This window comes from Gymnoscopelus braueri (genome assembly GCF_963280865.1).
Source record: "Gymnoscopelus braueri genome assembly, chromosome: 15".
Classification (NCBI taxonomy): Eukaryota; Metazoa; Chordata; class Actinopteri; order Myctophiformes; family Myctophidae; genus Gymnoscopelus; species Gymnoscopelus braueri.
The window spans coordinates 43,123,572-43,195,660 of record NC_137620.1 but is presented as its reverse complement, the minus strand read 5'-3'; the positions used below and the strand labels follow the sequence as shown (position 1 = coordinate 43,195,660).

Below are 72,089 nucleotides of genomic sequence, written 5' to 3'. Positions count from 1 at the left end.
TAAGTAAGAGTCTGGAATAAATAATGTACTTGAGTAAAAGTACAAAAGTATTGGTATCAAAATGTACTTAAATGAATATCTGAATATAAATTAAACATTACACATTAATATCTCTACACTAAATCCATGTTGTTTTGTTTTAAGGACATCAGGTGATTGGTTCATCTCAGCCTGTGACGGCCATGGTGGGAGATGATGTCATCCTTCCTTGTCACATTGAACCTCCTGTCAACATGGAGAAGAGGACGGTGGAGTGGACCACAGGGGGGTCATATTTGCACCTTCTCCAAGATGGACGTGTGGATTCTGTGTATCAGAACCCGTCATACAAACAGAGGACGTCTCTGTTTCCTGAGCAGTTGTCTCATGGTAACATCTCACTGAAGCTGACCAGGGTGAAGCTCTCAGATCAGGGAACATACTGGTGTTTTGTTCCAGACCTGGACCAACGCTACGAGCTCTACAGTGACATCCATCTCCTTGTTGGTAAGATTTACTGTTCAAAACAAAAAACAAAAAAAATAAAATAGAATGACTAAATAGTTTTCATTAAGCTGATATGTTATTACTTTAAAAAAAAAATTGGTAGTCTGAGGGATCCTGATAATATATTAATAATAATAAACCAGTTCTTCCTGATAGCTGTTATTAATTCAACATTATTGTACTTTTACTCCACTACAATTATTTGAAAACTTTAGTTACTAGTTACTTTGCAGATATTATTACGTTGTAAAACATTCATTAACCACTTTAGCCCTATTTTATACATAGGCTATTTGAAAATAGCAGATCTACAAGCTCACAACGTGTCACACCGCGTCACGTTGTGAGCTTGTAGTTTTCCAATTTTCAAACATTTTAGCACTTTTACTTTTGGTACTTTAAGTACATTTTGATACCAATACTTTTGTACTTTTACTCAAGTATATTTTTAATTCTGGACATTTACTTATAACAGAGTACTTCTACATTGCAGTATTGATACTTTTACTTAAGTAAAACATTTGAGTGCTTTTTCCACGTGTGTGTGTGTGTGTGTGTGTGTGTGTGTGTGTGTGTGTGTGTGTGTGTGTGTGTGTGTGTGTGCGTGTGCGTGCGTGTGCGTGCGTGCGTGTGTGGAGCAGATTTAACCCTTTAAGACCAGGAACGCATACTGTGTCATATTACATTTTTAACTATAACCATTATTTTATACTTTAGGCTATTCAAAAATAGCAGATCTACAAGCTCATAGTGCGGCACGGAGTGCTGTGTTATGAGCTTGAATAAATCTAAAGTGACACAGATGTGTTCCTGGATAGAATGGGTTAATAGTGTCTAGTGGTACACCACCCTGTATTTATACACAATAACACAACATATTTAAAACACACACACACACACACACACACACACACACACACACACACACACACACACACACACACACACGTCCTAATAAAATGAAAACATTTCCCCAATCAGACAGTATGCCATACTGTCTGATTGCATTGTTTTCAAGGCAACAAACCATGTCACTCTTTGCCTTTCAAGAATATTCAAGGCAAAAGTACCATATGTCACTGCTATGTGCTAAATACTAGTAAATGCAAGCTTCAGCCATACACCATTGTGTGTGTATGTATGTTTTGCAGTTTGACATTGGCAATTGTTTGCAAAATGTGAAAAAGTAAATAATAAAAGTGTGCTTTGGAAAAGGGTATGAAATAAGTAGGCTGTACATGATTTGAACCTCCAAAATGTACCCTTCACCTTATTGTTTATGCCATAATGACATCCACAGCTTTTATAGCAATTGTTCAAATGAGGCCTTACATGTGAAATGTTCTACAACAAGCATGTTCAAATCGGATACAGGTGGGCACTAGGGACATCTGGGCATTTTGATGTACAATTGGCTATTTTGTTGGCTATAATGGCTATAATGTTATATTAATGGTATTAAGTAATGTAAAGTATACATGATGTGAACATGCACTGTACATCATTATTAGACTTAATGTTATCCTTCAACCAACCATTTTCCCATCAATCAGCTGACAAACACACACACACACACACACACACACACACACACACACACACACACACACACACACACACACACACACACACACACACACACACACACACACACACACACACAGGGGGGTGCATTTACTTGCTCACCTGCTGCAGGTCTTTCAGAATATCCAGCACAGTGTCGGGGCTGTTATCAGCTCAGCCTTGGATTTTCTTTGCAGTATTTGGATCATTAAACATTGCACTTTTCAGCTGGCAGTCCATGCTGTTGCAGCTCAGTCCGTGTCTAACTAACTATACGCTATATACTAACGTAACCTCACATGCAGCAACTTATTTTCGGTAGAGCAATGTTAGATGCACCTTTATTTCGTGTCTTCAGCATGTTATGAAACCTCCCTCTGATATACAGTAACTCTGGTCCAGAGCTTTGTAGGGAGTTCTAACCTGGTGCTACAGAGTCAGACAGAGTCCGTCTGACACAAGGTGCAGATTCAGAAGACTCTGACACATCTCCACTCATGGACTTAAACACAGTTTATCTTCCCACTGTTTGTTTTAAGAACAAAGTATTTTCTTTTTAGAAAGGCCAGGGCATATTTAGTTCTCTTCCACGGCACGGCCACCACAGCGCACACTTCTCCTCGCACGTAAATGAGGAAATCTTGCATGCGCACGCACGCACGCACGCACGCACGCACGCACGCACGCACGCGAGCGAGCGAGCGGCATCCCCAGGGCCCTAGCACCCTTCTCATACAACACACAGATACATAGTCAGGCAGACAGATGCACTGCCTGGCGCATGCACCAGATATGCGGGTGTATATATAGGGGCATTTTTGGCATTTTAATGTCCCTTTAATGTAAAGGCTTGTTATGAATTATTGTTTGGTATTTGTAGCTTTCTGCACCAAATTATTGCCTTTTGATTGATGTGTGTAATCAATAAGGAGACTAAATTAGTGTTTTAGATTCCAATTCATAATTGTAGATGTTGTTTAACAGTAAATAATTTTAAAAAAATGACATCCCTGGACACATGGGTCTGTTATAGCACCACCAGGAGGCTGCTTTTTGCAAAAAAAATACTTTTTTATATTACTCCTACAAATGTCGTCCAAACATCGGTACACATTATCTCTAGTCAAGTGATCAAGACGGATCCCTCAGATTTGTCATATTCCATCCTGATTGGCAATATCCGAACATTGCTGGCCCACATAAACCTAGCTGACCTGGCGGAGATCTGTGCTCCGAGGAGCAGTTTTTCTAGTTTGTTATTGAATGAGATGTTTAATAAACTATATAAACAACACATTTTCACAGCAGAAATTTAACTGAATTGTTAATTTGGTGGGGGGGGGGGGGGGGGGGGGAGACACGCACCGTTGGAGAACAATTCATATCACTACTCTAAATAGTCTAGGACCTGGCTAACATATGTATGCACTTAATTTAGGAGAGATTATCTCAACTGTTCTTGACTAATATGACCCCAAGGAACAATTTAGGAACTATGAGAAATTCTCTATCCGGGGCGAAATACTCGGAAATGACCACGCCCCTTTTAAAATGAACACTACTTCAAACATGGCTCTATCTTCTAAACCGTTGGAGCTACAGATTTTCTGAGGTGCTCAAAACGTTCACAATACTCATGTTTAGTGAAAAATAGAAAAGTGTAAAATGTCAAATTGTAAATTTTATTACAGAACAGCTAAAAGAAAAGGCTAAAAACGGCCAACTTATTACAGTCCAGGGCCATAAGAATATTTTTGCATGAATCAATCTAAAAGCATCAAATGTGTCCCAGATAGCTCTGATGATGTAGCAAGGGTGCCCGAGCCAGCAACCTTCGGGATCGTCATAGTGGCCAAATCCAACATGGCCGCCACCTGAAAAATGTTTTGGCTATGTTTGAACCAGATGAGCAAATGCAAACTTGGTGTCTAAATCATGTTTTTTGATCATTAGAAACATGTTGGAATGCTTATCTTAATGATTTAATCTATCTAGAGGACATAATGTGCATATCACATATATGGCCACTATGTTATGAAACAACCAATGTATCTTACAGATGTAATTTTATTGAAACAATAGAATGATTTAGTGTACAACTCATTCCTAATTATACAGCTAGTACAGTAGGTGCAACAATGCACAGCATAAATGTAATCCTATCATAGGATGTATAGAATTTGAACAATATGTATTATTGTACATTGTACATAATTGTGTTACAACAGCAACAGAACTGATACATACATTCAGCATGTCAAAAGGCCATTACATCCCAGATTTTAGTACGCTGGGCTGGTATTGGGACTCCATGACTAAGACTTGGGAACCTTACTGCACCCGTCTTGCTGATGCCAGTAAAGCTTGAGCCATCCTCCTCCACCGTGGCTTCAAAAGTCATGTAGTGGACAAATTATGCGAAGCTGGAGTCCGTTGGATATCCTCGATATAGAAGTTGTATGATTAGAACAAAATAAATCTGTGATTCTAATTTAAACATAATATTGTTAAAACTCTATACACCTTTGACTAGTATGATATTATTCAATTTATACTGAGCATTGCTCTGCATATACTGTACTGGCTGTTGCTGTATAATTTGTGTTCAACTCATATTCTATTGTTTCAACATCTGTACACAGGTTGTTTGTTTTCTTCAGTTTGATCTTAACTCATTCCAACAACTCTACACTCTGGATGAAACTTTGTTACATAACATTTTTGATATAGGCCATATTTGTAATAAGCAAATTCAATCAATGATATGAGCATTCTAATGTGTTTTTAATGTTCAAAAAGTATAAAATAGACACCAAGTTTGCAAAAATGAAGAAGATTAAGGGAAGTAAAACTAATTGTCAGATAGTCGCCATCTTTGAAATATGCAAAATAGAGGTCCAGCCACACCCAGTCATAAAGATAAGCATTCTAACATGTTTCTAATTGTCAAAAAACATGATTTAGACACCAAGTTTGCATTCATAGCTCAGCTGGTTCAAAAGTTATAGACAAAACCTTTTTCAGGTGGCGGCCATATTGGATTTGGCCACTATGATGACCTGTAGGGTTGCTGGCTCGGGCACGGGTTTCAAACATGAGTATTCTGAACATTTTGAGCACCACAGAAAATCTGTAGCTCCAACGGTTTAGAAGATAGAGCCATGTTTGAAGTAGTGTTCATTTTAAAAGGGGCGTGGTCATTTCCGAGTATTTCGCCCCGGATAGAGAATTTCTCATAGTTCCTAAATTGTTCCTTGGGGTCATATTAGTCAAGAACAGTTGAGATAATCTCTCCTAAATTAAGTGCATACATATGTTAGCCAGGTCCTAGACTAAAATCCATTTTGTTTTGTTTTAAGGACATCAGGTGATTGGTTCATCTCAGCCTGTGGTGGTCATGGTGGTAGATTGATGAGCAGCACGTTTTGATGTATATACTGCGGGGGGTTTTGTCAACCGTGCGGGAGAATTTACTCGCCGAAAATCGCGGGAAGAATAAATATTTTTTAGTATGGACGATTACAATAAGTGTTTGCAGGCACACTTAATAAAGAAAGAAAAAAGAACAGAGAATAATACTAAGAATAGGTATAGAATGAAAAATATACAATAATGATAAAATACTGGATGTAATATAAAGAGAGCTGGGTTAGGGTCTTGTTATAGATGGGTCCAATAGACTATCTTTTAGCAGCAGTTTATAAAATGTGCAGATTCAATATCTGTACATAATATTATATTATATGGAGAACTGGTTGTCCAGAACCACTGATCTGAACCGGTATTCTCATGTTTGGGCATACTGATAACATCAGGGAGCTCAATGTATGGGCATAAAAGGGACACATACAGACAGACATAGAGATCTCCATATATGGGCATATAAGGCTAAGGGGGAAGATCATGACGTTACTTACCAATTATGTGGGGTTGTGATGGAAAACGAATACAATTAAAGCAATGTAACTATACTGTTGGCAGGGAGTAATAAGCAATGATAATACTTTTGAAAAGTCTAATGGGTAATACAGTCTGTCTGTCTGTCTGTCTGATAATCAAATAGTTTGATTGATAATCTCTTTGTGTTTTGCAGGGTCTGTGTCTCAGCCAGTGATCTCTTTAATTGAACTAAAAGGTGATCACTTATCTTGGAGATGTGATTCTGGATGCTGGTTTCCTGAACCTGAGATGTCTTGGCTGGACAGTGATGGAAACAACATCAATGTTGAATCCTCAGCGACAGAGAAACCTTCAGATCACTGTTATGTTGTCCAGAGGAATGTGACGGTGAAGCACGGGGGTTATGTGACCTGTAGAGTTCACCTACCACACATCAACCACACTGTTGAGACACACAGTGTTAAACCAGGTAATGAACATTTCCTACACTGTATGTAATCGTCCAGTAACTTATGGTGAGAATCTCAATGCTGAATACACACAGTAACACTGTCTGACAAAAGGAAGTATGTCTACTTTAACGTAGCAAAATATTACTTTAGTTTATCATAGTGTAAACGGTGGCCAACTGTGTCACATTTGACTTGCCCAGTTATACTAAAAAATAGCACATTGAGTTTTATGCCTCGTCAATTATTTGCATTGAGCTTACAACAATAAATATAAGTTACACTTGTTAAAGTGTGGGGTGCATTATTATTGTAAAACCCAAAATAAATAATAATGCTTGTCGACTACACCACCTTTGATCAAGAGGAAGGTCCCCTATATACTCCGCCCATTTTGCCAGTAGGCAAATCAAGTGCTCCCTTTCTCCTGCCTGTGACGTCATCTGCCCATGCCTGCAGCGCACACAGCACAGTGAACAAACATGGCGTTGATAGTGTGGTGGAGCTTGTGTGCCAAGTCTTAAAGTCATTAAGTCATAAAAAGTCAGCCAGTTTTCAAAGTGGAGAATCTACTAATCATCTTTGATTTACAGCAGCTGTTCTACTGAGAGTTACATTCTACACGCTCATCACAATACATCGCGTCTCCCCTCTCCCAAGTCCTGTACACGTGTAACTCTCAGAAACCTCAGTGTTAATTTAACTGGGAGTCAGAGTTAATTTAACACTGAGGATTTTTACTGTATGTAAAAACCTCAATGAGAAGTGCCCTTCTCAGCTGTGATGATATGCCTGTCTAAGTCATGTCCCTAAGTATTAGGGTATTCCTATAACTGTATATAGGCTATATTATATTTATATTTTCTTGTTTAATATTTTCTTCATTATATGTTGAACAATCTACGGTAGGCTACAAGTCCCAACAACATTTTGCTGATTTTATCTGTATGATTCAGTAAGATCTTGAATCTTGAATATGCAACACAATCCAAAAGTTGTAATTCACTGCAGAAGAGTTTCTGTTTTGTTTTTGAAAATTGAACATTCTCACAATAGGTAGGCTAGTCCTATGGAATTTAATGTTAAGACATTTATGCTTGAATGAGAGTGATTATGCCATAACATGTTAGAGCACTTTATAAACAAAAAAACTGTTTCCGGTTTTATCTTGAGTTAACTGGTTTTGCCCTGGTTTTGGATAGTCATCGTAGTTTTCACACAGTATAAAAAACTAAAGGAAAGCTCCAGTTATATTTTCTTTTCTCTGGACGACGAATAATTATCCCTTTTGTGTTTACCAACGGTCTGACACGCGATCATAATATATATAAATGTTCTGTGGCCAGCTGGGGAGGTGGGGAATATGTGCATTATTGCCGGTATATGGTAATGAATATACTCTGGCAGTGAAAGAGTTGTAATGATGATGTGATGTCATGAACATACCTAAGCTATGTTTAATTATTATCAGTATCGGTCTTGAGAAGCAGGAAGTTATCTATCGCTATCGGTTAAAAAAAAAATATATATCGTGCATCACTACAAATTAACAACAAAGGACATTGAAATTGAAGGAGTCTATGAAAATAAATGATTGGGTATTACAATAGACAGTAAGTTGGAAATCACATGCAGTGAACGTAAATAAAAAAATCCAAAGACAATTGCTTTATTATTCAAAATAAAAGTCCTCGTAAATAATAATTTGCTATATACACTGTACTGTTTCCTCATACTTCCATACCTAACTTACTGTATGGGGGAACACATACAAAACAATAGTACAACCAATCCAATCTTTATGTTACAAAAAAGGCCATAAGAATCATTAATAAAACTGACTATCTTGCACCTACAAATCCACTCTTCATCTGTAAAAACACTTTAAAATTAGAAGATATAGTCGACCTCAACACTGCAGTATACATGTAAGAGGTACATAACAATACACTACCACCATGCATACAGGAGCTGTTTACAGTGAGAGACCCTGTACGACCTTAGGGGAACGTTAAAGAAAACAAATGCAAGGACCAACACAAAAGGCACATATATATCTGTAATAGGGGTTTTATGTATGAAATAGCCTAGATAAACAACTAAAACTGTGCACATCAATCATAAAATTTAAAAAGATGTTTGAAAATGTAAGTATTTAATAAATATTAACACAATTATGAAAATATCCAAATCAATAGCAATGATAGCAAGTATTAAGTAATACATATTAATTATCAGCTTAAACACTGCAAATAGACCAAATGCATTTATTATTATATATCAGTAATACATGCATGTATTGGTCAATCAGAAAAATACATATTTGGCATATAGCAGACATGGACATGTGAAATGTGGTATGCACATGTGTGTACATAAACGTCTATGTATGTACATAATATATATATATATATATATATATATATATATATATATATATATATATATATATATATATATATATATATATGCATGGGTGTGGTGTATGTATTTGCGTATATGTGAGGCGGTGTGTGTTTATGTGCTATACAGTATTATATTTGATATGCATACACTATAGATTGCTTAATGTGTATGATTGAGTATTTCTACATTCTTGGTTTGTTTCATGCAAACATTTGTTGACGTAATTATTGTTTTCAGTTTGTCAAACTAACTAAAACTGTGCATTCATTCATTCATTCATTCAACTGCAGGAGTGACTGCAGGAGTGATTGCAGGGATTGTGTTTACAGTGATTATCATCATCATGGTCACATCAGTTCTGGGATATTTCTACTGGAAAAAGCAGAAGAAAACTAGTAAGTGTTGAAGTGATTTATTAATATTTTTTTCAAATACACATTTGATGAATCATCTATGTATCTACAATGATAATCATATGGAAAATGATTAGTGCCTCCAACCTGACCATTCACTAACTCACATCTCTACTGTTACAGTACAACGATGCAGACACTGTGTGTGTGTGTGTGTGTGTGTGTGTGTGTGTGTGTGTGTGTGTGTGTGTGTGTGTGTGTGTGTGTGTGTGTGTGTGTGTGTGTGTGTGTGTGTGTGTGTGTGTGTGTGTGTGTGTGTGTGTGTGTGTGTGTGTGTGTGTGTGTGTGTGAGAGATATATATATAAGGAAGGCTACCTCACAATGTGACATTCCCATGAAAACCATTACAGAGCCAGCAGAATCCATTCAGATGCACATGAGTCAGGAGGAGTCAGGAGAGCAGGAGCAGCTGAAAGACGACAGCATTCCTGGTCCATCACCAGAACCACGAGAAGGTCTCCACATCGGTGAAAGATGGTTGTTAGAGCAGCTTGCAAACACTGATGAACATAAAGTTTCTAAAGTTACATTACCAAAACCACAAGAATGGAGCCCTGTCAGTATAAGATGGAGGCGAGAGGAGCCTCCAAACACTGATGACTCTGATGTTACCAAAGTTACATCACCAAGACCAGGAGAATGTCTCCACACCGGTGAAAGACGGAGGCCACGGTTAGAGAAGCTCGCAAACGCTGATGGCCGCGAAGTTACCAAAGTTACTTCACCAAAACCACAAGAATGTAGCCCACAGTTAGAGAAACCTCCAAACACCGATGACTATAAAGTTACCAAAGTTACTTTACCAAAACCACACAATAGGAGCTCCGTCAGTATAAGATGGAGGCCAGAGAAGCTGCCAAACGCTGATGACTGTAAAGTTACCAAAGTTACATCACCAAAACTACGAGAATGGAGTCCACAGTTAGAGAAGCCTCCAAACGCCGATGACTGTGAAGTTACCAAACTTACTTCACCAAAACCACAAGAATGGAGCCCGCAGTTAGAGGACCTTGCACATGCTGATGACTCTGAAGTTACCAAACTTACTTCACCAAAACCACAAGAATGGAGCCCACAGTTAGAGGATCTTGCAAATGCTGATGATTCTGAAGTTACCAAACTTACTTCACCAAAACCACAAGAATGGAGTCCACAGTTAGAGGACCCTGCAAACACTGATAACTCTGATCTTACCAAACTTACTTCACCAAAACCACAAGAATGGAGCCCACAGTTAGAGGACCTTGCACATGCTGATGACTCTGAAGTTACCAAACCTACTTCACCAAAACCACAAGAATGGAGCCCACAGTTAGAGGATCTTGCGAATGCTGATGATTCTGAAGTTACCAAACTTACTTCACCAAAACCACGAGAATGGAGTCCACAGTTAGAGGATCTTGCAAATGCTGATGACTCTGAAGTTACCAAACTTACTTCACCAAAACCACAAGAATGGAGTCCACAGTTGGAGGACCTTGCAAATGCTGATGACTCTGAAGCTACCAAACTTACTTCACCAAAACCTCAAGAATGGAGTCCACAGTTACAGGATCTTGCAAATGCTGATGACTCTGAAGTTACCAAACGTACTCCACCAAAACCACAAGAATGGAGTCCACAGTTAGAGGACCTTGCAAACACTGATAACTCTGATGTTGCCAAAGTTACTTCATCAAAACTACGAGAGTGGAGCCCAGTCAGTAAAAGATGGAGGCCACAGTTAGAGAAGCTCGCAAACTCTGACGCTGACTGTAACGTTACCAAAGTTGGGAGTCTTGTGTTTGTGAAAGATGAGGAATTCCGCATCGCAAAGGGAAGTGATGGAAATGAGGTCTTCTTGGGGTTAAGAGATGATGGCACTGAAGTTGCAGTTAAGAGAATGATTAAATCCAACCATCATGTGCTGAAGAAGGAGAAAAACTTTTTAGGTCTTCCAGACCTTGATGATCCTTCGATTGTACGATATGTTGACTTTATAGAGGATCAGGACTTTGTTTACCTTGTTCTACAGTTATGTGAATACACTCTGGAAGAATACATCACTAAACACAATATTTCTGAACTGAACAGAAAAGAGCTAGCAGAGCAGTTCCTCAAGAGTTTAAGAATTCTTCATTGTCATAATCCTACAATTCTCCACCGGGATATCAAGCCCCAGAATGTCTTGATTGGTAAGCATAGCGGGGGGAAAAAAACGAAAAAAAAACAAGCAAATAATATCAGTAATCTATAAGCAACTTATGCTGAATGTATCTTTGCTCAAAATAAAACCCTTCAGTTATATTGATCTACTCACTTTGCCCTGCAGATATTCGAGGGAAGGCAAGATTGGCAGATTTTGGAATAAGCCGACTACTACCTGAAGGACAAACAACCCTGTTCACAAGCGTTGCAGGAACCAAATGCTGGAAGGCAACAGAGACTTTGGATGCACACAGTGATATCCCATATAAAAGAAGCTCTGATGTCCAGGTTGTTATTTTTTATTCTGTGAGAACAATTTGATTGAAGACAATAGCATAAAAATGTTCTTACTCATTCTCATGCTCATTCTTAAGGTGGCTGGGATGTTGATATATTACATCCTGTCTGGAGGACACCACCCATTTGGCAAAGGCCCTAGATGTGAAACAAACGTTCTGGATGGAAAGTATGATCTGCACCATGTTCAGGATTTGGTTGCCAAGGATCTCATTGAGAGGATGATCAATAAAGACCCAAACAAAAGACCTAGAGCTGAGGAATGCTTGGTTCATCCCTTCTTTTGGTCAAATGAGAGGTAAGGTAGAACATTTTGCATTGCGTTACTCATTTATTCTCAGATCTTAATCATTTTTATCCAATGGTAAGGTACATATATTGTAGCCTCATGCTTTCAGAATTATTATAATTATAATATTAATTATTATTATTATTATTATTGTCTCATATGCCACCTTTTTCACATTGTCCTTTCATAGGGCCACCACGAGGCCGCTTTTTGCACAACATAGTTTGATATTACTCCTACAGATTTTGTCCAAACATCACGCAAATCGGTAAACATTATCTCTATAGTCATGTGATCAAGACAGATCTGTCAGACTTTTCATGTTGCATCAACATTGCTGGCCCACAATAGCCTACCTGACCTGGCGGAGACCTATGCTCCGAAGAGCACTTTTTCTAGTTGTTGTTGTTATTATTATTATTATTGTTCCCAGGAGAGCAGAGTACTTGAGAATGATTGGAAATCTAAAGGAAATGGAGAACTGTCTTAATGCTGACGAGGACCTCATCAGGAGGTTAGACCAGAATGCTGAGCAGGGACAGTTCAACACATGGAAACACAAGGTGACTTTATTACTCATAGTGTGAGGAACAATAGAACAATAGGATTTTGAGCTTTTGTTCTTTTCTCAATTGTATTCCTTATTTCCTTTATTTTTCTAAGACCCTATATTTAATGCCTTTAAGAAACAGTGTACATACCATTTTCAAAGTAGGTATTTATCAGACACTCTTTATCCAGCGTGACTTTCAATAAGCAAGGTAAACACACACACATAGAATGCATAGAGACCGTGTAGTGCCTCAGTAAACTAGGATCACAGGTAAACCGAGAACCTAGCATCTGTCTAAACAATAATTTATCAAAAATAATAATCTCTACAATAGATAGCATACCAGGTAAACAATGAACTTAGCATCTGTCTAAATCTAAATAACATTTTAACCTTGCATATAAAATGGTGTACACTGGCTTTGCCAAGGTAACTAGAGCGGTAGAGCCTAATGGCATGCTCACATTCATCCTTGTGTTCACAAGTGAAATAGATCTTTAAGTTTTATGTTTTTCCAGTTACCACAGGAGTTGGTCCAGAAGATGGATGATGAGAAGAAGTCCTATCCTGAGAACTCATTTGGACTGCTGCGCTTCATACACAATCTCCATGAACACTAGTAAGTAGAATTATTACTTAACAACACCAAGAGTAATCAAACCTATACACAAGGCTGTGTGTGTGTGTGTGTGTGTGTGTGTGTGTGTGTGTGTGTGTGTGTGTGTGTGTGTGTGTGTGTGTGTGTGTGTGTGTGTGTGTGTGTGTGTGTGTGTGTGTGTGTGTGTGTGTGTGTGTGTGTGTGTGTGTGTGTGTGTGTGTGTGTGACAAATCAGATGTTGTGTCTTCAGTGATCACTGCTTTGTGTTCACAGTGCTGAGGATGAAGCTCACATTGACCTGTTGGAGATGTTTCCTGATCTGTTTGGAGGAGTTTACAAGTTTGCCAAAGAACAAGAATGGAACTCAAGGCCCTCCCTGAAGGGCATGTTTACAACAGCAGATGCTGTAAAGTCCCCAAACCCTGAGAGCAAGACCAGTCTCAGTCTACCAGTCCAGGAATCAGGACTCAATGACTCACAGTGACTTGAAGGACTCATTATTCATGAGTCCAATAGACTCATAACTGTACATAACTGTAATCTGACTGTAGTCTAGCTGATGTCTGTGAGTGAGGGCAGTGGTGAACAGTAACTACGTTTATTATACGGCTTTGTTGAATGCTCGATTCTGATTGGTCAATCACCAAATTCAGCGCTGAACTCAATAACAAACCATCAGAGCACCTGAGCACCTGCTCATATCAACCTGTCTAATCAAAGACTCAGAGCACCTGCTCATATCAATCTGTGCTGCTTGATGTTGTGCCGTATCCAACACGGCAGCCATGTAAACAAACAAACAATATCATTTACAGCTGAACATTGCTCTCATGTTTTTTGAAAACATTTGAAGTGAGAAATAGAGCTCTTCCCGTTGGGCTCGGACCGCTGGCCTAGAGGTTCGGGCACCTAGGCTGCAAGGCAGTGCTCGACTCCCAATCCCGACGACCTTTGCTGAATGTCACTCCCTGTCTCTCTCTCCCCATTTCCTGTCTATATATATACTGTACCTTATATACTGTATACAGTATAGTAAAGCATCCTTGGGTTTTTGAAAGGCGTTATTATTCAAGGAGTATTCATGTTTTAAGTGGTGCAGGCAGCTTATAGTCCGTCTGTCTGTCCGTGAACAGCTAATCTCCGGCACCGTTGGACCGATCAGTGTGAAACTTTTGCAAGGGACTAGCAAGGGAATTGGCCTCAAGGTGGCGCTACAATGCATACAGGCAAACATATATATGTTTTTTCCCTGGATTCCTTGGATCATGACGCAACTCCCCAGATTCCATTCCGATTGACAACGTTTGTGGGAGGAGCCTGTTTTGCACAAAATGCCACAAATCATGAACGCAACCCAGCTCACTTCCATCAGCTCAAGTGGCTCAGGGTAGAAGAGAGGGCATCATGATGAAGTTGTGCAGAGTGCAGAACATAGTCAGCTACTCAGTTCCTGGCTATCTCTGTGAATATTTCACAAATGTCAGGGATGTTCATAGTCACACCACCATTGAACATGTTTATAGATATATGTGTACTATGTTTGGTTTTCTATATTGTATTGATGTTGTAGATGGTATATTGTGTATAAGTATGTGTCTGATATATCCCCTAGAGTGTGCCCAGTCCACCATTCAAAGTAACAGATGCTAACCCTAACCCTCCAGAAGTCTCTCAAGACGAGATTTCACCCGTGACGTCATCCACGTCTGTTTGTAAACACTACGGCGGCCCCTTTGGGACAAAAACCCTGTCGAGGGTTTTCCGTTGATATGAAGGTCAGATCCCACCAAAAAGGAAAAGAGAAAGCTATTAAAATACGTGATCTAGCACATGGCCCAGAGGCTCAGGTTTTTAAATGCGGTGGACTCTGTATGGTGTTATGATTTATTTCTACTGTACCACTCGCCCTAGGATTTAATAATATCATATGAAAGGTAAGAAAAAGATAGGGCGGAATTCTCCTTTAAGTTCTGTTACACCTTAGGGATGCTGGGGTTCAAGTGGTTAAGGGGGGACGGGGGACGGTGACGTTCCTGTCACACAACGATTTGGTGGCTCCCTGTAGTAACTGTGAGGACCCCCCAGGGGTCCCGGACCCCCTGTTGTTGAAGACTCCTGTATTACAGTATATTTGTATTAATGGATGGATCACAGATGTTACAGCCACTCAGTCTGGTCATGTCCCCCCCTCCTCTACCCCCCTTCCTATGATGTATCATGTTGTAAATATGAAATAAATATAAACATTCAACATAATATAGTTTATAACATTATAACAGGATCAGCTAAGGAGCATTGGTGATGGTGTGACTGCTCTTATCCCATTTAAGGGATAGTTCACCCAAAAAAATGACTTATTGTCTATCAATTACACACCCCATGAAGGATTGAAGTCATGGAGATGTTTTTTGTTTTTGTCAAGGCAATAATTTAATGATGATAATAAAGATGTTTATGTATCCGGTAGGAGACACAAAGGAGACTTTCAGAATGTGGTACTTATGATCATGCTGTTATTTTATGAACAATCTAATGAGCTTTTTTCTTTTTTATGTTTGGTAGCTTTCTTTCTGTCTTGACCCCGATCTTCAACACCAAGGCCAACACCAGAGGAGGCACCTGAAACGTCCGAACACTTTTCCAGTGTGGTCGTATGGACCAGGTGCTGGACACGTTGAGAGATTATCGCCTTCGCTGCTGTTGACGTGATATGCTGCCAACACTATCTTGCCAATGCTGAGCTGCCCACCAGTCCATATGGACATGATGGAGGTCATTTGGGGTAGAGGGGATGAGTTTGATTTGACAGACCAGCAGTGTTGATATAGGGAGAGGTATGGCTGAAGAGCTTTGCACATCACTCACTTCTTGCTGCTGTCGAAGTCAAAACACAGTATGCCTCATTGTGATAGCTGTAGTAAGTCTGCACTACACCTGACTGGTGGCAATAGCCTGGTTGTGATGAGTAGATGTGATCTATCAGGGTGTGCTCTTTGGTCGTTAACAAAAAAATGCCATAAAACTTATACAATAGATACTAAACATTCCACAAAAATGTTACAAACAAATCCACAAATACCACAAAAAATGTCAAAAACAATTCCACACAAAAATGACAGAAATGTGACAAAAAAACCCCACAAAAATGGTTAAAGGTAGGGTAAGGGATTTTCTTTCGTTAAAATAAGTGTTAAATAGCTCTATATTCTGATAGTACTCATTACTATAGAGTGTTTGTATAATGCTTTAACCTTTAACCAATATCACTTACCTTCATAAAATCCTCAAATATCACAATACATTTCAAAGAATGCCAGAAAAAAGTCACAAATAATCCACAGGTGCCACAAACATTTCCCCCCCAAAATTGCAATGGCCACAAAATAATTCACAAAAACATTTTTAAAAAAATTACAAAATAAATTCACACCAAAAAAAAAGTCACAAATGCCCAACGTGACACAAAATGTAAAAAGGAATTCCACAGATTTCACAAAAATGCCACATAAAAATTCACATGATAAAAATTTCACAAAAAATGTCATGATGCCACAAAAAATGTAAAAAATGCCACAACAACTCCACTGCAACGACCAAAGAGCACACCCTGATTGATCACATTTACACATCACAACCAGGCTATTCCCACCAGTCAGGTTTACTGCAGACTTACTACAGCCAACACAGTTAGGTAAACTGTGTTTTGACTTCGGCAGCAGCAAGAAGTGAGTGATGTGCAAAGCTCTTCAGCCATGCTTCTCCCTATAGCAGTGTTTATCAACCTTTTTTGTGCCAAGGCACACCTGGCATAGCCAAAAGATCCCAGGGCACACCTAGATATACGGTATATATATAATTATATATATATATATATATATATATACGGTAGATATATATATACACACACACTAGGGGTGTGCCGAATTTCACGAAACGATACGGCTTTTCAGCTTCCACTAGCCGTTTTGAATCCAAATAGGGCAATAGTGTGACACCTGACCCGAAAAAAAACAGCATGTTGTCACCCTTTTCACCTCGGGGCTGTTTGCATGCCTGATTAATATTATTTTTCAAAATGATATTTTTTCAAACCTTCTTCAAACGGCGCGGCACACCTCAGCAGTAGCCCCGGCCCAAAATTGGGACGTTTGCCAGGGTTGATAAACACTGCCCTATAGCAACACTCCTGGTCTGTCAAATCCACCTCATTCCCTCGACCCCAAATGACCTCCATCATGTCCACATGGACATCTGGGCAGCCTACCTTTTGTAGGCGCCTGCAGCTCAGCATTGGCAAGACGGTGTTGGCAGCATGTCACCTCAACAACAGCGAAGCAACAAGGGAACTGGACGTGTTCATGGACAACAACCACCTGGAGTTCCAGCAAGCCTGTTCCTCTGAGACACAGTTTGAGTAGAAGTTGGGCGGGGGGGTTTGAGAACCACTGATTTTGAAGGCATTTGTAGAATCGGCCTCAGGTCTTGCAGCAATGTACAGTACAAGATGGAGTTGGTCTGCTGTGGCATGCCGGCAAAAACTGAGTGCAGTACTGTACATGTTTTTTTAATGTTTAAGTGTTTTATTTTGAGCACCACCTTTCGGCCCGCGTGCCTTACCTTGTGCCTCCAGTGCAATGTTTGGAATATACAGAGCAGTCGTTATGATCACATTCACGCTTGCGTGTATGTACGTACGTACCCCTACCCCCCATTTATGGTTATGAGGAATCCAAAGGTACAGACAAAGTCAAATTGCAATTGACCCCCACCACTACATTCATTTATTTGACCCTACCAACACAAGGTTGCACAGACTTAGCGAGCTGCAGTCACACTTAACTCTTTGACTGCCAGAGTATTTTCATAAAGTACTCCCCCAGTGCCAGCAATTTTCGTGTTTTTTATTTTTATATTTTGTCATTTTTCATGAAAATATATTATCAGAGTGCTTTTTTTAAAGACGGCGCACAAATCCGCCACTAGAGAGCAGCACATGACAGCTTGATCAGCTCTTTGAGCCACTCGCACCTCACACACACTTTTAAACAGTGATATACATCAAAACGGATGTATATCACTGTCAGATTGTCCGATCATTATCTGTTGCCCCTCATCTTCTGCTATTACTGTACAAAAGCATCATTCAACCCGTTTTGTTGTATTGTTCCGCATGTTTTTTCACCATACTGTCCATGCCAAACAGAAACAAACTTTACAGTATCACCCGTATTGCCTCCAAAATCATCGGACTTCCCATACCCACACTTGCTGATATGAACAATAAGGCCATTACACGCTTAGCACTTTCAATAACAAATGACACTGATCATCCCCTGTATCGCTACTTTGACCTCATGCCATCTGGTCGGAGATACAGAACCTTAAAGAGGAAAAAGGTTACTTTTAGCAGGAGTTTTGTCCCCTCAGCCATTGCGGCATTAAACAAACTGCCCCGTCCATAAGAGGGTTTTCTGTGTACAGTGGGGACCTCATGTCTTTGTCTTTGTGATATGTTGTTTTTGTTGTTATGTTTGTTTTGTTGTTTTTGTTGTAACGAACAGACCTGTGAAGACAATTTTCCCTTTGGGGACAATAAACAATATTATTATTATTATCGGCCAAAATTACGATGTGATACACGACGGCGATGACTGATCGTCACCCAGACCATAGATTATAGAAGAGAACCTGTCCGTTCGTTTGTTATATCGTGTGAAAAACCGTTTGTTTACCTATCCTGGACGAAAATGACCGGGGGAAAAAATAAAAAAACGGAAACGGAACCCAGGTCATGAAACCGGATGCAGAAAGTGGAACTCGAAAATAACATTGAATATTAAGCAGCATAGCGCGATCAGAGATTAAACAATGAACGCGCGTCCAGCGCGTCAAACGCGTCGACGGCCAACTGGACAAAGTAGCAATTGACGCGTTATCGCGTCAAGGGCAGTCAAAGAGTTAACATTTCTAAGAAATGTCGTTTCTAGTTCGGTAGATGCTCCCTATGGAAGCAGGCTTCAGGCAATGTTGCCATGTCTGCTTATTATAAGCGACTTAATTTTCTTCTATAAAGTCACTTGTAAATATTTTTGGATTTGTTTCTAAAGTGTAGTTCTTTGTGGGCTTCCTTCCTAAATGTTGTTTAAACCAGTTCTCATTTTCACGTCAAAGACCCCCAAAATTATTATGTATTTGTCCACGGACCCCCATCTGAAAATATTTTGTGCCAGGGGGGCCCCCCATAAAAATATGATATAGCCTAAATAAACGTATGTGTACTGTATATTTTTGTAGACCTGGTTGCTTGTTTCTCTCACTATATCTGGCAACACTGCCCACACTGTGTGTTTGACACAAACGCAACAAGCTCTCTGTTTAGAAGTAAAAAGAGTGAAATAAACATTGTTGAAGACATGGGAGTGTCCAGGGAGTGAGAAGAGTGAGTGTTGTTTGAACATTATAGCTGAATTGTGAGTAAATGTTACTTTTATTGTTTACTTGTTAAAGTAAAAAACTATAGTCAGGATAAATCATTGTTTGTGATGATGTGAAGTGAATGATGTTGTTGTGTGTGTGGTTGATGCAACATGCAGGCCTACTCTGTCTGTCGTGTACAGGTAGGCTTTGACCAGTGGTGTAAAGTAAAGTAAAGTATTGAGGTATTTTACTTCTACTCCACTACAATTAGAAAACCTTAGTTACTTTGTAGATTTTGATTATCATTACAAAACATACATTAACTACTTCAGCCCTATATACATTTCTATCTAATCATCAAAATCTACAAAGAAGTCTAAAGTTTTCAAATAGTTGTAGTGGAGTACCTCAACATTGTGTGGGGCTAAACCAACCAACTGATCAAGGTACAGGGCAAATGATCTGACATGTAGTAACTGACCAACATTCAAATAATGAATACCTTACCTATACCAAGTATCCTGCCCCTGTCAAATAAACTGCTAAACGTATGTAGACTCCCGTCTGTGTTTACATATGGCTTACTTGAGACAGAGCAGGGCGAAAACGCAAAAGAGAAATGGAACTGCTTCTACTTGATTCAGAGAGCGTTGATGATCTTACAGCTGTGGTAACCAACCTTTTCAAGCCCAAGAGCACATTTTATTTCCAATTGTAAGCCGTGATCTACCACTAAAATATGTTTATAAAAGAACACTTGTCACGATTGCAATTTCTGACAGGCTCAATGCATGTGCATACATCCACACAAAGTGTTAAATAAGAATAAAGATGATAGTTATATAATAAATGCCTAAATATTAAGAAAAACGTATTAGAAATACAAATAAACTTCTTTGTTGAGTTATTTTTAAATAAAACAAAACACTAAGGACATGAAATAAATTGCTTTTACAGATTTCTTCTCTTCAATGCACAATATTTAGTTTCTCAGTTCTCAATTTCTCAGAATTTTCACATTTACAGATATTCTGTTCAAATGACAAAAATGCATCCATGACCATATATTTGCACAGATATGCGGTGACAGATACAATACTCTCAGGATTAGCCGACCTTTAATGAGACTTCTGTGACTGCACATTATCTGCAAGCCATTTGAAATCTGGTTGATACTTAGTGAATGCCAGTCTGAGGCAGTCATTGAATGCCAGTCTGAGGCAGTCATTAAGATGTGAGTCAGTCATACGAGTTCTAAACTTGGATTCTATTATTTTCAAGTAGGCATGCAGCTTAAGTGCACAAGACACAATCAGGGGATACTTCACAAGTGACCAGGTTTCTAGCTCTGCCCTCCAGTTGGTAGTCAGTAGTTAAATCTCCATTTCAACACCTGTAGTTAATGCAAACACATCCTGCATTTTAACTGACAGCTGTTCAATGTCAATACTGAGGAAAGGGTTTGATACAAAATCAGCTACTTAACTCATGCCTTTGCAGATATAAATTTAAATGTATTATATTATAAATCATACATTAACCACTTTAGCCCTATGTTATAACCATCTGGAAATAGCTGATCTACAAGCTCACAACATGCATCGCAACGCGTTGGGAGCTTGTAGATCTGCTATTTTCAAACATATTTGTACTTTTACTTTTGGTACTTTAAGTATATTTTAATGCCAATACTTTTGTACTTTTACTCAAGTCAAGTAACATTTTGAACACAGGCCTAAAAAGTATTTTTACATTGTGGTATTGCTACTTTTACTTAAGTAAAATATCTGAGTACTTCTTCCCCCACTGCTTGAGCTCTGCTGCATGGCACTTTGTAACGGTGTAGAACACTGTTTGAAGATTTAAATCCAGCGTTGTCCACCACTGAAAAGGCTTGCATGTCACGAGACTGCGCTCGTTATTTCTTGAGCGCGACCCGCGAGTTGAATTATGTGTGCGCGGAATGTACAGGAAAACAACGACGCATGGCTACCCTTCGACCAGCGTTGCCAGATTTTGTGAGAGAAACAAGCAACCAGGTCTATGAAAAGAAGTCCAAAATAAGCGACTAGGGCAGTTCAGTCAAACTTTATTGTCGAATGTTGTTTTAGAGCAGTGGTTCACAAACATTGTCATGTCAAGGACCCCCAATATATTCAAGCTACTTTACAGAAAAACAAGCCCAAAGTAGCTTATAATAAGCAGACTTGGCAACGCTGCCTTGGACGCACTGCTCTAGTCTACACTACACAAATTGTGATGGCTGCCCGTCTGCCACCGGGCCCACCCCGCGATCGACTTAGAAGGCTTTGATGATCTACCGGTAGATCGTAATCGACTGGTTGGTTACCCCTGTCTTACAGGGATTGAAAATAATTGTGACGTGACAATGTGCCTGGGACTCCTAGTTTTAACAGTGACAACAGGGCTGCCAACTTTCAGAAATTTGTAAGAGTGAGAGTTTAACTGTCATAATGCGTTCGGCCGCCGGCCGAAGGCCGGCGGCGAAAAAGATTTTGGGGGCCCAAAATTTTAAAAGGGCCCTTTTTAACGCTGATTTAAAGGAATTTAACATTAAGACTGATGTCTTCACCCCCATGCCAGCTGCTCTCCCTGTCGGCCCCCTCATGCTTATATAGTGTTAATAATTGCATTTATTAATTAATTCTGATGAAAAACACGACTACATTATGCTATTGTTAGTCACATTTATTCAACATTGGGTTTGGACACAGGTTTCACTTAGAGCAAAGGTATTATAATATGTTACTCTCTACCTCCCCCTACAGGCTGGTATTATAATATGTGACTCTCTACCTCCCCCTACAGGCTGGTATTATAATATGTTACTCTCTCCCTCCCCCTACAGGCTGGTATTATAATATGTTACTCTCTACCTCCCCCTACAGGCTGGTATTATAATATGTTACTCTCTACCTCCCCCTACAGGCTGGTATTATAATATGTTACTCTCTACCTCCCCCTACAGGCTGGTATTATACTATGTTACTCTCTACCTCCCCTACAGGCTGGTATTATAATATGTTACTCTCTACCTCCCCCTACAGGCTGGTATTATAATATGTTACTCTCTACCTCCCCCTACAGGCTGGTATTATAATATGTGACTCTCTACCTCCCCCTACAGGCTGGTATTATAATATGTTACTCTCTACCTCCCCCTACAGGCTGGTATTATAATATGTTACTCTCTACCTCCCCCTACAGGCTGGTATTATACTATGTTACTCTCTACCTCCCCCTACAGGCTGGTATTAAAATATGTTACTCTCTACCTCCCCCTACAGGCTGGTATTATAATATGTTACTCTCTACCTCCCCCTACAGGCTGGTATAATAATATGTTACTCTCTACCTCCCCCTACAGGCTGGTATTATAATATGTGACTCTCTACCTCCCCCTACAGGCTGGTATTATAATATGTTACTCTCTACCTCCCCCTACAGGCTGGTATTATAATATGTTACTCTCTACCTCCCCCTACAGGCTGGTATTATAATATGTTACTCTCTACCTCCCCCTACAGGCTGGTATAATAATATGTTACTCTCTACCTCCCCCTACAGGCTGGTATTATAATATGTGACTCTCTACCTCCCCCTACAGGCTGGTATAATAATATGTTACTCTCTACCTCCCCTACAGGCTGGTATTATAATATGTGACTCTCTACCTCCCCCTACAGGCTGGTATTATAATATGTTACTCTCTACCTCCCCCTACAGGCTGGTATTATAATATGTTACTCTCTACCTCCCCCTACAGGCTGGTATTATACTATGTTACTCTCTACCTCCCCCTACAGGCTGGTATTATAATATGTTACTCTCTACCTCTCCCTACAGGCTGGTATTATAATATGTTACTCTCTACCTCCCCCTACAGGCTGGTATTATAATGTTACTCTCTACCTCCCCCTACAGGCTGGTATTATAATTTTACTCTCTACCTCCCCTTACAGGCTGGTATTATAATATGTTACTCTCTACCTCCCCCTACAGGCTGGTATTATACTATGTTACTCTCTACCTCCCCCTACAGGCTGGTATTATAATATGTTACTCTCTACCTCCCCCTACAGGCTGGTATTATAATATGTTACTCTCTACCTCCCCCTACAGGCTGGTATTATAATGTTACTCTCTACCTCCCCCTACAGGCTGGTATTATAATTTTACTCTCTACCTCCCCTTACAGGCTGGTATTATAATATGTTACTCTCTACCTCCCCCTACAGGCTGGTATTATAATGTGATTCTCTACCTCCCCCTACAGGCTGGTAGGGCCTGTAATAAAGGCCAATCAAAAAGAAGGCCATCAAATAAAACGATGATTTTTAAGTCCACGGAAATAATGAATTTAACTTGAAGGTTAAGGATGATTTAATTTTAATATAGTACAAGAATAGTGTAACTACTGTATCTGTAAAATATAACCCATTTATTTCATAAAATTATGTATTGGGTTATAGCCTATTTGTCTCAATATTTGTCACATTCAGCCCTGGACTTCACTGACTGTAGGGGTCACATTAATCACATTAGAATCACAGATTAGAGATTTTATGTATTTTCCCCTATTTTCTGTATTTTTCACTATTTAAAATATAGTATTTCTTAATTTTTAATAATTATAGCTCGTAGATTGGCTTTTTTCACCATTTGAAATTGTTTTAAAATAAAAGGTCAACAGTTTTCCCAACCGACAGAGAGTCAGAGACAATATTTTGCCTATATATGGTTCTGTATTAGTGTATGAGTCAGTTTTAGCAGATTTCATTCTAATTGGCTACTGTAGACTGCCTATCAATTTCATGGGCCTGGGTAGGGCCACCTGGCCTGGCGGATATCTTCCCTGTTGCGCAGCAGCACGTCAGCAAGTGAAGGAAATGAATAAATACAAATAAACATAATGTTTTGATGGATAAATGCAAATGATTAAATCATATATATATCTTCGCTGTCAGGCCGAAACCTTGTATTTCCATATTTCAACTTTATGTTTTTTCATAAATGAATGCCTTACTTCAGCGGTTCTCAAACTGGGGTCCGGGGACCCCCAGGGGTCCTTGAGGAGTTACATGACTTTAACTATGAGTGTTCCATTTGTACACTCTCAGAGTTAGGATTTCTTAGTATAGATTGGGGTCCCAGAGATAGCAAAGAGGTATCAAATGGGGGTCCGTGGCCTAATGCTTATTAAACTGGGGGTCCATGAAATTAAAAAGTATGAGAACCACTGCCCTACTTCATCATACAAGAGTGTCACACTATAAGAGTAAAAATAGCCGATCTACAAACTACCAACATGCCGAGATATGATGTGTTGTGAGCTTGTAGATCAGCTATTTTCACAAATTACAATTTCCTATAGTATTGTTTGTTGATTACTTTTCATGCAGTAATGCTATTTTATATTTCATTTCTTCCTTCTTTTTTTTTTATTAAAAAGGTCTTTAAAAAAATGGTCACTTTACTGTCATCTGGGGACCCCCCCCCAAACAAAAAAATTACGTGGGGACCCCCCTGGGCCTTGTGGGTCCCTGGTCCCGACACACAGGTTGAGAACCAGTGATTTGACTAACACTGCTAGTCACAGTTTGTTGTTAAAACCACCAGCAACATGTATGCTTCTCACCAGCAGCCTGTGTAACGTTTAAGTCTCATGTAGTCAGACCCACCATTTCATCAAAATAAAATGATTTGTAAAGATAATGTGTTTGTAAAAAGGAGGTGGTTAAGTTATCTACCGTTTGACCCGCTTCAGAATCAGTCACGGCATATTGAGGCGCTGACAGACTCGTCGGTCACGTTGTATACTTTTTTAATTTCTCCACCAAAGTGTTGTGCTTCCTTAAATCCTTCTCCTTGGCTAGAGAGACGCAATGACCCGCCTTAAGCTGCCTCTGATTGGTTTGTATTAGTGACAGACGAGCGTCATGTGAACCGTGGCTGCAGTCCATCGCGCAGCGCACCAACCACAAATCTGGAAAAGTCGTCCTAAAACACCCTCGCCCCCGGTCTAATGCGGCGGCCACGGTCCGCGAAAAAAGGGTGGCAGTGTGTTTTAGGACGAGGCTTCCGTTTTCCACCCGATTGCTCTTTTTTTTTTTTTTTTGCTGTGAGAGGGGGGAAAAAGCGTGAGAAATGGCAAGTGTGGCGTGAGGCGTGAGAAGAGGTTAAATTGCGTGACTCTCACTCTCAAAGAGTGAGAGTTGGCAGCTCTGGTGACAATGTTCCTGGAACTCCAAACAGTTTTAACAGTGACAGTATTCCTGTTCAAGTGCCTGTCAGCTTTGAAGAGGACTTGAGACAGTAGACCTTAAAGAACAAAGAGACACACGGATCACATTTATGCCAGAGTTATTTCAGATTTTTTAGCTGTTTTATGCCAGAGATTTTTCATTGAGAAAAAAAAAGTACTCAGGAGCCGAGATACAGAATTTTAAAGTTTTAAGTTAACAAGGAAGTGGATGGGAGTTTAAAAATTCAAAAAATCATTATCTCCTTGGTCTTTGGGTAAAAATTTTTGTTTTTGTTGAAACAACGCATCAATGCGTTCTTGGCACACAAGTGATGGATTCAAAAGAACGCATCGATGCGTTCTTGGCACTGTATGTGAGTTATTGTCCATATTAACCAAGAGATTAATGAAACACTACTCTGTTGGGTTGATAGTGTCCTCAAACTAAATATTGTACAAAATCATTATGCCTTTACTCTGATATTTGCTTGAGAAAAAAATTGTTTCATTTGTATTGACAGCAAAATCCTGCATGGCTATAAACAAACGAATGGTGAACGCTGCCCCCTTGTGTCCAAAGTGAAACATAACCTGAAACAGAATCTCATATAATGTAACTTTGCATTCACAGTATTGTTTTGTTTTTAGAATTCCACAAGTTTAACAAATATTTACATTCAATTCTCACCGTAAAAGATTGCTACAGTGAGGCTTGGAAAGGGAAAAGCTAGTGATTATTATGAGGTCCTATTCAGAGGTCTGAGAGTGTTTTTAATGAATGGTTCCTTGTTTTCCTTCCAGAATACAGTAGCCTGCTTGCATAATGTCTGTTGCTTTGCTGTTGTTGAACAGAGATTTACTATATTCCATTTCCCCTTTTAATGCTGACCTTTTCTTCATCATAAGTTGTCTGTCTGTCAGTCTACCTTCTAGTGTATTTTAATTACAATACAAGATTATAGGCCTATAATTTGGTCTCTACAGCTATATGCTTTTCTATTCCATGTAAACCAACAGCCAATGCCTAAAAGTGTGTATAATTTGAAACTTGTGTGTTCTGAGCTTTTTCATCTGGACCATGTACATAACACAGCTATGAATTACTGTAGGAGAGGTTTTATAGCACACAATGTCATAGATGTTTTTTTTTACAATGAAGTCAAGACCTAAATAACCAAATAATCTGGGGGAAAACATATTTTGTCCATCATTCAACCATAATGTCTCAGGATGTGACATTATATATGCGAATTAGACTAATGATTATATTTCAAAAACTTCCCTGGGAAGTACATATTTCAAAATTATGGCATGCTTGTTAAAAAAATATTGTGCAAAGTACAACAATTACATTAACAGTATCAACTATAGGCTACACTTGATAGGATGAAATGCAACTCAGAAGATGAATTTGAGCAAAATCCAGTTTGCTTCCAATGACAAGTGTACTAAACTATAGGTTACATGTTCATGTGTGTCCATGAGATCATGTGTCCCCTGACAGTTAAAGCTGTTAAACCAAAGGTCCAGTCGACTGTACCACTGTCCTGTCCACTGAGGTCACAATACTGAATGGAATTCATTCATCATCCTTCAATTTGACAATGCTGCTGGTATTTCTCTCACTTAATCAGTAAGAACTTAATCTTGTTTCCTGAAATAACACACAATGAATCATTACATTAACACTTCAGGTCCAACTACAGCTGAACCTGAAGTGAGGGGACAAAAGAAAAGAGAATACAGATGACAAGCAATGACACAACAGCAATAAGGCATCACTGAATTGGCCACCAGATGTCAACCTTGTGTAATTTTCAGGTTTACCCTTTAGTATGATCAGTTCACCTGTCTTGCCATGACTTATTTGTAATCCTAGAGGATATTAGAGTGTTTCACTATAATATATGAGCTCAATGGAGTCTGGAGGAAGTCAAGATATTTTACTAAATAAAAATACACATTTTCTGCCATAGCCTACTTTACCCCAAATAAACACCCCTGATTATCGTGTAACCTTGTGTCACCACCACCAGGCTTTTCCACACGGAGGGGAAATGATGGTGTAGTGTGAGAGTCCAGCTGTACAACGTTCAACCGCAAGCTGAACCTGTTTGTGCTACACATTCACTGTCTCTTTAAAACCACTGCCTCCTGCAAACATCCAGGAAGTCCCTCCCTTTGTCTCTCCTACTTTTCTTCAGAAGAAACGAAACTCAGAGCTGTTGTGTGTTTCTCTCTCAGTCTCTCTTCAGAGTAAACCAGAGTGTTGTGTGTTTTCTCTCAGTGTGAGTGTGGTTGTCAGTCAAATGGCACAACAGCAGGAGAAGCAACAGGGATGTGATCTGGACCAGGACCAGTTCTTCTGCTGTTCTGTCTGTCTGGACCTTCTAAAGGAACCAGTGACTCTACAGTGTGGACACAGTTACTGTAGAAGCTGTATTGAGGGTTACTGGGACCAGTATGATGAGACTGGAGTCTACAGCTGTCCCCAGCGCAGAGAGAGCTTCAGTCCCAGACCTGTTCTGAGGAAGAACACCTTGCTGGCTGAGGTGAGATGACCTTAAAAGTTACAACCACACACTAAACTACATGTTCTGCTACACAAAACTACTTGTTGACTATTGTGATAGATGGTAGTTTTACTATATGTTGGTTATTTACTACATGTTATGTATGTTTATATTGCCCACAAATACTAAGAATGTTATTTAGATTTAGATGTTAGACCAGTGGTTCTCAAAGTGGGGTCTGGGGACCCCCAGGGGTCCATGAGGGGGTTCCACCTGGGGACCCCAATAAAATGTGTTAATAGAGCATCACAGTCTGTTTAACCACTGTAACCCTATACATCAGCTATTTGAAAATTGCTGATCTACAAGCTCACAATGCATCGCAACGTGATATGCAATATCTTTTGAAACAGTTTAACAACATAAATCTTGTGTGGGGGTCCCTGGCACAAAATATTTTCAGATAGGGGCTCGTGGACAAATACATATTAATTTGGGGGTCCTTGACATGAAAAGGTTTGAGAACCACTGGTTTAAACAGATGCTAGGTTTGATATTATCTTAGTTTCTTTGCAGTCTACAGTACTTACCTTATGCTGTCATTTTGTTGACTAGGGTAATTTACTCTGATCTTTGACTGTGTTAGTCTCTGGTTAATCATTAAACTCTAGTGTCCCTATTCTTGCCATGTCATTCATCTTCTAGTTCTAGTGGTTAAGAGTGTCTGCTAAACGCTGACATTGTAAAGTGTTTTACAACATACTGTAAAGAATTCAACTTTATGGAATGCAAAATTCAGAACCACAGTGTTCAGATAATGTTACAATGATCTTACTAAATGAATTAATACCTGTAATGTCTCACTGTGTTTATTACCATGAACCTCACAATGACTGTGTTGTATTTGTCATCAGTGAGTGACCTCCCCTCCTCTTCTCTTTACTTCCAGGTTGTGATGAAGCTGAGCAGTACAGGAGGTCAGCAGTCTTCTGTCTCTGCTGCTCTGCTGTACGCCGGTCCAGCAGACGTCGCCTGTGATTTCTGCACCGGAGCCAGACGTCGCAAAGCTCTCATGTCTTGTCTGGTGTGTCTGGTCTCTTGCTGTGAGACTCACCTCCAGCCTCACTACAATGTTCCTGCGTTGCAGAAGCACAAGCTGGTCCCAGCCACCAACAAACTGCAGGAGAAGATGTGCTCCAGTCATGACAAGCTGATGGAGGTGTTCTGTCGCACAGACCGCCAGTATATCTGCTATCAGTGCCTCATGTATGAACATAAGGGCCATGACACAGTGTCAGCTGCTGCAGAGAAGGCAGAGAAACAGGTAGGACCACGATCACTTGAAGACAAATCATGAGAGAGATCATGTTTTAAAGATAGAAACAGAACTAAATGACCATGTCAGAGACATTAAAAGCACAAACCAGGGTGTTGTACAATAACAAGTATTAAAGGATGAAATACACTCCTTTTGGACCCAATGAAAAACAGACGCAATTGATCACTTTTCATATGGTAACCCATTCAATCTTGGAATGCATCTCTGTCATTTTAGATTTCTTTGGCTATTAAAAAATAGCAGATACACATGCTCATAGCGTGGCACCGAGTGCTGCACTATGAGCATATAGATCTGCTAATTTTGAAAAATCGTCAAGATTTGTGGAAATCTTTGAATACATATTTCTTAAAACATTTGTAACTGTCAAATGTCTCAACAAATGTCTTAATTTCCTGAAAAACTATTGTTGCTATATCAGTGGCACTCAAACCTTTTCTTGTCAAGGACTCCCCAAAATGTTATTTTAGGCCGCCGATCCCCATCAAAATATGTTGTTCCAGGGACCCCCAGAAGCAAAGATTTGAGTTAAAAAATGTGTTTCAAAGATTTGCACAAAATGTTAAAGATTTTTCAAAAATAGCAGATCTACAAGCTTGTAGATCTGCTATTTTTTATTAGCCAAGTTATAAAAAATAATGGTTATAGTTAAAATCTAAAATGACACAGATGCGTTCCCAGATTGAATGGGTTAATTAATCTTGCCCCTGCAAAAGTGTATTTTGAGGAAGTTACAAAGTTGATTTAAGATGATGTGTGGATCCAAATCTCACTTGTTTTTTACCTCGTATCCTGTATGAGTTCTCTTTCTCCTGATTGGATAGAATTGGTATCCTGACTTGAAAATGTGCTGTACATAGACAAAACTGTACAGATAGATTATGAATAGGTCTGGGTATTGGCAAGGACCTCACCTACGTGCGCGCCAGGGGCTTTTCTAACCGTGACGCAGGGAACGCTGTCGCGTATGAGACACAAAGAGTCTCCGTTGTGTCTCCTACCGGAAACGCTGATTACCGGTCCGCTGGTCATCAAATTATTGGCTTAGGAGTGTGACAAAAAATAAGAAAATATCCATGAATTCAAGTCTCCATGGGGTCGATAGATTTTTTTTTTTTGGTGAACCATCCCTTTAAGTTTTGCACAGTGATTTAATCCTATTGGCGTTTTGTGTGTGTGTGTGTGTGTGTGTGTGTGTGTGTGTGTGTGTGTGTGTGTGTGTGTGTGTGTGTGTGTGTGTGTGTGTGTGTGTGTGTGTGTGTGTGTGTGTGTGTGTGTGTGTGTGTGTGTGTGTGTGTGTGTGTGTGTGTGTGTGTGTGTGTGTGCGTGCGCGCGCACGCGCGTGCGACAACCCGGTCATTTACGACCCGACGTGGAGTCATTGCCACCCACAGCCATGAGAGAAGTTTATGCTCCAGTAGCAGCAAAGTATATATTATTTTACAGACAAAGGAGGGGGGGGGGGGTCAGAGGATGCTTCTATCAAGGTGTTCAAAGGTGTTCTAGTTCCCAAGGCTACTTAGCTTACGTTAACAGAGACAGACTACTATACCAGCGCTTCAATACGAGCGGCTGGATAATTGGTTCAGTATAGTGGAAAAATACCATTGTTCTCGGGCGTGTGGATTTGTCTACGGCAGCACGGCCCTGCAGTCACGAGCACCCTATACCTCTGTGTTCTTAACTTTGCTGTCGGAACCCGATGACACTGGTTGCTATGGATACGGGGACATGCGTGGTGTGCACAACGATTCCACATCAAACACACGTGTCACGGAGGGAGCCCCCCCCCCCCCCCCCCCCAAAGATTCATTTGAGAGGCTGAGAGCCAAGGGAGAAAAAAGTGCCGTATATATAAACGCAGTCCACGTTCTTTTTAGTCTGGAATGTTCTTACTCTACTGCTGGGAATTGGAAGGTGTTTGGATGAGAGCTTCAAAACTTTAAATCGCCTCTGTCGGGTGGAAACCTTGTATGTTCACTTTCATTTGATTTATTTTGGGCAAAATAGCTAAAAATACCGATATACACAAGCTCACAACGCGTCGTATCGTGAGGCGTCGTGAGCTTGTAGATCGGCTATTTTTGCTACTTTTGTGCGACACTGCAGTGTGACAAAGTCATGGGCTTAGATTTTCCCCAAAACATGAAAAGTTTAAATATGGAGGTACAAGGTTTCTAACCTGACGCCGTCAAATGGAAGAAGCTTGCGACACAGATTTCCGGAGGGAGGGCGGTTTACCAGGCTACAAGGTTTTCTGCACGACGGCAACACAATCCTGCTGCAGTTCTCTTTAAGTGTGCAGGTTATTCATTGAAACCAAACCGTAGTGCACTTATCTCTAGATAGAGTGACCAGACGAAATGGAAGCTTGGTCCGAGATGGAGGTTTTGGTCTTTGGGTTTGCTGTAGTGAGTGAATCTTAATATGACTGGTCCTCCTCCTCACTAACGCTCTCTATAAGAGTTTCATTTCTGTCTACCAGTGGTGGGAAAAGTGCTCACATGTTTTACTTAAGTAAAAGTATCAATACTGTAATGTAGAAATACTCTGTTACAAGTGAAAGAATTCACTAATTCAAAATTAACTTGAGTTAAAGTGCAAAGGTATTGGTATCAAAATGTACTTAAAGTACCAAAAGTAGAGAGTACTCTTTATGCAGAATGTAATATGTATAAAATGTATTTCTTTTGAAATACATTTTGTACATCTTTTGAAACAAGACCAGGAGACCTGGTTTTGCCAGACCCAAAATGAAGTCCTAGTATGTAACACACCTACAAACCACTTTATAACTGAAGTTCATGATGTCATGAATAGTTTGTGACGAAAGGGGACGTCACAAACTTTTTTTTGGCTGGGGCCGGAGGACAAATGACCCCTGCCCATGTATGGACGAAACAGATACAAAGCCTCATGTAAGCCCGACCCCTTGGGCAGAAGGAGCGAGTGCATTCTCCGGCAGCGGCAGCAGCCGCGGAACTGCCGCGGAACTGCCGGTGGAGGAGCGGCAGTTGCCGGCAGTGACTGCCGGCGGTGGAGCGGCAGCTGCCGGCGGAGCAGCGGAACTGCCGCGGAACTGCCGGTGGAGGAGCGGCAGTCGCGGAACTGCCGGTGGAGGAGCGGCAGTCAACTTCTTTTTTCCGCCGATAAAGTATAGTTTTGGACCATGACGGAGGCGCGCCGACTCAGCAGACCTTGAGGCCAAGGAGTCGCGCCCGAGCGCCTCCAGGCGCGAGTGCCCGCGACGACCGGCCGATGGTCTGCTAGTCGACTAAGCGCCGTCAGAGTTATGTACCGATAGGCACAGAATCGTAAATAATATTGGTGGGGACTGCATTACACAAACGCAGCACACTCCCAAAGCTGCCGCCGCCGGCAGCTCCGTGGCAGCTCCGCGGCAGCTCCGCGGCAGCTCCGCGGCAGCAGCCGCTGCCGGAAAATGCACTCGCTGTCCCTCCCCTTGGGTCTGGCAAATAGCAGATCTACAAGCTCACAACGCGTCGCATCGTGAGTAAAAATACAATATTTGTCTCTGAGATGTGGTGGAGTAGAAGTAAAAGTACTGAAAATTGGTAATACTCCAGTAAAGTAAAAATACCTCGAAACTGTATACTTAAGTACAGTACTTGAGTACATGTAGCCTACTTAGTTACTTTACACCATTGCTGTCTACCGAGTCACAGAGGAGGGCTGTGGACAGTTCAGAAACCTACCTATCTAGTGACATCACCAGTGGGCAGGTTTTTTTGTTATTGTCTCCGCCAGGCCGAAGGCATGGTGGAGAGTACAGTATGTTTTACCCTCCGTGTGTGTGTCCGTGTCAGCCAAGCTAATATTGGTCAAGCTTCACGTGACATGTGACAATATGTAATATAAATAGGTAAGACAGGATTAATCAGGAACAGTACTCGCCTGGCGGAGACCTGTGCTCCGAGGAGCACATTTTCTAGTTTGATATATTATTATCCAAGAACAATGGCTTCTATTGCAGCATGCTAACTTCCCAGGAAGGGATAGGCTGTAGTTTAGCTTGGAATCCCCATCGATGATGTCACTGGTAGGCAGGTTTTCCTGAACTGTCCACCAATGAGATGCCGAGCGAGTAGACATACATGGTACAGCCGTACTGTATAATGAGCATTATGAAGATAAGGTTGAAAATGGGTGAAGTGCTCCTTTAATGTGATCTCCACAAACAGTCTTGTATGTCTGGCTCTGGCCATCACCACAGTGGGCGCATAGCAGTCCTGGTGCCACACGGGGGCACTACAGGCCAGCGTGCCATCTAATGGTGGAAAAAGTACATTTAGTACTTATGTAAACTATCAATACTGCAATGTAGAAATACTCTGTTACAAGTAAAAGTCTGTAATTCAAAACTTACTTGAGTAAAAGTACAAGAGTATTGGCATCAAAACGTACTTAAAGTACCAAAAGTAGAAATGACTCATTATGCAGAATCCTGTTTCACAAGTTTTCAAATGTATAAAAATCTTTTGAAAATAGCAGATCTACAAGCTCACAATGTGTCGCATCGCGACGCATTGTGAGCTTGTAGATCTGCTATTTTCAAATGGCCGAAATGTATATAGGGCTGAAGTGGGTAATGCATGTTTTGTAATAATAATAAAAATCTACAAAGTAACTAAAGCGGTCAAATCATTCTAGAGGAGTAAAAGTACAATATTTGCCTCTGAGATGTAGTGGAGTAGAAGTAAAAGTACAGAAAATGCCTCAAAATTGCACTTATAAGTACAGTACTTGAGTAAATGTACTTAGTTACTTTACACCACTGCTTTTTACCAGGAGGAAAAACACACACACACACACACACACACACACACACACACACACACACACACACACACACACACACACACACACACACACACACACACACACACACACACACACACACACACACACATACACATACTGGTCACTTTGCTGCCGTATGACCTCGAATCCCGCAAGTTGATGATGTCATTTTGTCCCTCCCATGATGCATCACGTCATTCCCAGGAGAAGCAATATTGTCTTCACTTAATGATCGCTCAGTGTAATGGTTTGAAACCAGAGCTTCTCAAACATTTTCGTGTCAAGGATATATATTTTGCCCCCCCCATCTGAAAATGTATTGTGCCAGGGACCCCCAGAAGAGATTTTTTAAAATAGCAGATGTACAGTATCTAGCTTGTACATCAGAAATAGCTTGTATATCTAGAAATAGCGTATTACTGTATATCTGCTATTTTTGAATAGCCAACATAACATAAACTATGGAGAAAGGGGTTCAAATGATTGTGATGCTGTTTTTGCTGGGATTTTTTTGGCTTATCTAAATCTATAAGTAACTAGTAACTAAACGTTTTCAAATAATTGCAGTGGAGTAAAAGAACACTATTTGCCTTTGAGATGTAGTGGAGTAGAAGTAAAAGTATTGAAAATTGGAAATACTCCAGTATGTACTTAGTTACTTTACACCACTGCCGCACAGGAGCTGTAATCACAAAGATCTTTTGACACAGAATCAAATGTTTTGTGATACCGTGGAGGAGCTTGTGAGTGAATCCCACGTGATCAGTCTGGCAATGCCAGGCGAGTCTCTCTCCACATCTCACACCCTCTGAAAGTGAGTAAACGAAAGCTAAATCTGGTCACCTCGCTGCACATTGTTAGCCTTAAGTCCCTTCCTATTGCATGTGTGCATGCAAGTATACGAGCAAGCCAGCTATATAATACTAAAAGGAATTACACCCTCCTATAATTTGACAAACCTCTGTAGTGCGTGGTGTAGTGGTGAGGCCAAACTAGCTTCTGCGCGTTTCTCCTCAGTGGCTGGAGCAATTGATCTGAATTTGCACACAGCCATTGACCATTACCATGTGCACCTAACAGCGAAGCCCGGTTTCCGATTACACAAAATCTCAGCGGTTTATTAGCGTTTTTGTGTTCGCTGGCTCCCGGGTTGCCAGATCATGTGCGCATAACCCCCCACGGGTATGGTCTAGTAATATTGATTGGCTAAGCGTGAAATGCTCGTTTATTACAGTAAAAACTGATATGTGTTAGAGGGTAGAGGTTTGTGTTTGTAGTTACCTTGCCATGATGTCCACAAAGGTGGACGAGAAACCAAAAATAATTGCTCCATTGATTAGAAATTGATAATGCAAAATATGCTCCTCATTGATATTGTACAGTACGGTGAAAACATTGTACAGTACGGTGAAACAGCTCTCAAAGTCACTCAACGAACACAAACAAAGCTGATTCTGACAGTATAGACTGGATCCGTGGACCTGGATCCACAACTTCAAGTAGTAAAATCAACAGGAAGTTGACTTTTCTATTTAAAAAAACAAACAGTACTGGGCTTTTTTTGCATTCGTTTACGGGCTAAGAGAGTGACTTTGACAGCTGTTTTAATGAGGAGCATATTTTGAATCATCAATTTCCTAATCAATGGAGCAATTATTTGTGATTTCTTGTCCGCCTTTGGAATTACATCATGGTAAAGTAACTACACAACTCAAACCTCCTCCAAAGTATCCTAGCCCTTTAAAGCAATGTTTTTCGAACCTTTTAATTTCAAGGACCCCCAGTTTAGTATGCATTAGGCCAGTGTTTCTCAAGTGGCGGTAACGTACTTAAATCTGCTCAGGAGGTGTCAATTGTTTCTTCTCTGTTTCTTATTTTTAGTGCTATATTCTTCAAAGGGTGGGCTATCATTCATTCAGCATCATATCCTAGCTATGGTTTTGTCTTGCCGTTTTCTAAGCAGAAGCTCGTCGGATAAAGGGGCTAATTGGATTCAGAAAGGGGGTTCTGAACCCTAAAAAGTTAAAGAACCACTGCATTAGTCCACGGACTCCTATACTTCTGAGTGCACAAATGGTTCTCTGAACTCCACTTTGAGAACCACTGTGTTAAAGGTTTCATGACATTCAGTATTACAACACATTAAAAGTCTTTATCAAGGTCCTTCAAAAATCCACTCCAGTGATCCATGGCAGGATTTTTTCTCTCTGATTTCTAAAGCCTTTTCAGCTGCAATGAAAAAATAAATCTTTGCCTGCGGGTGTCACTGTTCGGGGGATTTTGACTGTCAATCACCGCCTCACCCCCCCCCCCCCCCCCAAAGGAATGGAAAAGGAATGGATAGGGGAGGGTGGGGGCGGGGGCGGAGAGGGGGCGGGATTAATGGACTGTGTCAAAGTCACAGATTACATTTCAGCCTAATTATTCAGAAAACCCCAGACCACAGAAAATCCACTGAATGTTCAAAGTTCAGCTCTTTCGGGTCTAATTGAGGTCATAAAACCCCTCAAAAAACATACAAAATAAAACAAGTGAAAATGAATGTCATAGAACCTTTAAAGGATGCATAGATAAAAAAAACTGGTTATTGGAGTGAAAGGCTTCATCTTCGAGCATCTCCGCAAAGTCGTTCAGTCAACCTTCTTGTCGCGCAGTCGGACATAATCCAACAGGTTTCCGCAGACGGGACCGGTGTGCCGGGCCAGGACGGTGAGAGCCTTCCCGTGAACCAGCATCAGCAGGGTCTGGTGGCCCAAGGCCCACACCCGGTACCAGGGGCCGTAGAACGGGTCCGACACGGCCGGGCACAGCATGTTGTTGAGGTTGACCTGGGTGACCAGGCCCAGAGCCTGCAGGAAGAGGAAATGGTACAGGCCGAAAAGGCCGGCGGACAGGAGAGCCCACCGCATGTCACCGAGTGGCTCGGGTCTGTACACGCCGCCTCTCCTCAACAGGTAAACGGCGACCACGAGGAGCATGGAGTGTTGGACGTAGTAGATCTCCCTCTCGAACGCGAGCAGTCTCGTGTTGACCACGGGGAGCACGAGAGCCAAGAGAGCGCCGTGCAACATGTGGAGCTGAATCCTGAACGCGACCATCGCCGCTTTACCCGGCGGCCAAGCCAATAGGTAGATCTGCGTCATGGTCACCACGTGACACGGGTTCAAAAGGTAGATCAGGGTTTTGGTGGAAAATTTGAACCCGACCTCTACTCCAAAAGTCAAGCACAGAGCGACCAGCAGCAGGTTCCTCACTAGGCTGAACTCCATTGTCTTTGCTGTTTTTTTTGGGATCACTTTGAACTCTTCGGAGAGATCGATGTTCTTCAGCGCCAAAGCGATCTCCACGACCGAGATGACCACCATGACCACGGTCTCGCCGATGCGTTGTCGAGAGCCGAGAAAGGCGGCACATTCCGGGCCCCCGTTCCCCTCCAACTTCGGGTCCACGCCGCCGTACGCCCAGTCCAAAGGATTGTAGATGTTAAACCTGGACAACATGTTCCTCTTCTGTTCTCGGGAAAGACACTGTAAGAACGAGACGGAATAAAGGACGCTGGCCTCAGGAAGCACTGGCTTCAGGAATCTTGCCGTTTTGCAATCCGTTGCGTAGCTGGCAGGCAGATAAAACGACCTACTGTCTTGTTTTACAGTATGACCCGCTCCTGATGTAGCAGAGCTGGTAGCAGGTATAGCTGTGAATGATTACTACGTTACCTTAACTAGTAAAGACCACCTGCATGCCCTCCGACGCAATTTGCAGGTATGCTAAATGAACCCACGTTATCAAGATAACCTATTAAGGTGCACAAGTTGGATTGGCTGGCAGTGTACTGTTGGCATGTCACTTAGCTGGGGGTTCAGGTCACGTTAATTAAGGCCAGGTTAAAGATACACAATACCGAGTATGCCACGACTAGAGGTATTGAGCTCGCCAGCCGTAGCTGTGGGAAGACTGTGTAGTGTTCTTGTTTTGGGTTCTCTAGAAATAGACCAATGTAGAGTTGACGTCACAGTGACGTCATTGCAGTTTGGATTAGAGCCCGACCGATATATATATATATATATATATATATATATATATATATATATATATATATATATATATATGTTGTGACTTTTTGCATCATATTGATTATGCAGCCGATCTGTCATTTTCAACCCGGTGTCCCTATTTTGGGCAAATATTTAAATATTTACAAAAATAACAGATCTGCAAGCTCACAATGCATCACATTGTACTCCGAATGACACATGTTTATTACATGACTCCATAGATGGTGTGTTCCAATTTGTGTATGTTTTAGACAAAATCTGTTGTAGTAGCAACAAGACCAGGAGACCTGGTTCTGCCAGACCCAGACTTCACATGACGTGTTAGCCTGTGTCTATGCCCATGTATGGACGAAAGGGGGACAGACTTTTATGGCTGGGCCTAAGAACAAAGTGACCAAAACCTGTTTTTTGCCCATGTATGGAGAAAACAGGTACAAAACATGCCCATGTATGGAGAAAACAGGTACAAAGCCTCATGTAATAGTTGGGAAGAAATGGAGGGGGCGAGTTGTGTCATGCAATCCATATAGCTATGGTTAAATAGTTATAGGCTGACACGCAAAGGAGCCTAGTTTAAGGCCACCATGAGGCCAATCTGAAAGATTTGGGCTTTCTCTTTGGCCTACTGGGAGTGTGCATGCAAAGTTTGACGCCAATCGGTCCAGCGGTGTCTGAGATTAGCTGAGTGCGCACACACGCACGCGCACGCGCACGCGCACGCGCACGCGCATGCGCATGCGCACACACACACACACAGGGGACAAAACATCATCTCCAAAACCATCGGCGGAGATGATAAAGTTGATTCTGCTCCTGATTCTGATATAGTCCACATCAGTGTGGTGACTTCAGCAGTCTGATATAGTCCACATCAGTGTGGGGACTTCAGCAGTCTGATATAGTCCACATCGGTGTGGGGACTTCAGCAGTCTGATATAGTCCACATCAGTGTGGGGACTTCAGCAGTCTGATATAGTCCACATCAGTGTGGGGACTTCAGCAGTCTTACGGCTGGGGAGTTGAAACTGTCCCTGAGCCTCGGCCTACTCCATTATGCCACTGCCTTCTCCATAATCTCCCACGATGCCCATCCAGCATTACTGGGACATTTTGAAACGCTGTGTGTGCCATCATAAGAGCTATAGGCAGTGGTGGAATGTAACTCAGTTACTCGAGTACTGTACTTAAGTAAAATGTTGAGGTACTTTTACTTTACTTGAGTGCTCCCATTTTTTTTTACTTTATACTTGTACTCCACTACATATTAGATATCAAAAGCAAATATTGTGCTTTTTATTCCACTGGAATTACTTATTTCTGTATTTACTTTAAATATTTACATCATTATTGCAAAACATACATTAACCATTATAAGCCCTATGTTGTACTTCGGCTATTCAAAAATAGCTGATCTACAAGCTCACATCGAGTTGCATCGCAGCGTGCTGTGAGCTTGTATATATGCTATTTTTTTTGAACGTTTGGATTTTTTTTTAAATAAATTGAGTACTTAATTACTTACCTTGGTACTGCAAGTATATTTTGATGCCAATACTGTGGTATTTTTTACTCAAAGAAACATTTTAATACAGGCTTTTTACTTAGCTTTTAGTATTTTTTGTATATAGTGGGTATTGCATGCTTTTACTTAAGTAAAAGATATGAGTACTTCCACCTCTGGCTGAAGGTCAGAACAGGAATCAGAGCTATAAGTCAGTCAGTAGTGGATTTGTGCTGACCTCACTGTCGGCAGACACTGTCGCAGATTGACTGGCATTACAGCCGGTCTGAACTGTGTCGCTCACATTATTGTGGCCGTATAGCCATAGATTTTCACTGAATTTTCCGCCCGTTCAAAGATCAAGATCGTATCGATTTAATTCACATTAATAACCCATTCGATCCGGGGATGCATCTCTGTCATTTTTTGATTTCTTTGGCTATTCAAAAAATAGCAGATCTACAAGCTCATAGCGCGGCACCGAGTGCCGCGCTACGAGCTTGTAGATCTGCTATTTTTTGAAAAATTGTGAAAATGTGTGAAAATCTTTGAAAATATATATATTTTTAAAGGCCAACATTTTTAACTCAAATCTTTGCTTCTGGGGGGTCCCTGGATCAAAATATTTTGAGATGGGGGTCCGGGGGCCAAATACATATCATTTTGGGTGGTCCTTGACATGGAAAAGTTTGAGAACCACTGATATTATAACAACATAAGTAAAAATAAAATAAAAACAAAACTGTTAGGATTTAGAAGACATTTTTATAATCCCCCAGAAGCAAAGATTTGAGTTTAAAATGTTTGGATTTGGAGGGGGAAAAAAAAATCGCGATTTTTCAAAAAATAGCAGATCTACAAGCTCGTAGCGCTATGAGCTTGTAGATCTACTATTTATTTGAATAGCCAAAGTCTAAAATGAGATGCGTTCCTGGTCTTAATGGGATAATCAGGTATCGTCCTGTGCACATACTGTAATGAAATGCCGGCGGTGACTGCATTCTGGAGTCATAGTCATACCATTTGAGTCTACTGAGTTAACCCATTTAAACCGGGAACGCAGGGGCGGACTGGCCATTTGGCCCACCGGGCAAATGCCCGGTGGGCCGCTGGGCCACCCCAAAAAAATTCTAATCAGTCTATTTTCTTTTGGAAAAATATTGTCGCTCCCGTTTTAGGATTATTACGGTCATTTCACGGTCAGCTTGCAAATCTTTGAATATATATATTTTTTAACATTTTTTATTCAAACCTCGGGGGTCCCTGGAACAACATATTTTGAGAAGGGGGTCGGCGGCCAAATACATATCATTCTGGGGGTCCTTGACATGAAAACGTTTGAGAACCACTGATACAGTATATATATATTTTCAAAAAAACAGTTTTAGACGACATTTGTAGAATTGTAAAAAATGTTCAAGATTTTTCAAAAAATAGCAGATCTACAAGCTCATAGCGCGGCACTCGGTGCCGCGCTATGAGCTTGTAGATCTGCTATTTTTGAATAGCCAAAGAAATCTTAAAATGACACAGATGCGTCCCCGGTCTTAAAGGGTTAATGCATATTATCGCTGTTGGGCGGAAACCTTTCATGTCCAAATCCGTTAGGCTACTTTTCAGGAAATGGGGAGAAAAATGTATTCAATGTATGTAGTCACAAGCTCTTGTTAAAACTTTTGATTGGTTAGATATTTATCAAACCCACAGACTAACTACAGTAACTGGTTATGTTTCGCTTTTCAAAAATAGATCTACAAGCTTGCAATGCATCGCATTGTGCGTTTGTAGATCGGTTATGTTTTTGCCACTACTGTCATATAAATGAGCATTGATTTATTAAAAGAAAATGGTCTACAAAAAAAAAAAAATGAAAATGAAAAAAAATGAAAATGATCTACAAGCTCATAGCGCGTCACTTCGTGCCGCGCTATGAGCTTGTAGATCTGCTGTTTTGGGAAAATCGTGAAAATTGGTGCAAATCTTTGAATATATATATATTTTTAAACTCAAATCTTAACTCAAACTCTTTGCTTCTAGGGGGTCCCGGGAACAAACCATTTTCAGATGGTGGGTCCGCAGCCAAATTCTGAACATATCATTTTGGGGGTCCTTGACACATTACCGCGGGAATTAGGGGTGCTGCGGGGGGGGGCTGTAGCACCCCCTGAAAATAATGTATGAAAAAAAGAAAAATAATAAATACAATTTATTTAAAACATTTTTTGCATAATGTGCCTGTCGTTATCTGGGGAGGATTTAGTGCAATATGTGTTCTTGAACCGAATGGACCGAATTAAAGTAACAAAAAAAAAAAAAACCAAAAAGTAACAAACCCAGAAAAAAAACGCCCCAAAAAAGCGTGCTAAGCACGCATGCGTGCGCATACAGCACCCTTAACCTAAAACTACTTCCCACGGCTATGCCTTGACGTGAAAAGCTCTGAGTACCACCGATATATATAGCAACATAACGAAGACATTTTGTAGAATCGGCCTCAGGTCTTAATGGGATAAACATAATGGTGGGACCCAAACTTTGACCTGAATAACAAAAAAAAACATACATCTCTGCCATTGTAATGTGAGCTTAATGGATTTTTCCCACATAAAGAAAATAATAAGTCTGCACACCGTTGTTTCGTTGCTGTCGGGCAGAAACCTCTTATCTCCACGTTTCAACTTGTGTTTTTGTGTTGTTTTTTAAAATCAATGCCCTATACTGTCATTCTACAGCTAGTGTTCAGGAGTAGCAATAGCTGATCTACAAGCTCACAACGAGTCATGGCGCGTTGTGAGCTTGTAGATGTGCTATTTTGGATTATTAAAGAAGAAACAATTAAGTGAAAGTGGTTAAGTGTGTGTGTGGGGGTTTTATAAGTATTGAACCAAATAAAAATATTAACAAGAAGTAAGTAAGCCTTGCCGAGTCATGTAGCCCATATGGCAGGAACCTCGTTTCTGTAGCGTGAGGCAATTTGATGTACATGTACTGTACTGTACACCCCCTGGATATGATGCTAGTATGTCACAGGGACCCACAATCAGTGGTGGAAAGTAACTAAGTACATTTACTTAACTGTGCTGTACTTAAGTACAATTTTGAGGTATTTGTACTTTACTTGAGTATTTCCAATTTCCAATGCTTTTACTTCTACTCCACTTCTACTCCACTACAGGCAAATATTGTACTTTTACTCCACTACCATTAATTCAAAAACTTTAGTTACTAGTTAATTTGCAGTTTATTAATATTAATTATTTGCTAATGCCTTGGTGAGTTCGCCTGACTTTGGTACTGGATCGATGATCATTTTGCTCCACAGCTTCGGCAGCTTGCGTGTGTGCTTGATAAAATCCAACACCACCTCGTCTATGGGCACATACATCAGAACCTCTGCTGTCACTCCATCTTCCCCGCAGCTCTTGCCTCACTTGATAGTAGCCTTGGCCCTCTGGTACTCATCCATGGTGAACCGTCTGGTTTGGGAAGGTCATGGAAGACAGGAGCATCGGATCATCCTCTTCTTCGGTTGAAGGAGGATTTCCTAGGAGTGTTTTGAAGTGCTGGTACCATGTTTCAACTCGTTCCTCTGCGCTTTCTCCCCAGATCTTGGAAGTCTGAGAAGAGCTTCTGCCAGAAATGTCATTGATGAGCTTCCAGCTCTTGCCATGTTTCTGGTTAACATGCACCTCTTTAATGTCCCTGATCTTTTGGGTCAGCTCCCGTTGTTCCAGTTGCATACACTTGATATAGCTCCTCCTTCCTCCGCTTATATTCCTCCCTCAGACCCTCTCCTTTTTGGTCAGCGACAAAGTCCCTGTGTGCTGCTCTCATCTCCTCCCTGGCTGTGGTGATTCTAGGGTCAAGGCATCCGTATTTCCTCCTTGCTTATAGGCTCTTTAAGACATTCAATGATCTTACATACTATTCCACTATCCACACCGGACACAAGGTTGGTGATCCAGTTGTATGAGTTAGGGGAGTTGGAGGGCATGAGGGTTTGGGTGGGTGGGGTTTGGGGGGGGTGTCGTGCTGGTTGCGGGGAATGGGGATTGTGGGAGTGGGGGGGTATTTCAGGTGGTGGAGTTGAGGGTATAGGGGGGATTATGTCGAGGGGTGCCTGGGCCAGTTGTTTTGTAGTCCACCTAATTGTTGTTTTTGGAAAAAAGCGTATACAGTCTACTAAATATTTCATCCATTGAAAATGCGCTAGCGTATACCCACGACCACGCGCATCTCGTGCAGGGAATGATTATTGTATACCTCAGAAAACAAACCTAGACCACACCACTGATGCAACTGTTTGCAGCTGTAAATGTATGTATTTACAGCCTGTACTATTTATCATTATTTAGTTATGCAATCACTTAACATCACAGTGCAAAAGCTCCTATCTGCAGAATTATCCAGGAAAAGTGGGGAAAAACCTCCTATCTGCATTTGCAATATGTGTGCAGTGTAATTAACATATAATATTGTAATATAATCCAGAAATCCAGAAACGATGAATTATGTGATGGGTATCATAACAAAATAGCATTGTGCAAAAAAGATACAACATTTTGTAGTTTTCTTTTTCATTTTCCCAACAATGTTAATTTTTCAGATAGGAGGTTTTGCGTTTTGGCCATCGATATGTGTAACCACTTGAAACATTATTTTATACTTTTGAGTATTCAAAAATAGCAGATATACAAGCTCATAGCTCATGAGCTTGCAAATCTTTGAATATTTATTTTTTTAACATTTTTTTATTCAAACCTCGGGGGTCCCTGGAACAACATATTTTGAGAAGGGGGTCGGCGGCCAAATACACATCATTCTGGGGGTCCTTGACATGAAAACGTTTGAGAACCACTGATACATTTTATATATATTTTAAAAAAAAACAGTTTTAGACGACATTTGTAGAATTGTAAAAAATGTTCAAGATTTTTCAAAAAATAGCAGATCTACAAGCTCATAGCGCGGCACTCGGTGCCGCGCTATGAGCTTGTAGATCTGCTATTTTTGAATAGCCAAAGAAATCTTAAAATGACACAGATGCGTCCCCGGTCTTAAAGGGTTAATGCATATTATCGCTGTTGGCCGGAAACCTTTCATGTCCAAATCCGTTAGGCTACTTTTCAGGAAACGGGGAAAAAATATGTATTCCATGTAGTTATTATTTATAGTCACACGCTCTTGTTAAAACTTTTGGTTGGTTAGATATGTATCAAACCCACGGACAGAGTTAACTACAGTATTACTGATTATGTTTCGCTTTTCAAAAATAGATCTACAAGCTTGCAATGCATCGCATTGTGCGTTTGTAGATCGGTTATGTTTTTGCCACTACTGTCATATAAATGAGCATTGATTTAATAAAAGAAAATGGTAATCGGAAAGATTGTTTATTCTCATCGCTCGATGAAAATACACAATGTTTCGTGCCATGATTGTCTTGTTTGGGGGTGGCGGTGGGTTTTCTCAAATAAACATGTAAATTCAACGCTGATATAGAATGACCAGGAGAAAGTAGAAAAGGGAGCATGCTAATGTGTATATATTTTTTTGCACCGGAAATATGGGCCATTACCGTATTGCTGATGATAAACCTGGCACAAGATGAGATGTCAAACCCCCAATTTAAATAGATGTGCTTATTTATATGTAAATAAACACCGGTGATTGCCAACGTTGCAAGTTGGTAAATGAATGAGCAAACCAGTGTGACGCCTCGCTATTGCTACTGAACAGTGGCTGAATAACCCATTCAAACCAGGGGAAGCATCTGTGCCATTTTACATTTGAGCTATATACTGTCTATATATATATATATAGCGCTTTGCTTCTCAAAGTGAGGTTTTACACTCTGGCTATTCAAAAACAGCAGATCTACAAGCTCATAGCGCGTCACTTCGTGCCGCGCTATGAGCTTGTAGATCTGCTGTTTTGGAAAAATCGTGAAAATTGGTGCAAATCTTTGAATATATATATATATTTTTTTTAAACTCAAATCTTAACGCAAACTCTTTGCTTCTAGGGGGTCCCGGGAACAAAACATTTTCAGATGGTGGGTCCGCAGCCAAATACTTTACATATCATTTTGGGGGTCCTTGACACATTACCGCGGGAATTAGGGGTGCTGCGGGGGGGGCTGTAGCACCCCCTGAAAATAATGTATGAAAAAAAGAAAAATAATAAATAAATACAATTTATTTAAAACATATTTTGCATAATGTGCCTGTCGTTATCTGGGGGGGATTTAGTGCAATATGTGTTCTTGAACCGAATGGACCGAATTAAAGTAACAAAAAAAAAAAACCCAAAAAGTAACAAACCCAGAAAAAAAACGCCCCAAAAAAGCGTGCTAAGCACGCATGCGTGCGCATACAGCACCCTTAACCTAAAACTACTTCCCACGGCTATGCCTTGACGTGAAAAGCTCTGATACCACTGATATAGCAACATAACGAAGACATTTTGTAGAATCGGCCTCAGGTCTTAATGGGATAAACATAATGGTGGGACCCAAACTTTGACCTGAATAACAAAAAAAAACATATCTCGCTGCCATTGTAATGTGAGCTTAATGGATTTTTCCCACATAAAGAAAACAATAAGTCTGCACACCGTTGTTTCGTTGCTGTCGGGCAGAAAACTCTTATCTCCATATTATTTTTTGTGTTTTTTTAATCAATGCCCTATACTTTGACATACTATAGTGTTCAGAAGTAGCAATATCCGATCTACAAGCTCACAACGAGTCATGGTACGTTGTGAGCTTGTAGATGTGCTATTTTGGATTATTGAAGAAGAAACAATTAAGTGAAAGTGGTTAAGTGTGTGTGTGGGGGTTTTATAAGTATTGAACCAATAAAAAATATTAACAAGAAGTAAGCAAGCCTTGCCGAGTCATGTAGCCCAAAGGGCAGGAACCTCGTTTCTGTAGCGTGAGGCAATTTGATGTACTGTACATGTACATATACTGTACTGTACACCCCCTGGATATGATGCTAGTATGTCACAGGGACCCACAATCAGTGGTGGAAAGTAACTAAGTACATTTACTTAACTGTACTGTACTTAAGTACAATTTTGAGGTGTTTGTACTTTACTTGAGTATTTCCAATTTCCAATGCTTTTACTTCTACTCCACTACATTGCAGAGGCAAATATTGTACTTTTACTCCACTACAATTAATTCAAAAACTTTAGTTACTAGTTAATTTGCAGATATAAATGATTATATTATGAAACATACATTAACCACTTTAGCCCTATTTTATACATAGGCTATTTGAAAATAGCCAGTCTACAAGCTCACAACGCGTCGCATCGCGTTGTGAGCTTGTAGATCTGCTATTTTCAAATATGTTTATTCTTTTACTTTTGGTATTTAAGTACATTTTGATGCCAATACTTTTGTACTTTTACAATTTTTTGAATTTTGGACTTTTACTTGTAACAGAGTATTTCTATATTGCAGTATTGGTACTTTTACTTAAGTAAAGAATTTGAGTACTTTTTCCACCACTGCTGTACACCCCCTGGATATGATGCTAGTATATCACAGGGTCCCACAATTTTAGTCGACTAAATCGACTGTAGATTTAGTCGACTAAAATGTTATGATATTTAATCGACTAAAACTTTTCAGATGACTAAAATATGACTAAAACGAATTAGTTAGTCACATGACTAAAACCAAATCCAAATTTACTGTCAAAATCAACACTGTCACAAGGCCACTGAACTTGTGACTAGATATATTTTTTTTTTTACAATTTCTTGAAAAGTAACTGTTTTGGACATACAAGGTTTCTACCTGACAGCGGCAATTTACTCCCACTGTTTATTGCCCCCACCGTAATAAGTAAACAGCGGCAGGCACACAGCGTGCAGACCTTATTATTTTCTTTATGCTGATTGTCTGTCCGTCCTGCACCTGGTTACCGGGGGTTGATGACGTGCATGCACCACTCCTGTGCGTCCCTCACTTAATGGATTTCCCCTCATAAATGTTTTAATAGACACATTTACATAAGGAAATTAGTAAATATGGCATATGGCCTTTTCATTGTCCGTGTAAAATTGAATTCTCCCCGAGGTGAGTCGCATTGACTCTCTCCTGTGACAGTTTTATTTCCCTTACTGGAACAGACAGCAGGTGAAACTTTTGTTGGGCATTTTTCCGGGTTCACTGCCCGCTGCACGCTAGCGTTGCTTGTTTGCTCCTCAGCAGTGATGGAGAAGTACTATACAATATTTGCCTCTGAGATGTAGTGGGTTAAAAGTATAAAGTATCGAAAAATGGAAACACTCACGTAAAGTAAAAGTACTTCAAAATGATAGGTAAGTACTCAGTACTTGGGAACATGTAGTTAGTTTACTTTCTAGCTCTGTTCATCAGCAGTGTTCATGCAGCAGTTGTTCAGCCAACCAAGGCCACGGGCGAACGCTCATAGACCTCAATGCAGTGGTAACTACAAGTACACTGTACTTAAATCAATGTTTCATTACTTTATACTTCTACTGCACTACATCTCAGAAGCAAGTATTGTACTTTTTGCTCTACTACAGTTATTTGCAGATTTAGATTATATTACAAAAAATACCGTACATTAACCACTTAAGCTCAATTTTATGCTTCAGCAAGCTCAAAACTTCAAAAATAGATAAGTTGTGAGCTTGTAGATCGACTATTTTTGGAAGATGTTTGACACATTTTTACAGATAATGTTTTTGATTGTGAAATACACCTTTAATAAGTAAAGGCCTATTATTAAAGTGTAACGCCAATAATTTTGTACTTTTACTCAAGTCACATTTAGACTTTTACTTGTATATACAGAGCATTTCTACATTGTTGTAAAGCTACTTTTACTCAAGTAAAAAAAAGAAGTCTAAGTACCTCTTCCACCTCTGTCTCAATGTCCATGCCGCGCCCTGAGCACTGAACCCTTGCACACTTTAATTAACGCAAGCTGCCCGCTCAGCGTAAACGCATCATGTTGCAAGGGCTCCATATCTATTGTCTATAAATGCACCAAATCTCTGCGTGCGAATCGATGACTCGGCTATTTCACATTACCACCAGCATTATTTAAAGGCATGGTATGTAACTTTGCCCTGTGTTTACATAATAAAACAATATATGAAATAGTTTACCCATCATTTCCCTCCGTACCAGCAGTCTTCAGCCACTAGGGCAGTGTGCTGTAGTGATGGGTCGTTCATGATCGATTCGTTCAAAAGAACTGGTTCAACATAGAAAGGGGGACTTTGTTCTTATTTCCACAAAACAGCTCTAAGGTGTATTAATGACATAGTTCAATGTTGAAAATGAGTGGTATTCCCCTTTAATATGCTAACTTTTTTAGCCATCTGCAAAATGATTGCTCACCGATAGCTTTCTTCACCAGTGTGTTCATGAAGGTGTCTACTAACACCTCTCAATTAGTCCCAACCCAACTCCTCTGGGAAGCCAATCAAGGCCTGGTGTGAAAAACTGGAAAAACATAAATTGGCCAATATGAGCTTGTGGGATGTGTAATTAGGGGTTTGTGGGGGTGCTGACTTCATTCCAACCATTAGTTATTAGTAACAATGACTCCCTGGCAGTGGTGTAAAGTAACTATAAGAATTACATTTACTTAAGTACACTTTAAAGGATTTTTTACTTTACTGGAGTATTTCCCATTCTCAATACTTTTACTTCTACTCCACTATACATAGAGGCAAATATTGTACTTTTACTCCACTGCAATTATTTGACAGCTTTAGTCACTAGTTACTTTGCAGATTTAGATTATTATCACAACTCACCGCCAAAGGGGAGAATTCTCCCCTTTTAATTATTTTCTTTTATTCTGTTTTTGAATTCCTAAAAAGTTGAATTCCTAAAAAGTTTCTCTAATTTTTGGGTATAAATTTATAACCCTAACCCAAAAAAAAAAAAAAAAAAAAAAAAAATCCATTCACTTCAATGTTAAAAAATAAACGAATAAATAATTCACATTGCTTCTATAAAAAAATGATTAAAACTCTGGCAGTGGGTGATTTTATCATGAAAAAACCTTGGCGGTGAATCAGCCCTATATACTGTACATTTCGGCTATTTGAAAATAGCCGATCTACAAGCTCACAATGCGTCGCAAATCGCGATGCGATGCATTGTGAGCTTGTAGATCTGCTGTTTTCCAAAGATGTTGATACATTTTGAACTTTTGGGACATTCTGCACAATGAGTACTTTCTACTTTTGGTACTTTAAGTACAATTTTTTGTGCTTTTACTCAAGTACATTTTTAATTCCGGACTTGTAACAGAGTATTTCTACATTGCAGTATTGGTACTTTTACTTAACTAAAAAATGCGAGTAATTTTTCCACCACTGCTCCCTGGCCATGTTATTGGCTACTTTTCAGGGGGCCTATCCATCAAATTGTGCTGGCCATCATTTTCGCTTTTCATTTTCACTGAGAATTAGTCATCATTTCTTGTTTTCTTATATTATATTCACACTTTAAAGGTTATTGCATAATGTATGCAACATTATGCTAATGAGGAAAGCGTGTGACTGACTGGACCATGGTAATAGATGCATTTCTGGCCATCACAAACATGGACTTAGACTCTTAGATCACCGTTCAAAGTTAATGCTAAAGTACAGTATAGCCTTTTCCATTTTACCTTCTAGGAACCCCAAGAGTCAAAATACACCACTCGACAAAAGATTACGTGTAGAAATGATGGCCACCACAATTTGATGGATGGGCCCCCTGAAAAGTAGGTGTGGCCAATAATATGGCCAGGGAATCATTAAACTAATGGTTGGAATGGATTCAACACCCCCACAAACCCCTCATTAAACATCCCACAAGCTCATATTGGCCAATTTATATTTCCAGTTTTTCACACCAGGCCGTCTCAACGTTGATTGGCTCCCACAAAGTTTCCCTGAGGAGTTGGGTTGGAACTAATTGAGAGGTGTTAGAAGACACCTCTATGAACACATTCTATAGTGGCGGCACTAATTTGCATAAGAATGGTACATGTGGGACATTTTGACAACTTTTTAACATAGCTCATCATTTTGTACGGCGGTTTTCCCATCTAGAAACATTGATTAGAAGTATAGTTCCGGGGGGTGCATGTTAACCCCCGCCTTCCCAGTCTGCTGTATGAATGAACCACTTGAGCCCCCATTTCAACAACTGTACAGTAGAGCTCAAGACCCTGATGTTAGGTAGGAGAGTGTGGAGGGCAAAGATTCAGTCCCAAGTTGGTGTTGGCTAGACCGCACTCTCGCAGCGCATCGCATCAACCATAGTGAAAATAGCCGATCTACAAGCTCATGCATGTTGCATCGAGACGTGTTGCAAGTTTTCGTTTAAAAAAAACATAATAAATAAATAAACTAAACTAGTGACCTGACTTTGAAAACTAATCAAAAATAAAATGTAATGAAATGAAATGTGCCAAACTATAATAAACGCACAGGCAGGCTTGGTTTAATATTGTAGTGTCAATAGAACCGGTGCTGCATGGCTCTGTGATGGTAGGATTCTGAACAGACTTTCTGTAATTGTGTTACAAAGTACATTATGTTCTGTTCTCCCTGAACTAGAACGTGTCCTAGATCAGCGATTGTCAAACCTGTGGGCCTGGGCCCACTGGTGGGCCGTGAGGATATTGAAAGTGGGGCCCCCAAATAATTGGCTAAACACTAAGGTCACGTTTACGCGGCAACGATCAGAGCAGAAAACGACAAAGTGCTGTTGCTTCTTATTATGTTATTTACACGAAGATGCTCCAGTGATTTAAAGCGCTGTAGTGTGCATGCCAGGTGGCTAGGTGGCGGTGACGTGTCTTCTTCCTTCTTCCTATGTGTGTTTGGTTGCCATGTCTTTGGGATTGTTTCTAAAGTGTGTAGTTGCTTATTTGGACTTGTTTCCTGACGTTGTTTAAACCAGTGGTTCTTTAAACATCTTCATGTCAAATGATGTATTTGTCCACAAATCGATCTATTGCTTCTATGCATATTATAGACGTGCTATTTTAGAATTTGAATGCTGAAAAGTAACAGTTTTGGAGATATGAGGATTCCACCCGACAGAGTTTATATGAAAACTTGATGTTATTCTGGTGGAAAGTAACTAAGTACATTTACTTAAGTAGGCTACCGCGTACTTAAGTAATTTTTTTTTGTAGATTTAGATTATTATTACAAAACATACATTACCCACTTCAGCCCTATATACATTTCGGCCATTTGAAAATTGCCGATCTACAAGCTCACAGGCGAGGCGACGCATTGTGAGCTTGTAGATCAGCTATTTTCAAATGATTTTTATACATTTGAAAACTTGAAATGGGACATTCTGCATAATGAGTACTTTTACTTTTGGTACTTTAAGTACATTTTTATGCCAATACTTTTGTGCTTTTACTCAAGTAAATCTTTAATTCTGGACTTTTACTTGTAACAGAGTATTTCTACATTGCAGTATTGATACTTTTACTTCTGGCGTGCCGTGACCAATTTGGACTTCTCGGGCTCTATTCAGAGCCAGATTTGAACAAACCACTAATTAGGGATTTCGGACTAGGCAAGAGGCGTTTCCCCGCAAAATTCGGTATTCTATGGCACCCCCCTCACCCGCCAAACACCTGAGCTACCCGTTACATTATGCATAGGTGTGGTTTGGGCGTTACAATGATAAAACCAATCACCGTGCCAGAAGCCATTGCCTTTAAGAGAAGACTGCGCTAGCCGTCATCCCGATCCAATATATGCTCTAGCCTATCTACCTGTCTGCACTGTTGCCTGGTCTGATTATTATAAGCCACATTGGGCTTGTTTTCCTTCTTCTTTTTTTTTTATCCAAATACATTTTTATATTAATTTGTAGCCTATTGTGTTCACAATAAGCTTGTCATATTAGTCAGATCCGGAATAGTATATGAAAGCCATTTAAAATATGTATACTATTGGTACACACTGGCTGCTCCCAAATAATTAATTACATCATGTTGCGACAACGCTCCTACGTGGTACACAGACAAACAGTAGCACATGGGTATAATAAATTGGACAGTTTTAGGAAAGGTCTAGCCTATGTACTCACGTTGGCTGTTATCGTTCTATTTCCACCGTTCTAATGGATTCCAGGGGTGTGTAAACATCTCTGAAGTTGCTCCATAGTTTCCTCTGAAGTGACGCAGTTAAAAAGTTAACTTACATCCATATTGTCCCCGTTATCTTTCATCATCCACCTTTGTTCAGTAATCCCGAACAGAGCTAAACTTTAAGTTTACATCAATCAAAGCCTCTCAAACCCAGACACATTGCTGCGATGCGTATGTGCGTCGCCTACCCAAAATAACAGACATACAAGCTATCAACGGCGCTGCGTCATGTCGTGTCGACAGTTACAGATCTGTTATTTTGGACAGCATACGATGAGGCGCGCGCGCGCCACGGAGTAGCCTATCACTAAACCAAAAACATTACATTACGTGGTCAACAACATAGCCTACTAGACATGTAACTTGCTTGGAGCTTTTAATGCAGTGGTTCTCAACCTGTGGGTCGAGACCACAATGGAGCACCCAACGCCTGGCGAGCTTGTAGATCTGCTATTTTCACAATATTTATCTGTGGAACCGAGTCAAACAAAATGGGGGGGTCCCCAGTTCAAATATGGTTATTTTGGGGGGTCATGAACGTAGCGTTTGCATGGGAGGCGTTGTGAGCTTGTAGATCTGCTATTTTCAAATAGCTGATGTATATGTTAGAGTGCTCATGTGGCCCATAGTCGCTTGACTCGCTTCTTTTGGGCTGGTTTTCCTAGACCTGGTTGCTTGTTAGTTGTTTTTCCTCACAACACTGGCACTGATGATAACTAGACGGCAGCCGTCATAGAATCAAAATGACCCCGCTGGGAGTGGTGGTGGCGTTTGTGGTATAGTGACCATGGGTTTGTATGAAGAGAGATAGCGCATTTGCGGTAGAGTGAGCATCGGTTTATATGAAGAGAGAGAGCACATTTGCGGTAGAGTGAGCATGGGGTTGTATAGAGAGAGATAGCGCATATGCGGTAGAGTGAGCATCGGTTTATATGAAGAGAGAGAGCACATTTGCGGTAGAGTGAGCATGGGGTTGTACAAAGAGAGAGAGGCATTTGCGGTAGAGTGAGCGAGCATGGGTTTGTATAAAGAAAGAGCGCATTTCACACACAGATCATTCATATATTACCAAGATTTAATGAGAAATAAGGCTTCTTTAGAAAAATGACTGACGGGCTGGGCTGGGTCTAATTTGTCAATTATTAGTCGAGCCGGGCTGAAATATTTAGGGGATATGAAAGCTCTAGTTAGTAGTTTGAAGTGCTCATGTGGCCTTAGAGTTGCTTCTTTTTGTTTTCATAGACCTGCGGACTGCGGTTGCTTATTTCTCTCCAAGGCTGGCAACACGGCTCATGGTCCAACGCACAAAGCCATTGTAGTGTCTGTGTGCACTTGACGGGTGATTTTATAAACCAGCGGGTGCTTCTAGAATCCACTATCCCCCGTCCCCAAGCCGTACCCATGTGTGTCTGTAGAATTGCAATGTGGGGGATATAGCAACAACACGCCCACGGGCACACCTCCACGCGCAAATAACGGCGTCGGCATAATGGTGACGGGTAGAGCAGGTGCTAGAATAACCTATTGGGGCGGCGCAGGTCCATTATCCCGATTTAACGGGGAATTTTTGGCCTGAGAATGGGGCCCCTCCTGTGCATGTGAATTCTGTCAACTGCATTCTGCTACTATGCACCTTGGGCATGGACAGTGACAGGGGAAAAAAAACAATCTAAAATTAGATGAATTCATATCCATTGATGCATTTATGGGCATCATAAAGGATGTGGTGAAGGAGGCGTGAAATTGTTTTTTTTTCCTGAGAGGCCACAATGGTTCAATAACCCTTTAAAAATGCTTTTATTGTGGACTTTATTTTATATACACAGTACATGTTTGTTGTATGTGTTGCATTTTAATGTGTTTATATAAAAAATATATATATATGGTTGTGACCTTGGCCAGGTCTCTCATGTAAAAGAGATTTCTGAGCTCAATAGGACTTCCTGGTAAATGTACAGTAGTTTAGTGAAAATTATAATATTTGTCTTTGAAATGTATTGGAGTGAAAGGCAAGTAATGATAATAATAATTTCTAAATACTCAAAGTCGCTGTATAAAACGAAACAAATAAAAACAATGTAATTAGGAATTTAACTAGGTAAAAGTGCAAAAAGAAAAGGGTAAAAGTGAAGTACAGATAATCAAAAATGTACTTAAGCACATACTCAAGTAGATGTACTTTGTTAAAATAAACCAACCATACAGAAGGACTTGGTCATCTGGAGTTGTACTCGGAGTGTCCCTTTGCTGAACCATAATTATGTCTGCCTTATCACTCCGTACAGTGAAAAGGGAATAATATGTATATTTCTGCCTCCATAAGTGCTTTCTCCTGTGGACTATTTAGTTTTCGAGTGAAAACAAACCTGAATTGACAGCAATTGAGATGGGGACTATGTTCTATTATATCCAGAATAATGGCTGACATTATTGTGGATATACCGTAGTCACAATATTATGGTTTAAATGAAGAAGGTCATCAGCAGGAATTCAATAAGCACTTATACTGAATAAATAGACAGACCACATTGACAACTCATGATCCCACTGTTATTTATGTTTGTCAAAGTCTTTTGTTTTGTGTAAGGGGACCACAGTGGAAATACTGTGTAATACTAATTGAGACGCGCTGTGTATTTTTTTCCTTTTTTTCTAATCCTCGATTGTCTTATTAACCTTGTTTGCAAGCTATTAAATAAATTAATCTGAAGAGCACTACCTCTGAAATAAATGTAAATGAAGTTTGAGTTCAAACCAGTTAAATCAATTGAATTGTATTTGGTCAATAAGAATTATTGTGCACACTGCCAGTTGGCCAAGAAAGTAACATTTTCAGTCACCGACAACGGTTCAGTTTAGGTTTTATTCGTTTTTAAATTGGGTTTGCCAGTTGTTTTTTTTGTCAGTTTTTCTAATAACGGGGTACTTGTCAGGGCAGAGGGTACCTAAAGATCTGAAAGATTAGCAAAAATAGCAGATATGCATGCTCACAACAACCTATCACATCGAGACGTGTTGTGTGCTTGTAGATTAGCTATTTGTATCCAGAATTTTGATTTTTTTTTTAACAACATATATAATAACCGTGAGACAGACAGACAGACAGACAGACAGACAGACAGACAGACAGACACACACAGCGGGTGAAAACAATCATCTCCCCCCCTTGCATTTGGCCTGGCAGAGCTAGCAAAAGCGATCTATCCATCTATCGTATCTTTAACTGTTGTGTTTACAGCACAGCGGCACCGGAAACACTAAGCACTCTGTCTGATGTTAAAGAACAGAGCATTCTGTCACACTGCGCTGCCAGCTTGTCACTTTAAACTGAGGGCCAATCAGGCCATTATCAGGATGGGAAAACAGACTTGTCCACAACCACTCCTCAGTGGATGACACACACACACACACACACACACACACACACACACACACACACACACACACACACACACACACACACACACACACACACACACACACACACACACACACACACACACAATGGTGGAAAGTAACTAAGTACATGTACTCAAGTACTCTACTTGAGTACACATTTTAGGATTTTTTTTTACTTTACTGGAGTATTTTCAATTGTCAGTACTTGGCAAATATTGCGCTTTTTACTCCACTACAATTATTTTTAAAACATCATTTACTAGTTACTTTGCATATCTTTATTATTATTTCAAAACATGCATTAAGTACCAATTCATCCCTATAGTGCTTTGGCCTTTCGAAAATAGCAGATCTACAAGCTCACAACGCGTCGCAAAACGACACGTTGTGAGCTTGTAGATCTGCTATATTCAAAAGATTTTTATACATTCTGAACACTTGTGAAATGGGACATTCTTCATGATGGGTACTTCTACTTTTGGCACATTAAGTACATTTTGATGCCAATGCTTTGCTTTTATACTTTCACTCAAGCAAATTTAGCACACAGGACTTTTTCTCGTAACAGAGTATGTCTACATTGTGGTATTGATGCTTCTACTTAAGTAAAACATTTGAGTACGTCCACCACTGCACACCGTAGATGTGTGTGTGTGTGTGTGTGTGTGTGTGTGTGTGTGTGTGTGTGTGTGTGTGTGTGTGTGTGCACTTGTTTTTGTGGTTTATGAGGTCTTTACACGTGAATACACACCACACTGTGAGGACATTTGGGATTATGAGGACAGGGCCAGTGTCCTCACAATTCAAACAATCTAGAAGTGTTTCTATACCTCTAAAATGCCCAAATTCTAAGTTTCAGCCAATGTCCTAATAATACATAATAGGTTTTAGAAGGACAGACTCAATAGTGTCCCTGTGTCCGGAAAAGGTATTGCACCCCCTCATGAATATGCACACATGTGTATCTTTCGAGGCTTTTGATTGGCTGACTGCCGAATGTCCCCATAATTCACAATTCTGTCCTCATAATTCACAATTGTGTATGTGTAACCTGATTTCAACATAGTATTAACAAATAACAATTGACCAGGAAACCTTAACTGCCACAATCAAAATATCATTATCTTTTTATCCATATTCGACTGCCATTACAATTGGATGTCAAGGCAAACCCAATAACTCGTTCCCAATTCAATCATGTTTTGACTCAACTTGATCAAATCAATGCATTACCATAATATATTTTTAAATGATACAATTAAAACAGTTTTGTATTGTTTCATTTCATCAACAAATGCTGCATATCAGTGCCACCACTGTCTAACTGATCTACAAGCTCACACCTCACAACACAAGGTGCTGAGCTTGTAGATTGGGTATTTGTTTATAGTATTACATATTTTGGCACTTAAATGGCATTATTGTCAACTTTAGAGGTATTAACAGTTATCTTAAAGGAACAGGTTGGACATTTATGAACCATAATAGCCCTGTTTGCTAGTTACCAATTATGATGTTGATAAGTAAAATTATTTCTGGGCAAAACCCTTTCATAGCCGCTCTGGACAGTCGTGTTTGTCGGAGCTCATCAGCTCGGCTCCCATATACATATCATATCATATCGGGACCACGACACCATGTACATTTTGGTCAGCTATACAGGAGTAGGCATCCTAGGGGAAATTTTACCCTTGGGTATAAATGCTAATTAAGTTAAAGCCTGCAAGAATTAGGTTTAATCCTAATACTGTTAACAGCATTATTCTTCTACACAGTATGACAAAGAAAAGGCAAAATTCTCTATATTCTATATGACAGTGATGTCACTTATAGACGCGTTGGACCATTCCCTGTGGGACCTAGAGCACCAAATAAAGTGACTATTTTTGGCCTGAATAAAGCATACTACTAAGGTTGGTTATTTAAGTGTTTGGAACAGTGACTGTCCCAAATATGCAATTTCCTCATATGTGACTTAATGTTGCTATCAGTCTAACCTGCTCGATTCCTCCAGACTCGGGTGGAGTGAGTATGGAAGTTAGAGTAATGGAATTTGGCTAGTGACTGACCCATATGCCATCTCCTCATTCACTTCCACCCCTGTGATGTCAGTTCACCAATCACAAAATGTCCCTGAGAGTGAGTGAGTGAGTGAGTGAGTGAGGCCATGTTCAGACTTGCAGCCCAAATATGTTTTATGCAGCAAATATAATTTATGCAGTCTGAACAAAGCTAATGGCTCGTACACATTGTACAACTTTCAAAGTCATCAGGTAGATAAGATCGCTAAGCAGTTCACACTACACAACTGTCTTTCTTTGAATCGGCTGTTCATCAATGTGGTTTACAGACTGCATGACTGACCTGTGACAGGGGATAACACACTAAGAGATTTCACCAGGATGCGATATACAGACACAAAGATGGCAGGTGGCTGCTAATTACATACCATCCCCCAGGTTACCTCCCCACTAACCCACTTTGTGTGTTATAATTTCAGCTTATAGTTTTCAAAGCTGTACTGCTTTTCATACGTGCTGATAAAGTATTCAATCAATCAGAGAGAGAGAAAGAGAGGGAAAGATTCTCTCTTATGGAAATTGTGTAAGTACAACATGTAGGCCAGTGACCTCACTAGCATTCAGGTATATGACAGTGATGTCACTTATAGACAAGTTGGAGCATTCCCTGTGGGACTATAAAGCACCAAATAAAGTGACTGTTTTGGCCTGAATAAAGCATACGACCAAGGTTGGTTCTTTAAGTGTATACACAGGTGACTGTCCCAAATATGCCATTTCCTCATATGTGACTGAATGTTGCTATCAGTCTAACCTGCTCGATTCCTCTAGACTCGCATCTAATCCTCACCTCCTCGCTTGAAGGAAGCACTAAGGCGTGAGTGGAGGACCCAGGTTACATCCCCACTATCCCCACACATAAATACACAATAGAAATCTGCCTAAAAATTACCACACAATTATATTAAAACCCTCCATGAACTATACAAGTAATGATTCCTTTTCCTTCTTCACACTTGAATCATATGCACATTAACAAGCCAACTACTCTGCCTTTCAGAGAGGACATACAATATCTGCAACATAACATCTGCCCAAATAAACCTGTCTTGCAACCTCACAGAGATTCTGTATAATAGCCATATTTGGTGGGATCCTGTCCATGTGAAAAACTCCACAAGTCTATGCTGAGCTAATAATATTGTTCAACCGAAGACGTGGAGGAGAAGCTGGTAAAATGACACTACAACGCCACCTTGACAGGGACACAACAACCGTACATACAGATGTTGCCTTTGGCCTTACAAAGATTTTTTCAAAGTTTGAAGAAAAACTTTGTAAACACTTCTGTCAGATTTATACATCATGAACGATTAAAAAATAAAACTTGTAACTGTCAGACAACTGACCTATTCAACTAATAGACCTTGTACTGTAAGGTAATGCATACTAGTGCAATGTAAAATTACAATTAATGTAGAATCCACACCAATCAAGTGTATTTACAAATACAATTATTTAATAGCATCTATTTTCTCCTTTTTAACTTTAGCACAGACTTTCTCCCATGAACTAGGCAAGATATGTTCTATTATAGTGTAGCGTAGTGTAATTTTCATATGCAGAGACAGAAACAATAAAACCCAGGCCTATGTTATAAAAATATATGAATAAAAAAAACATTAAACATCAGTGTTAGACTCATTACAAATGTTATACACATAAAGCAGTTTTTTTCTACAAATCCTCAGTGTTAAGTGTCCAAATGGTTAAGTTTGTAGAGTCAAAAATTCAAACTGCATACAACCAACCCAACTGACTGCCTGGGTAGGACATCTAAATTGTGCTTCCAGGCTGCAGTTTGCTGGCAGCAAGCAAGGTGCAGGGGGGAGGGGAGCACTGGGAGCACTGTCTTTGTTCTTTAATTGAAACTCGTTGAGGTGTTGGGGGAAGGGCAGCTGTGGAACTCTACAGATTGTGAGCTGTTCTGACAGACATAGTCTGAGTATCCCTGCACTATCTGCATCTTACTGATCTTGGTTCATAGACCTAGTCTACTCACAAACTGAGCAAATACCTTAAAAAATGACATATGTTGCAACCAATTTGATATGTAACTAATCACATAATATAGATCAAAATACTCATTCAGATTAAAATCTCTATTCCAAGAGGCAGAATTATTTCACTAACATTACATTAACTAACATGAACTAATAGATAAGCTGTAGAGTTTTATATGCATGGATTACACAGATCATGAAGCTGTTCTCTTCATTTTATCAAATCGGTCAAACAACATGTTATTTTGAGCAACGTTGAACATTATTATTTTGGGGACATATGGCCTTGTGGGGTCAATTTGGGGTCTGGCCTATGGACTATATTGGTAAGGACACAAGGAAGTGGAGAGTTGACCCTGAAGTTGGTTGTCCAGAACCGTCCCGGCCCATTCCCAATGGTCATGCATATCTCAACAACCGCTCATTCAGTTGACTTCACACTACATTTGTATTGTTGAGAGTAACCTCAGGAAGTATAGTCTTGACCATGAATTTGATTGGATCAACGGTTCTTCAGAACCGCCATGGCCTAAGACTGTGCACACGTACTGTATCTTGCAAACTTCTCTTCCGATCAACTTCACCCTTGCCTTAGGGTCTGGCATATATGGGCATAGCTGTCGGATCTGTGAGGTGTTAGGTGCTACTGATAAATGTGTTTCCTTGCTTTATTTTTGAACATTCTACTCTGTCCTCAACTCACTGCTTAATTGATGGCCCAGAGCTCTGCCCCCTCCCCCTTCTCCTGCTTTGTTTTGCTGCTTCAGCACAGCTAACATTATCCATCCCCCACCTTTCAATTAAGAGCATTTTCTCATGAAACATACACCTGAGAGACAGATACATACTGAGGGGTGTGTGTACTGTATGAGTGAGTGACAACTTCACCTGTATTTGGACAGTTAACTGTGGCATGACTTTGGACTGCCAATCACTAACTTGATTGCCTTCAGGGACTATTCTCTGTGTCCTGACTAGGTTACTTTAGCCACAAGGCACTTTTAGCTACTGTACACTGCATGCCTTTAGACCTGCATTTTTCAAAAGCATTCGCTGACACTTTGTGACACTGTGTCACTGTCATAGCTGATACACATACAAATACTCTCTGTAGAGGTTTAAATTGTCCACTGGAAGCATGTGGCTTACTCGTTTGCTCACCTTTTGTATTTCCCAAAAAATTGTCTTAAAATAATTCACTCCAAACGGTTGTAAAAATGTACTTGAAGTTTTACTTCTCAAAAGACAAAAAATTATATTCCACAGGTTACAACTGTGTGAGATGAAGACGGTAAGAAAACTGTATGCTTCCAAACTCCAAACTGTCTGCCACTGACTGGCACTGACTGACTCTCAGTCCCACTGATGACAGCAGCTGAGTCTAATCATCAAAATGTCACAGTGACACAATACACACCTGTCCTTACTCAACCTTAATTATCAAAGGCCTTAATTAACAAAGGTACTCTCTGAAGTTCTCTTAAAGCAAAAGTCCTCTTATGTCAATACTTGTACATACATATACCATGAATTAAACATATGAATTTAGCAATTATTTATCTTCTTCAAATATTTAGGTTTTACCATTTTTACTCAATACACATTAATTATGAAATATCAATATGAACTGTTATCTCTGTGGTTTGGCTTCCACACTCTCTCCAATGGCTTCAGAAACTATCTAAATACTAACAGGCAAGCAGTAGATCCCAATGTTCCATTTTGTCATTTGCATTCAATTCTGCAATAATTAAATGTTCGCCTTTTAAAAAATGTATTATATTATTCTGTATGTTCCCACATAATTATAGGACAATTCTAATAGGTCATGTTGACCCGGAGAAAAGAAAGCAGGTCATTTGACTCAGTCTGTCTGACTAATGGTTGAGGAGGATACCTAATCATTTTACAGAAAACTGTCCCAGCATATTTTATTTAGACCACACTCTGAGCTGAGTTAAGAGCACACTCTTAACTCACAAATAAAAGCAGAATGAGTTGTGTTCAGCACTGCAGCTGAATGGGTCAAGTGGGTATCGGTACCGTACAAATGTTACTTTGAATTCTGCTGAGGGGCTATAGAGTTCTATCGAGTAACAGTCACACTATATGGACAAAGGTGTTTATTTAAGTCTCATCGACTTATGAATTATGAGGATACTGGCCCTGTCCTCATAATCCCAAAGGTCCTCACAATGTGGTGAGTATTCATGGGAAATGTCCTCATAAACCGCGTGCGCACACACACACACACACACACACACACTCTCTCTCTCTCTCTCTCTCTCTCTCTCTCTCTCTCTCTCTCTCTCTCTCTCTCTCTCTCTCTCTCTCTCTCTCTCTCTCCTTTTCAACCTGCCTGAATTGAATACTTTATCAGCACATATGAAAAGCAGGACAGCCTTGAAAACTATAAGCTAAAAAGTATAACACACAGGTACCGATACCCACTTGACCCATTCAGCTGCAGTGCTGAACACAACTCATTTTGCTTTTATTTGTGAGTTAAGAGTGTGCTCTTAACTCAGCTCAGAGTGTGGTATGAAGAAAATATGCTGGGAGAGTTTTCTGTAAAACACAAGGGTAGCAATGCAGTCCCTTTATAAACATGAACAAATAGGTTGTTCAAGAGAATTCATTGAATTTGATCATGGTACTGTAATAGGATGCTACCATTCCAACAACTCAGTTCATGACATGTGTTCCTTTCTAGATATTGCACAATCAACTGTAAGTGGTATTATTGCGAAGTAGAAACAGTGTCTTATGAATTATGAGGACACTGGTGCACCTGATTCGGATGCTATCAATGCATTGAATGGGACATTATCACCTTTTATTAGACCATTGCATGGGCGAAGTAGGCGACATACTGACCTACCCGCGATTTATCAGACCATTCATTGGGTGTTATCAAGACATACTGACCTACCAACGGAGATGACTTAAATAGTTCAGTTTCGGTTTTGGTTTTGGTTTCGGACCATGACGGAGGCGCGCAGTCTCAGGCAAACTGGAACCCTGTGAAGGACCACCGAGGGAGCTAAAGCGACGAGTTGCCGTCCTGAACTGTGTGACGTTCGCCTGAGCCTACTCAGCGCCGTTGGAGTTATGTACCGATAGGCACAGAATCGTAAATCTTGTTGTGGGGACTGCTCCGCCTCCAAGTAGGTCAGTAGCTCCTGATTACGCCCAATGAATGATCTGACAAATCGCGGGTAGGTCCGTATATCGCCTACTCGTCGCCTACTCGCCCATTCAATGGTCTGATAAAACGTGATAATCTCCCATTCAATGCATTGATAGCATTTGAAGCCGGTCACTGGCCCTGTCCTCATAATCCCAAAGGTCCTCACAATGTGGTGAGTATTCATGGGAAATGTCCTCATAAACCGCGTGCGCACACACACACACACACACACACACACACACACACACACACACACACACTCTCTCTCTCTCTCTCTCTCTCTCTCTCTCTCTCTCTCTCTCTCTCTCTCTCTCTCTCTCTCTCTCTCTCTCTCTCCTTTTCAACCTGCCTGGGGGGGGCTATAGAGTTCTATCGAGTAACAGTCACACTATATGGACAAAGGTGTTTATTTAAGTCTCATCGACTTATGAATTATGAGGATACTGGCCCTGTCCTCATAATCCCAAAGGTCCTCACAATGTGGTGAGTATTCATGGGAAATGTCCTCATAAACCGCGTGCGCACACACACACACACACACACACTCTCTCTCTCTCTCTCTCTCTCTCTCTCTCTCTCTCTCTCTCTCTCTCTCTCTCTCTCTCTCTCTCTCTCTCCTTTTCAACCTGCCTGAATTGAATACTTTATCAGCACATATGAAAAGCAGGACAGCCTTGAAAACTATAAGCTAAAAAGTATAACACACAGGTACCGATACCCACTTGACCCATTCAGCTGCAGTGCTGAACACAACTCATTTTGCTTTTATTTGTGAGTTAAGAGTGTGCTCTTAACTCAGCTCAGAGTGTGGTATGAAGAAAATATGCTGGGAGAGTTTTCTGTAAAACACAAGGGTAGCAATGCAGTCCCTTTATAAACATGAAAAAATAGGTTGTTCAAGAGAATTCATTGAATTTGATCATGGTACTGTAATATGATGCTACCATTCCAACAACTCAGTTCATGACATGTGTTCCTTTCTAGATATTGCACAATCAACTGTAAGTGGTATTATTGCGAAGTAGAAACAGTGTCTTATGAATTATGAGGACACTGGTGCACCTGATTCGGATGCTATCAATGCATTGAATGGGACATTATCACCTTTTATTAGACCATTGCATGGGCGAAGTAGGCGACATACTGACCTACCCGCGATTTATCAGACCATTCATTGGGTGTTATCAAGACATACTGACCTACCAACGGAGATGACTTAAATAGTTCAGTTTCGGTTTTGGTTTTGGTTTCGGACCATGACGGAGGCGCGCAGTCTCAGGCAAACTGGAACCCTGTGAAGGACCACCGAGGGAGCTAAAGCGACGAGTTGCCGTCCTGAACTGTGTGACGTTCGCCTGAGCCTACTCAGCGCCGTTGGAGTTATGTACCGATAGGCACAGAATCGTAAATCTTGTTGTGGGGACTGCTCCGCCTCCAAGTAGGTCAGTAGCTCCTGATTACGCCCAATGAATGATCTGACAAATCGCGGGTAGGTCCGTATATCGCCTACTCGTCGCCTACTCGCCCATTCAATGGTCTGATAAAATGTGATAATCTCCCATTCAATGCATTGATATCATTTGAAGCCGGTCACTGGCCCTGTCCTCATAATCCCAAAGGTCCTCACAATGTGGTGAGTATTCATGGGAAATGTCCTCATAAACCGCGTGCGCACACACACACACACACACACACACACACACACACACACTCTCTCTCTCTCTCTCTCTCTCTCTCTCTCTCTCTCTCTCTCTCCTTTTCAACCTGCCCGAATTGAATACTTTATCAGCAGATATATGAAAAGCAGGACAGCCTTGAAAACTATAAGCTAAAAGGTATAACACACAAAGTGGGGAAGTTAGGAACTTCAGAACGGTGAGCAGACCAGGTAAAGTCTCAGAGCTGGGGTGCCAAGTGCTGAGGCACATAGTGCATCAAAGACACAGACACTCGGTAACAATAACTACAGAGTTCCAAACCACCTCTTTTCCGGCATTAACATAATCACAAAAACGGCACACCAGGAGCTTCATGGCATGGGTTTCAATGGCCGAGCAGCTGCATTCAAGCCTTACATTATTAAGCACAATGCCAAAATGATATGGCCTACTGTAGGTTCTCAATGTGTTTCTTCTGTCTAAAGGTTACAATGCATCACAGCACAATGCGTTTTGAGGTTGTAAATATCAAGTGTTGAATTTATTGAAGTATCTTTGCAATGAAAAGTTATCATTTCATATTCCAAGTATTTGTCAGGCAACTTGTTTTTGCTATTAGAATTTTAAAGTTGATTTTAACCACTTACATCTCAGTATCCGTATTCTGGGGAAAACCTTCGCAGAAAACACGCATCACAGATTGGCTATTTTCAAGTCACTAGTATAGAGCCCTGACTCTCGAGGGACTCCGCTCAACAACATAAGTGGTTAAGACATTTTAATTTTGGTGTCACTATCCTAGATTTATATAATGGATGTGGGAATTCACAGACACTTTGATTCTTATCAACTGTAACTCTTGCATATACATTTTTCTGACTCACAGATCTAATGTATGTAGTGTCATGATTCAGGTACATGAAATAAGCTGCTGTTCTTCTGAGTATGATGCACAATGACACAATGGGGCAAACAGAAGGGTGTGATGACATTATATGACCAAGACCTAGGTATAGATACAATAGACCAGATGGTTGCTAAACAAGTGCCAAACAGAGGTGGCCTATGGAGCTGTTTTTTTGCCACCCTAAAGGCCTACACCTTTTCAGGATTCAACACCCTGAATGTTAATACAGACACAGAAGAGAGCTGTTCTCAAGGTAAATGCCAATGTTCTGGAACCAAAGTGTAAACCAACTCCATATTAATGCCTATGGATTTGTAATGGTATGTGATAAAAGCTGTAGGTTTAATGCATAAGTGGTTCAATACTTTTGGGAGGATGGCAGTAACAGGTTTAGCTTACTCTATATTTGCTAATTCTATTTTCTAGCCTTTTATTCTCTTATCAGAAAGGTAACAGGGTTATATGTTCTAATTTTTAAGTGGTACTGTGGTAGCACTCGATCATGCCCCTAAGCAAAAAATAAGTAAAAAAAGAACAAACACCATTATATTGTCAACAATAGTGCAAATAAAATAATTCTAACTCCATATTAGAGTAAATATTATTGTGAGTAAATTGGAGGATGTCTATTAATATGATTTCAATTTAAGGTGATGTACAGTAAGTGATATGTTTTCCCAAATTAACTGTGAAATCGCTCTACAATCTTATTGCAATCACTGCTGCTACAGTGTTTGTTCAGTAACAGAGGTCACCCCATTTACAGCTCTTTAGCAGAAAAACTAAATATATTTTGTTTCAAACAAATTATTAGGAAATCAAACTGTCCATGCAAGAACATATATGAAAACAGATAATACTAGCACTCCTCTTACCACAATATATACCACAAATTGAACTCATTATTCACAAAGTAACATTTGCTAATTTACAGTGATATAAATATTTTTAAAGTATTTTTTCATCCTGGTGGTCCATTTCTAGTGGAATTAAGGAAAATACACAATGACTTCATTTTCGGTTCAACTTTTAAACATGCCCTGTGTCTTTAAGACACCATTTTGCCTTGCAATCAGCCACTCATCAAAATCACCTGCGTCCCAGTCCCCTTCTCACTCACACTCTCACAGAGTGTCAGCAGGTAGCAAGCAGTGGGGAGTGAGGACACAGAAGTTTAAGTCAGTGGAACAAAGAAGCGTACAACATCCAAAGTAATTATATTTGTATTACAATCAGACGCTTGCCTGTCATTAAAATGCAATTTATACTTTGAGAGTCTGTGCATTGCATTCCACATGCATGTATGCTTGCATTCGTTGTAGGCTAATGAGTGGAAGGTGTTGCTCATTGTTTTCATGACAAGCCAGGCTGATGCAAACATTTTATGGAATAATGCTTGTATGTGAAGAAACACGTGGTATTTTTTAACAGATTCAATCAAGTTTTTCAATGGTTCTGCTGTGATCTCTCTGAGTTAAGGGTGCACCAGACTGCAGAGTTTTTTTTATATCCACACCAAATTATTTAGCCAACAATGGCAGATCATAAAGCTCACAATGCCTCACGTTGGAATGTGAGCTTGTAGATCGGCTATTTTTTTCTTCCCCCATAATAGGGATGTTGGGGTTCAAATGGTTAAATGTCAAGCATAAAGCATTAAGTTATTTTCAATCTGTCCTAATGGAAACAGAAATAACTTTGTGACTGTATCTTGGGGGGGGGTTAACATATTTATGTACCATACTATGACATAAATGTAAGGTGGTATAAAGTAACAATGTAATTCAGGCTATGGGTCATCAATGTGTCCATATATGGACAAATGTATCTGTGGCAAGACTTGGCCTTGTCCGTGGCAATGTTTTTTTTTTACATGACATTGTAATGTTCTTACTTTGACATTTATTATTGTTTGATTTTGACAGTGGTTCTCTAACTTTTATTTTCAAGAACCCCCCCATAACCTTTGAGTGCACAAATGTAACCAAATGAACCCGTAGGGTCCATTTGGTTACATTTGCCTTAATGAGTCCAATCTGCATTTGCCTTGATGAGTCCAATCTGTTTGACTCAGGCAAGGTGTGACTGCTTAGTCTACTTGCATAAATCTGGACCCAGAAAGCAGCCTTGCTGATGTTTATGCCTCCTGCAGTGAATTTTTTTTGCAGTAAATTCGAAAAACACGAATAAAATGTAAAAAAAAAAAATTTGACCTAAAATTCCATGACCCATAGAACTTTTAGATAGAAGCTGCATGTGGGTTGACAGACACAGCCTGCAGTTGTCTGTTGTCTGTCTGTCTGTCTGTCGCGTCTGTCTGTGTCATGTCTGTCTGTCTGTCTGTCTGTCTTTGTCATGTCTGTCTGTCTGTCTGTGTCATGTCTGTGTCATGTCTGTCTGTCTGTCGCGTCTGTCGCGTCTTTCTGTCTGTCTATGTCATGGCTGTCTGTATGTCTCTCTGTCTGTCTGTCTGTCGCATCTGTCTGTCTCTGTGTGCCTGTCTGTCTGTCTGTCTGTCTGTCTGTCTGTCTGTCTGTCTGTGTCATATCTGTCTGTATGTCTGTCTGTCTGTCTGTGTCATGTCTGTCTGTGTCATGTCTGTGTCGCATCTGTCTGTCTGCCTGTCTGTCTGTCTGTCTGTCTGTCTGTCTGTGTCATGTCTGTCTGTCTGTCTGTCTGCCATGTCTGTCAGTCTGTCAGTCAGTCTGTGTCATGTCTGTCTGTCTGTCTGTCTGTCTGTCGCATCTGTCTGCCTGTCTGACTGTCTGTCTGTCTGTGTCATATCTGTCTGTCTGTCTGCCATGTCTGTCAGTCTGTCAGTCAGTCTGTGTCATGTCTGTCTGTCTGTCTGTCTGTCGCATCTGTCTGCCTGTCTGACTGTCTGTCTGTCTGTGTCATATCTGTCTGTCTGTCTCTCTGTCTGTCTGTCTGTGTGTCTGCCTGTCTGCTTGTGTCATGTCTGTCTGCCTTTTCTGCCTGCCTGTGTCATGTCTGTCTGTCTGTCTGTCTGTGTGTCTGTGTTTTGTCTTGTCTGTCTGTCTGTCTGTCTGTCTGTCTGTCTGTGTCTCATCTGTCTGTCTGTCTGCCATGTCTGTCTGTCAGTCTGTCAGTCAGTCTGTGTCATGTCTGTCTGTCTGTCTGTCTGTCTGTCTGTCTGTCTGTCTGTCTGTCGCGTCTGTCTGTCTGTGTCATAAATGTCTGTCTGTCTGTCTGTCTGTGTCATGTCTGTCTGTCTGTCTGTCTGTCTTTGTCATGTCTGTCTGTCTGTCTGTGTCATGTCTGTCTGTCTGTCTGTCGCGTCTTTCTGTCTGTCTATGTCATGGCTGTCTGTATGTCTCTCTGTCTGTCTGTCTGTCGCATCTGTCTGTCTCTGTGTGCCTGTCTGTCTGTCTGTCTGTCTGTGTCATATCTGTCTGTATGTCTGTCTGTCTGTCTGTGTCATGTCTGTCTGTCTGTCTGTCTGTCTGTCTGTCTGTCTGTGTCATGTCTGTCTGTCGCATCTGTCTGTCTCTCAGTCTGTCAGTCAGTCTGTGTCATGTCTGTCTGTCTGTCTGTCTGTCTGTCTGTCTGTCTGTCTGTCGCGTCTGTCTGTCTGTGTCATAAATGTCTGTCTGTCTGTCTGTCGCGTCTGTCTGTGTCATGTCTGTCTGTCTGTCTGTCTGTCTTTGTCATGTCTGTCTGTCTGTGTCATGTCTGTCTGTCTGTCTGTCGCGTCTTTCTGTCTGTCTATGTCATGGCTGTCTGTATGTCTCTCTGTCTGTCTGTCTGTCGCATCTGTCTGTCTCTGTGTGCCTGTCTGTCTGTCTGTCTGTCTGTCTGTGTCATATCTGTCTGTATGTCTGTCTGTCTGTCTGTCTGTCTGTCTGTCTGTCTGTCTGTCTGTCTGTGTCATGTCTGTCTGTCGCATCTGTCTGTCTCTCTGTCTGTCTGTTTGTCTGTCTGTCTGCCTGTCTGCTTGTGTCATGTCTGTCTGCCTTTTCTGCCTGCCTGTGTCATGTCTGTCTGTCTGTCTGTGTGTCTGTGTCTTGGCTGTCTGTCTGTCTGTCTGTCTGTGTCATGTCTGTCTGTCTGTCTGTCTGTCTGTCTGTGTCATATCTGTCTGCCTGTCTGTCTGTCTGTCTGTGTGTCTGCCTGTCTGCTTGTGTCATGTCTGTCTGCCTTTTCTGCCTGCCTGTGTCTTGTCTGTCTGTCTGTCTGTCTGTCTGTCTGTGTCATATCTGTCTGTCTGTCTGCCATGTCTGTCTGTCAGTCTGTGTCATGTCTGTCTGTCTGTCGCGTCTGTCTGTCTGTGTCATAAATGTCTGTCTGACTGTCTGTCTGTCTGTCTGTGTCATGTATGTCTGTCTGTCTGTCTGTGTCATGTCTGTCTGTCGCATCTGTCTGTCTCTCTGTCTGTCTGTCTGTCGCATCTGTCTGTCTGTCTGTCTGTCTGTGTCATGTCTGTCTGTCTGTCTGTCTGTGGCATGTCTGTCTGTCTGTGTGTCTGTCTGTCTGTCTGTGTCATATCTGTCTGTCTGTCTGCCATGTCTGTCTGTCAGTCTGTCAGTCAGTCTGTGTCATGTCTGTCTGTCGCGTCTGTCTGTCTGTCTGTCTGTCTGTCTGTCTGTCATCTGTCTGCCTGTCTGCCTGTCTGACTGTCTGTCTGTCTGTCTGTCTGTGTCCTGTCTGTCTGTCTGTCTGTCTGTCTGTGTCATATCTGTCTGTCTGTCTGCCATGTCTGTCTGTCAGTCTGTCCGTCTGTCTGTCTGTCTGTGTCATAAATATCTGTCTGTCTGTCTCTCTGTCTGTCTGTCGCATCTGTCTGACTGTCTGTCTGTCTGTGTCATGTATGTCTGTCTGTCTGTGTCATGTCTGTCTGTCGCATCTGTCTGTCTGCCTGCCTGCCTGCCTGCCTGTCTGTCTGTCTGTCTGTGTGTCTGCCTGTCTGCCTGTGTCATGTCTGTCTGCCTTTTCTGCCTGCCTTTGTCATGTCTGTCTGTCTGTCTGTTTCATGGCTTTCTGTCTGTCATGGCTATCTGTCTGTCTGTCTGTCTCTCTGTCTGTCGCATCTGTGTGCCTGTCTGTCTGTCTGTGTAATGTCTGTCTGTCTGTCTGTCTGTGTAATGTCTGTCTGTCTGTCTGTCTGTCTGTCTGTCTGTGTCATGTCTGTCTGTCTGTCTGTCTGTTTGTGTCATGTCTGTCTGTCTGTGTCTGTGTCTGTGTCTGTGTCATGTCTGTCTGTCGCGTCTGTCTGTCTTTCTGTCTGTGTCATGTCTGTCTGTCTGCCTGTCTGCCTGTCTGTCTGTCTGTGTCATGTCTGTCTGTCTGTGTGTCTCATGTCTGTCTGTCTGTCTGTCTGTCTGTGTGTCTGTCTGTCTGACTGTGCGTCTGTCCGTGGACCACTAGTGGTCCTCGACCAGTATGTAGGAGGTTGGTGATTTTAATTGGATTTTTTATTTTATTTATTATATTATCATTATCATATTTTTGGATGAATAATAGACTTAACCCACCTATACTTCATCATACAGTACATTCAAAAGTTGTGAGCTTGTAGATCTGCTATTTAAAGATTCACTTTTTTTTCTTCCTGTGCATTACCCGCTGGATGAAAACAATGTCATCTGCTTAATTGCAGTGCACT

The 72,089-nt window shown here is 40.6% G+C and overlaps 1 long non-coding RNA gene and 1 pseudogene across 2 annotated transcripts in view; both read right to left on the bottom strand.

The window, feature by feature from the left end:
- Positions 1 to 37,127: 37,127 nt before the first annotated feature.
- LOC308102156 (transmembrane protein 164-like) lies at positions 37,128 to 61,490 on the bottom strand (annotated as a pseudogene). The gene is made up of 2 exons: positions 61,415 to 61,490; positions 37,128 to 38,052 (listed from the first exon to the last, which is right to left on the bottom strand). The product of its transcript is annotated as a transmembrane protein 164-like (transcript).
- Positions 61,491 to 64,960: 3,470 nt separating this feature from the next.
- LOC308102339 overlaps positions 64,961 to 72,089 on the bottom strand; it is a 99,508-nt gene continuing 92,379 nt past the window's right edge. Inside the window, exons 2-3 of the long non-coding RNA XR_013934644.1 lie at positions 65,226 to 65,410; positions 64,961 to 65,185 (exon numbers count right to left, since the gene is read on the bottom strand). This is a non-coding gene — a long non-coding RNA (uncharacterized lncRNA). The remainder of the gene's footprint in view (positions 65,186 to 65,225; positions 65,411 to 72,089) is intronic.